Here is a 60,948-nt window from a genome sequence, read left to right as displayed (position 1 = left end):
GCAGCCGTGCGCGCATGCTCAAAGGCAGAAACTTAGGCATCTAAGGAACTTTTACCCTGAAAATGTAGCTGCTGAGTTTGTTGAGGTGCCTAAAGGGTTTGGCGGAAGTTTGGGGAATTGCAAATGGAGCCTAAAATTGGGATGTAGGCACCTAAACCTTTGAAAATCTCACCCTAAGTCTTTATAAAGAGGAACAAAGAAGACCCAGGAATTATAGACCAGTCAGCCTAACTTCAGTAGCTGGAAAGAGACGGGAACAAATGATTAAACAATGAGTTTGTAAGCACCTGGAGGATAATCGGGTTATAAGGAATAGCCAGCATGGGTTTGTCAAGAACAAACCATGTAAACCAACCTATTTTCTTTCTTTGACAGGATTACTGGCCTAGTGGTTGGCAGGGAAGGAGTAGATATGATATACCTTGATTTTAGCAAGGCTTTTTACACAGTCCCACACATAGGCGCCGGCTCCATGGGTGTTTTGGGGCTGGAGCACCCACGGAGAAAAATTAGTGGGTGCTGAGCACCCACCAGCAGCTCCCTGTGGCCGCGCCTCACCCCCCCCACTCCAGCTCACCTCCGCCTCCTCCGCGAGTGTGCCGCTGCATCCTGCTTCTTCCCCCTCCCAGCGCTTGCGCTGCGGAACAGCTGTTTCGCGGGGCACGGAGGGATGGGGGAGGAGGGTGAACGTGGCATGCTGGGGGAAGAGGCGGGGCTGGGGATTTGGGGAAGGGATCCAATAGGGGTAGGGAGGGGGCGCAGTTGGGGTGGGGACTTTGGGGAAGGGGTTGGGATGGGGGTGGGGCCAGGGGCGGGGAAAGGGTGGAGTCGAGGCAGGGCCACGGGGCACGAGCACCCACTGGCGCCGGAGAAAGTTGGCGCCTGTGGTTCTACATGACATTCTCATAAACAAACTAAAGAAATGCAATCTAGATGAAATGTGGGTGCACAAGTGGTTGAAGGACCGTACTTAAAGAAGAGTTACCAATGGTTCACTGTCAAACTGGGAGGGTGGATCTAGAAGGGTCTCCTCAGAGGTCAGTCCTGGGTCTGGTACTAGTCAATATTTTCATTAATGACTTCTTGGATAATGGAGTGGAGAGTAGGCTTATAAAATGTGTAGCTGGCACCAAGCAGAGAGGGGTTGCAAGCACTTTGGAGGATAGGATTAGAATTCAAAATGACCTTGACAAGTTGGAGAATTGGTCTGAAATCAACAAGGTGAAATTCAATAAAGACAAGTGCAAAGTACTTCATTTAGGAAGGGGAAAAAATAATCAAACGACCAACTAGAAAATGGGGAACAACGGGCTTGATGGCAGTGCTGCTGAAATGATGTGAAGGTTACAGCGCATCACAAATTGACTATGAGTCAACAATGTGATGCCTCTGCAAAAAGGGCTAGTATCATTCTGGGGTGTATTAACAGGAGTGTCATACGTAGGGCACAGGAGGTAATTGTCCTGCTCTACTCCGCACTGGTGAGATCTCAGCTGGAGCACTGTGTCCAATTCTGGGCACTACACTTTAGGAAAGATGTGGACAAAGTGGAGAGAGTCCAGAGGAGAGGAACAACAATGATAAAGGGGCTAGAAAACCTGACCTAGGAGGAAATGTTAAAAAACCCGGGCATGTTTAGTCTTGAGAAAAGACGACATAGGGGGGGACCTGATAATAGTCTTAAAATATGTTAAGGGCTGTTATAAAGAGGACAGTGATCAATTGTTTTCATGTCCACTGAAGGTAGGACACAAAGTAATGGGCTTAATGTGCAGCAAGGGACTTTAGGTTAGATATAAGGAAAAACTTTCAAACTCGAAGGGAGTTAAGCACTGGAACAGGTTACCTAGGGAGGTTGTGGAAACCCCGTCATTGGAGGTTTTCAAGAACAGGTTACACAGATACTGGTCAAGGATGGTTTAGGTTTACTTGGTCCGCCTCAGTGCATGGAGAGGGACGTGATGACCTCTCCCAGTCTCTTCTAGTCCTACATGTCTATGATTCTAAATTGTGGCCATAATATGTAGCGTACATGCCTGGCTTCTTCAGATCTTCGTAAGAATGTCAGCATCTTCCTCCTTTTTCAGCCTTGTCAGCCAAGCCATCCCTCACAGTACTCACGTGAAAAGCAACAGAGGGTCCTGTGGCACCTTTAAGACTAACAGAAGTATTGGGAGCATAAGCTTTCATGGGTCAGAACCTCACTTCTTCAGATGCAAGTAATGGAAATCTCCAGAGGCAGGTATATATCAGTATGGAGATAACGAGGTTAGTTCGATCAGGGAGGATGAAGCCCTCTTCTAGCAGTTGAGGTGTGAACACCACGGGAGGAGAAACTGCTTCTGTAGTTGGATAGCCATTCACAGTCTTTGTTTAATCCTGATCTGATGGTGTCAAATTTGCAAATGAACTGGAGCTCAGCAGTTTCTCTTTGGAGTCTGGTCCTGATTGAACTAACCTCGTTATCTCCATACTGACTTATACCTGCCTCTGGAGATTTCCATTACTTGCATCTGAAGAAGATTTAAAAGTCACTATCATTGAACAAAAAAACTTCAGAAACAGACTTCAAAGAGAAACAGCAGAACTAAAATTCATTTGCAAATTTAACAACATTAATCTGGGTTTGAATAGGGACTGGGAGTGGCTGGCTCATTACAGAAGCAGCTTTTCCTCTCCTGGAATTGACGCCTCCTCATCTATTATTGGGAGTGGACTACATCCACCCTGATTGAATTGGCCCTGTCAACACTGGTTCTCCACTTGTGAAGTAACTCCCTGCTCTCCATGTGTCAGTATATAATGCCTGCATCGGTAACTTTCACTCTATGCATCTGAAGAAGTGAGGTTTTTACCCACGAAAGCTTATGCCCAAATAAATCTGTTAGTCTTTAAGGTGCCACCAGACTCTTGGTTGTTTTTGTAGATACAGACTAACACAGCTACCCCCTGATACTTGTTTTAGGTAGATGCAGTCTTTGAGAGAGGAAACAGAAAAAGTATGAAGCTAGTGCACCCTAAAAGCTCAGAAACAAAAAGACAAAATGAAAGACCCCCAAATGTATGTATTTATTTAAATGTCATGATTTTCAGGTGTAAAACTCATGATTTTTGAAAGATTGACACCTGCAATCTATCTCAGGAATGTATACCTATAGTCAGTAAAAATTACAGTAGAAATTTGCCTCTGAGAAGGATTTCATACAAGATAGAACACTGCCCTTAGAACCAGATTTTTAAAGGTATTTAGGTGACTAGTGGGATTTTCAAAAGCATCTAGGTATTTTCAACCCTTAAAAATCTGGCCTGTGAGGACTATTTGGGATCGAAGTTTGACACACAAGTGATGTGAAAAAGGAGGCTGGTGCTGGTTAGAGAGGCAAAGTAACAGTTGCAATGGGCAATCCCCGTTGGTGGATCAAAGGAAACTGAAGAGGTTTTGACCTCAAACCAGGAAATCGGTCAACCTAAAAGTCACATGATCCCAAAGAATAAACGTGTGTGTGTGTGTGTGTATATATATATATATATATATATATATATATATATAAAAAAATAAAAACTCAACCTCCCCCCCCCCCCCAAATTTAAAAATAAAATCTAACGTTGCAGGAGAAACAGGAAGTGCTATACTAGAAACACAGAAGTGTAACTGCTGAAACTACTAACAACTATTAATATTTTGAATGATTATTGCTGTTAAAATATCAATCACATAGCACAATCCAGCTGCACAATGTTAATGCAGGAACGTGATCATTTCCCTCTATTTGGCATTGGTGAGGCCTCATCTGGAGTACGGTGTCTAGTTTTGGGCCCCACACTATAAGAAGGATGTGGAAAAATTGGAGAGAGTCCAGCGGAGGGCAACAAAAATGATTAGGGGGCTGGAACACATGACTTATGAAGAGAGGCTGAGGGAACTGGGATTGTTTAGTTTGCAGAAGAGAAGAGTGAGGGGAGATTCGATAGCTGCTTTCAACTATCTGAAAGGGGGTTCCAAAGAGCATGGATCTAGACCATTCTCAGTGGTGGCAGATGACAGAACAAGGAGTAATGGTCTCAAGTTGCAGTGGAGAAGGTTAAGGTTGGATATTAGGAAACACTATTTCACTAGGAGAGTGGTGAAGCACTGGAGGTGGTGGAATCTCCTTCCTTAGAGGTTTTTAAGGTCAGGCTTGACAAAGCCCTGGCTGGGATGATTTAGTTGGGAATTGGTCCTGCTTTGAGCAGGGGGTTGGACTAGATGACCTCCTGAGGTCCCTTCCAACCCTGATATTCTATGATTCTATGCAGGTAAACGAAGTGCTAAGAGCAATCCAAATAACATTTTAAAAAGTAAATAGTTTCCAGGAGCGAAACTCCGTTTCCAGTGGATTCCAAGGAAAGGCCAGTCCAGGCAATGAGAAGAGCAGCAAACTTGTCTTATGTAGCACCTAAAGGCTCCAACCCCACTGTGCGAAGCCTTGTGCAGAAACAGTGAGAGACCATCCCTAACCGGAAGAGCTTATGATCTAAACAGAGGGAGGGGAAACTGACTGGCAAGGTCATGCAGTGTGTCAATGGCAGAGCCAGGAATACAATCCAGGAATCCCAAGTCTACCTCCATGGCCTGCACAATCTCAGTCGTGTGTGTGTGTGTGTGTGTGGGGGGGGGGAATAGGGGGGAGATGACGACCCTCCAGATGCTACCATAGAACACCTAGTAACAAGTCATAGGGATGTGATCTCTGTTGCCATGACGATGCATTCATGCATGAATAGGAAATTGATCCTTAAGCTTACTTCTCATCACACACACATGGAGGAGCAACTGGGAGCTAGGATTCTGGGTTAGAGCAGGGGGGCTGGCAGTCAGCTGTGCATGTGTCAGAGCCCCACCAGCTCCTGATCCCCAATGAAGTGAGAGTCTGGTAGTTCTCCTGCATGACGTCCCTGTAGAGCTGCCTCTGCCCTTTCTCTAGGAGCCCCCACTCCTCTCGGGAGAAACACACGGCTAATCCTCACCTCTCCCTCCGCCCAAGCACCTGGAACCCCAAGGGACCCTGCAACGTTGCCCCAGTTCCCAGCAGGAACTAAGAAGAGTGGGAATGGAGGGGGCTGGAGTCCTGTCCTGCTTTTTGTGCACTCCCCTTTGCAAGAGCCTCTGGGAAATGGAGTCTGCCTTTGCACATGAGCAGGGTTGGCTCTCTCTTAACTGATCCTTCTGCCTCCCCCACTCCATTCATATTCATACGGGGGAGTTGTGAGCCACCCCGCTCTAGCCTGGAAGAGGGGTGGCTCCGACTGTGATCCTCCCTTGGGTCAGTCCATGGTTCCTCTTGTCTGCATCCATCTTTGGGCTGAATTAAAGCAATCCATGGCCATAGGGACACCCCACTGGGGGCACACGTCCCATTCCCCTCCCCCTGCTATGGCCCCCTCCCTTCCATGGTCTCCCCACACCACTGTTCCTGCCTTCCATGGGGCTATGTAAAGGTCCTCACTCAGGGTCTGGTTGGGGAGCAGGGCCTAGTGGTCAGAGCCACAACACCTGACTGCCAAGGGGGTTGTGGGGAGGGGATTACAGGCCCTCCCACTCCACAAGGCTCTGACCCAGGGCCCTTTGGGCTACCAGTAACCTGGCAACCAAGGCTGTCCTCCATGGTCTCTTCCTCTTCCCAACCCCGTCCAGAAAGCCAAACCATAATAAGTAAAAGGGGGTTGCCAACGTCCAACATCCACAGGATACTTCCCTCTCTGGCTGTCTCTGGGTGGGTCCTCTTTTCCAGGCAGCTGTCAGAGCCTCTAGGCTTCCCACTGCTGTAGGCTGCACGTCTTTCTAGCTCTGCCACCCAAATGAACTAATTCCCTGGCTTTTAATTCCTCCAGCAGATGGAGCATTTGCTGCAGGTGTGGCGAGGTGGGGCTGGGTGAGCCCAAAATAATCCCTTAACCCCTTATTGCCCAGTATGGGGTCACAGGCACCGACCCCGTGGGTGCTCCAGGGCTGGAGCTCCCATGGGGAAAAATTAGTGGGTGCTCTGTACTCACCAGCAGCCAAGCTCCTCCCCCCATGCCTCCTCCTCCCCTGAGCACGCCACATCCCCGCTTCTCCCCCTAGCTCCCAGCGCTTGCTGCTGCAAAACAGCTGTTTTGTGGCGTAACAAGCTCTGGGAGGGATGGGGGAGGAGCGGGAACGTGGTACGCCCAGGGAGGAGACGGAGCCAGGGTGGGACTTTGGGGAAGGGGTCCAATAGGGGCAGGGAGGGGGCAGAGTTGGGGTGGGACTTTGGGGAAGAGGTTGGAATGGGGTGGGGCAGGGGTGGAGTCGGGGCAGGGCCAGGAGCAGAGGGGGGGGGGGGGTCAAGCACCCACCAGCGCCAGCAGAAGTTGGCGCCTATGTGTATACCCCATCACAGGCTAGCTGGTACTCAGCTCCAAGCCAAGCCAGCAGAGAAATCTGTGTCTGGGGCCCTTGGGGCTTTCCTCTCTGCCGCCGTGACCTGTCCTCTTACCAGAGTAACAGGTTTCAGAGCTAAGATGCATAAGGCACTTCCCCCACCCCTTGAGAGCGTTCGGCTCAGGCTCTCTGCAGATTCAGGCAGTATTGCTGATTTTCTTACAATCAGGGCAGTTCACACCTCTCTGAGTGATAGGCTCAGGCTCTCTGCAGACTCAGGCAGCATTGGTTACATTCGGGAACGTTCACACCTCTCAGAGTGATGAGTTCAGCTCACAGCCAAGTGACATTTTGAAACTTTTCTTTGCAACCTTGAGGGCTAGAGATTTTTGGTTTTAATGAAAACAGGGATTCTGATAAAAACACGCAACTCCAGAAGCCAAGGCCCTGAGAATGGAATTAAATCGAGCCTCAATTCATTATCCAAACCTCTAAGGCCTCCCCAATAACCACACTCACCCCCAACACAACCCTTCCTTTCAATACCTCCATAACGACAACACTGACTTCCAAACTGTTGCCTGTGGAGGTTGTCTTTATTACATGCAGCCTGGTAGAAGGCAGAGGTTGTGATTGGTGTCCCCTGTTGGTCCAGGAGTACTGACCATGGAGGCAGTCCCTACCTCAAAGAGCTTACAGTCTGTTCAATAGATACATAGCATCTAGGGCTGGGGCAAGGGATTGGGGCGTGGGCCTACCTCAGACGGCTCCCGATCAGCGGCACAGCAGGGGTGCTGAGGCAGGCTTCCTGCCTGTCCTGGCACCACGAACCGTGCTGCACCCTGGAAGCAGCCAGCAGCAAGTCTGGCTCCTACGCGGTGGGGCGCAAGGGGCTCCATGCAGCTCTCGCACGCAGGCACCGCCCCCGACAGCTCCCATTGGCCGGTGCGGAGCCGGTGCTTGGGGTGGGGGCAGCGCACGGAGCCCTGTGGCCCCCTGCCTAGGAGCCGGACCTGCTGCTGGCTGCTTCTGGGGCGCAGTGCGGTGTCGGAACAGGTAGGGACTAGCCTGCCTTAGCCAGGCAGCACCGCCGGCGGGACTTTTAACGGCCCGGGTCGCCGATGCTGACCAGAGCTGCCGTGACCCAGCGCCTGACATTCCACGACCCAGTACCGGGTTGCGACCCACAGTTTGGAAACTACTGATCTAGTCTGACCTTCTGTATGGCACAGACCAGAGAACTCCCTCCAAATTATTCCTAGAGCAGAGCTTGTAGGAAGCCTCCACTCCTGATTTAAAAATTGCCAGGGATGGAGAATCCACCATGCCCCATGGTAAATTGTTCCATTGGTTAATTACTCTGTTAAAAATGTATGCCTTATTGCCACCTTTTATGCCTAAGGGACTGGGCGATCCAATCCCCATTAAAATTAATAGAGAGGGCATCTGAACCCCGTGGTTAGCTCTGAACCCTCCCCTCCCCTCCACACTCACATGGATCAAAAAGGCACGAGCAGTCTGGCTGGAAATCAAGGGATTATATCCAAGCGGTTGTTGAAATAAATGAGGCCCCTAAATATGTTTAACTCTCCTTAGTTGTACCTCTGCGCAGGAGGGAACATGTATGAAAGGAGCCACATGTGTGGGTTTTAAGGGGCGTTATAAGGGATGAACCGTGGCTAATACACACCCCAGGGCTGGGACATGTATGGAGGTGGGGAGGGGTGCATGGCATTCTATGCTGTATGGGTTCTCCGGTGTGTAATAAGGTGGGAGCGCCGAACAAAGCTCTTCCCGCACTGGGGGCATTTGAAGGGTCTCTCCCCACTGTGGATCCGCAGGTGGCTGGTCAGGGTGGATCCTTGAGTGAAGCATTTCCCGCAGATGGGACATTTGTATGGTTTCTCCCCTGTATGAACCGTCCGGTGCCGGATCAGCTGGGAGCTCCGGACAAACCCCCTCCCGCAGGGGCACCTGTAGGGCCGCTCCCCGGTGTGGGTGCGCTGGTGCTGCAGGAGGTGGCAGCTCTGAGCAAAGCCCTTCCCGCAGTCGGAGCATTTATAGGGCCGTTCCCCCGTGTGGCTGCGCTGGTGCCGGTGCAGGTTGGGGATCTCGTTGAAGCCCTTCCCGCAGTCAGGGCATTGATAGGGTCTCTCTCCCGTGTGGGTCCGGCAGTGCAGGGTGAGCTGGGAGCGCCGCAGGAAGCCCTTCCCGCAGTCAGGGCATTGGTAGGGGCGCTCCCCCGTGTGGGTGCGCTGGTGGCGGATCAGGTGGGAGCTCAGGCCGAAACTCTTCCCGCACACGCTGCAGCTGTAAGGGCGCTCCCCGGTGTGGGTGCGCTGGTGCTGGATCAGGGCCGAGCTCTCGCTGAAGCCCTTCCCACAGTCAGGGCACCGGTAGGGGCGCTCCCCGGTGTGGGATCTCTGGTGTCGGAGGAGCCGGGAGCTCCAAGGGAAGTTTTTCCCGCACTCAGGGCACGTATTCGCTCTCTCCCCCGCCTGGGTTCCACAAGACACCAAGTCATATTCAGCTTCGACACCAGCTCTGGATTGACTCAGTTTCCCTGCCGGGGAGGCTCCCCATTGCCGTTCCACCCCATCGGTGTCTCCCCGCTCGGGGCTCTGGGATGTCCTGGGCAGCTCCGCTCCTGCAGGCTCTTTCTGCTGGGGGATCTCCTCAAAGCTCCCACTCGCCATCACAGCACCTGCTGGGAGAGAGAGAATCCAGCCGGGGCTTGTTCCCTGTGCCAGGGAGAGAGGGGGCAGCAAAGGGGTTTGTCGCTGAGCAGAAAACCTGATGGGCAGGAAGCGAATCCCCCAAACCCTTCCCAGAGGGGAGAGGAGGGGCCAGGGCTGCCCCAACATGCCAGCTGAGCCCTCTGAGAAAGGTTGGGGGAGGGGAGGGCTCCTGCCGGGATGGAATCTGGGAGTAACAGCTGCTGTGAGGACAGGGACCTGCGGGGGACGATACTGAGATGAGACAGAACTGGGGGGCTCTCTGCAGCTTTGCTGGGATCCCAGCTGTTCCCTTCACTCCCGGACGGTCTCTAAGCTGGTGTTGCTCATCCCTCACCTGTGTGGGCGCCTCTCAGGATCTCCCTTTCTTAGGAGCCCTGGAGATCCGGGACCCTCGGCTCTTCCCGTCGCTCCATCGGGGGATCCCGGCTGGGTCGGGGAATCCTGCTCAGGAGAAGGAAACAGGCGAGACGGGGCTCAGTGAAATTTCCCCCAAGGGCTCGGTACGGAAAACTGCTCATTGATTTTAACCCGGGCCCCGCTCTCTGCTGGGGGCACACGGGATCCGCCCTGTGGGGTGACGGTCCCTGTGCTGCTGGGCCTGGGGGCAGCAGGGCTGATCCCCCAGAAATCTAAGCAGGGAAGAGCCCTGAGCCGTAGCTGCCCCGGGTCCATCAAAGCCCGTCGAGCTCCTGATCCCCGAGGGGCAGCGGCGCCTCACCCAGCGAGATCAGAGTCTGGTAATTCTCCTGCATGACGTCCCTGTAGAGCTGCCTCTGCCCTTCGTCCAGGAGCCCCCACTCCTCCCGGGAGAAATACACGGCCACCTCCTCGAACCCCACCGGTGCCTGGAACCACCGGGGCAGGGACCCCAGCCACGGTCCCCAGCACTAGGGCTGGGGCAGGAACTACTTTAGGATAGGACTAGGATGGGGGTGGGGTCTTGTGCTTTTAGTGCGGCCCACTTTGCAAAGGTCTCTGGGAAATGGAGTCTCCCTTTGCAATGCACCAGGGTTGGCTGTTTGTTTGGGGGCATGCTGGAGATTGCAGACTCACCCCCTCTTGAATATTCACGAAGGGGCGGAGAGCTGTTACCTTTGTTCAAGACAGTCTGTTTTGCTGAAAGATCTGTTCTGGTTCAAGCACGAATTAATTCCGGGTAGGGTGACCAGACAGCAAGTGTGAAAAATCGGGACGGGGGTGGGGGCTAATAGGAGCCTATCTAAGAAAAAGACCCAAAAATTGGGACTGTCCCTATAAAATCGGGACATCTGGTCACCCTAATTCCAGGCAGGTCTCTGACCTGTTATACGGGAGGCCAGACTAGATGATCCCAATGATCCTTTGTGGCTTTAAGATCTATGAATCTCTCCACTAGCCTGGTAGGTGCAGGGAGGCCCAGGGGCAGGGTTGGGCACCGAGAATGATTAGCAGCCAGAACAGACTGTCATATGGAGTGAGACTGGAAAGCCAGGGGCTGGTTAGCCTAGAGAGGGGAGGAGTGAGAGGGGACCCGATAGATGAGCGAGATAGAGACAGTAGCTTGGGATCTCCTGTGCCACAAGACCATCAGAGAATGGTCAACGGACTTGAAAGGCAACACATTTCAGAGGAAGAACTTTCCGACTGCAGTCCCAGCCACGAGACAGGCCTGCCCAAGGCAGACACAAGGTGGGAGAGGGAAAGAGGCGCAGAGAAGGGAATGACTCCCTCAAGGTCCAGGAATACCCAGTCCCATGCTAGTACCTTCTCCACCACAAGATTGCACACGTCTGTTTCTCCAGCAGGCCCTACTCATTACACACATCATGGGCTCCCTCTTTCCTGCCATTCCCTGGCTGAAGTTCCCTGTGTGCCACCCTCCCAAACCCTCTATTTCGGGGACTCCCTCCTTCTCCCTCATGCCAGGGGCTCTGTGTGTCCCCCATCCCCCCCCAAGCCAGCAGTTCCAACTTATTTCCAGTAGCATGTGCTGCAGCAGGACAGGCCTGGATCTTTACAATGGTTGAGTTCAGGTGTTATTCCAGCAGCCTCTCACCACTTTCTGGAGGAACCCAAGTGAGAGAAAAGAATTGGTGACTGTTAACAACTGATATCCCTGCCAAACTGGAGCAGACTTTCCAGGACAAAGAAAAGGCACTTCTCTAGCCCAAGGGCTTTCCCTCTGCCGTATTTCAGAACTCTGCTACAAACGAGAGAGGTGTTAGAGCTTCTCAAAGAAAGGCTGCAAGAGCATTTTATAAATCAAAACATGGACATTTTTGTTATTTTAATGTTTCAAGCCTGGTTACACCCAGAGGGACCAATCAAGTGTGGGATCCCATTGTGCTAGGCATTGTATGTATTGAAGAGACAGGCCCTGTTCCAAAAAGCTTTTTATATATTATACACCCCTCTACCCTGATATAACGCTGTCCTTGGGAGCCAAAAAAATCTTACTGCATTATAGGTGAAACCGTGTTATATCGAACTTGCTTTGATCCACCGGAGTGCGCAGCCCCAACCCCCCGGAGCGCTGCTTTACCGCATTATATCCGAATTCGTGTTATATCAGGTCGCATTATATCACGGTAGAGGTGTATATAAAACTAGGCTTGGCAGAATTTTTAAAAATAATTTCAACAGATAATATCAATGTTTATTTTTAAGCATTTATTTTTATCTCTTTAAATTTTCACAGTTGCCGGAAATTAAGTCGGGAGTGTCAGATAATTATTTAATGATAGCAGATGTTGAGATTCAAAAAAATAAAGTTTTATAAACCATTAAAACCAAATTGTCAGCATCACATGTCAAAATATACAAAGTCAATATCCTGACATCACCCCAAATCCTACCTGTTTTTTACGATTCATTCACTAGTCCATTTGTAACAGGCTTATTTTCAGTCACTGGATTTTGACTCCAAGAAGTTCTAAAGCAGCATTTTTCTTACTCTGCCTATCTGTAAATGTTGATTATCACGGGAAATATTTTGTCATTGGTTTGTGTGTGCATGCTGAAATTGACATTTACTGACTAAAAAAATTATTCCTTCCAAGGCTTTATGTAGATCCACAGATTCTAAAGCCATTGTGGTCATCTAGTCTGACCTCCTGTTTCGCACAGTCCATAGAGCTTCCCCAAAATAATTCCTAGCGCAGAACTTCCAGAAAAACATCCCATCTTGATTTAAAAATTGTCAGTGATGGAGAATCCACCACAACCCCTGGCCAGTTCTCCAATGGCTAATTACTCTCACCATTAAAAAATTATGCCTTATTTCTAGGCTGAATTTGTCTGGCTTCAAATTCCAGCCACTGGCTAGTGTTAGATCTTTCTCTGCTAGACTGAAGAGCCCATTATTAAATATTTTTTCCTATGGAGTTACTTATAGACTGTGATCAAGTCACCCCAAAATCTTCTCTTTGTTCAGCTAAATAGATTGAGCTCCTAGAGTCTGCCACCATAAGCCTTTCCAATCCTTTAATCATTCTCGTGGCTCTTCTCTGACCCCTCTCCAATTTATCAACATCCTTCTGGAATTGTAGGTACCAGAACTGGACACAGGATTCCAGCAGTGGTTGCAAAAGTGCCAAATACAAAGGTCAAATAACGTCTCTACTCCCACTTGAGAGTCCCCTGTTTATGCATCCCAGGATTGCATTAGATCTTTTGGCTACAGCGTCGCAGGGAGAGCTCATGTTCAGCTGATTATCTACCATAACTTCCAAATCTTTTTCAGAGTCCCTGCTTCCCAGGGCAGTCCCCGATCCTGTAAGTCTGGCTGACACTTTCTGTTCCCAGATGTATACATTTACATTTAGCCGTATTAAAACACAGGATGAACAAGGCACTAGTAGTCTCTTATTTCCAAACCCTGCATGGGAGCCAAGTGATCAAATAAATAACCCCCCCAAAATGTTTAATGCCAACATTCAAAATCTCCCTAACCACATCCCTGAGCAGGAGTGAAGGAACGCGTGTGGATTCTCTGATGGGCAATAAGGTTTGAGCTCCGGCTGAAGCTCTTCCCACATTCAGGGCAGTTATAGGGGCGCTCTCCCGTGTGGGTGCGCTGGTGTTTATTCAGATCAGAGCTGCCGACAAAGCTTTTCCCGCAGTCGGGGCATTTATAGGGTCTCTCTCCCGTATGAGTTCTCTGATGGGTGATAAGGTACGAGCTCCGACCAAAGCTCTTCCCACATTCAGGGCAGGTATAGGGTCGCTCCCCAGTGTGAATCCTCTGGTGCTTAATAAGAGCAGAGCTGTCGACGAAGCCACTCCCGCAGTTGGGGCATTTATAGGGTCTCTCTCCCGTGTGGGTTCTCAGGTGTCTATCGAGCCTGGAGCTCAGGCTAAACTTCTTCCCACACTCAGTGCAGATGTAGGGTTTATCCTCTGTGTGGACTATCCGGTGCCGGATGAGGTGAGAACTCAGTGAGAAGCTTCTCCCGCAGACGGAGCATTTATAGGGTCGCTCTCCCGTGTGGGTGACTTGGTGTCTAATAAGGTGTGAGCTCACACGGAAGCATTTTCCACATTGGGGACACTTATAGGGTCTCTCTACTTTATGGATCCCCTGGGGTGGGCTGAGAGAGTGGCTTTCTCCATAATCAGGGCGTTGGTAGGGTCGCTCCCCTGTGTGGATTCTCTGGTGCTGCTTCAGGTTGGACTTCTGGTTGAAGCTCTTCCCACAGTCAGGGCATTTGTAAGGCCGCTCTCCAGTATGGACCATCTGATGCTGGAGTAGGCGGGAGCTCAGAGAGAAGCTCTTCCCACAGTCAGTGCATTTATAGGGTCGCTCCCCCGTGTGGATCCTCTGATGCTGCATGTGATTGGACCTCTGACTAAAACTCTTCCCGCAGACAGAGCACGTGTAGGGTTTTTCTCCCGTGTGGGATCTCTCGTGGCGGATGAGCATAGAGCTCTGGGTGAAGCTTTTCCCGCATTCGGGGCATTTATAGGGTCTCTCTGCTGTGCAGATTCTTTGCAAGCCAAGGAGCTTCTTAGAACATTCTTCATCAGTGGGTTCTCCCTCTGTCTTTCCCTGCTGCTGTCCTCTCCTTCCCTGGCTTTGGCCAGCGTCTCCCTGCTCAGGGCTGTGGGGCATCCCTTGCAGCTCCGCCCCCACAGGCTCTTCTTGCTGGGGATTCCTCTTCCTGGTCCTGGAACCTGCTGGGAGAGAAAGAGAATCCAGCCGGGGCTCGTTCCCTGCTGGGGAGAGAAGGGGCAGCAAAGGGGTTTGTCACAGAGCAGAAAACCTGATGGGCAGGAAGCGAAAACCCCCAAACCCTTCCCTCACCCTGGCAGGGAAGATCCTGGCTACACCCAGTGAATCGTCGGAGTTGTTATAGGCCTGGGCATCAGTGGAAGGCATCTACCCTGCCCAGAAGCATCATTTATACCACCCTCCATGATGTCGTGGCTGCAGGCTCAGAAATCTGGAGGGTTTATGCAAGTGAGCCAATCCCCTAATTTCCATACAATTATGCAAACAAGACAATGAATAGAAAATCCCCGCAAAAATAATAATATTTTTTAAAAGGGATTCTCCCCTCTCTCTGTAGTCCCCTCTCAAGGTTTCCCTGACATCACTCCCTTTGGTTCCCCACCTTGCACAATGTAATACCTGGCCAGAGGGACATGGCCTAGAATGTAAGTCTCCATGCACTCCTGTAACCATAGAGATGGGGTCTAGAGAACACGTCTCTCTAGCCCGCCTGTAACCACAGAGATGGGCTTAGAAGAATGCATGTCTCTTCGGCCCACTTGTAACCACAGAGCCAGGGCTTAGAGCGCATATTCCCAACCCTAACCCCAGTAAATAGCGATGGGACTCAGAGCACAAATCTCCTTGCCCAGCCAGTAACCGTAGAGACCCAGCTTAGAGTGTGCATCTTCCAGGCTCAACCATAACCATAGAGACTCTATCTAGAGCATGCACTTCCCTGGCTCCCCCGTATCCAAAGAGATGGGGCCTAGAATGTGCATTTCCCCATGCCTGCATGTAACCATAGAGCAGGGCCAAGCATGCACATCTCCCCAGCTTTGCTATAACCATAGAGATGGGGTCTAGAGTGCGCATCTCCTTAGCCCCACTGTAACCATAGAGACAGGGCCTAGAGTAGGGTGACCAGATATCCTGATTTTATAGGGACAGTTCCGATATTCAGGGCTTTTTCTTATATGGGCACCTATTACCCCCCACCCCCATCCCGATTTGTCACATTTGCTATCTGGTCACCCTAGCCTAGAGTGCGCATCTCCCCAATTCCGCTGTACCCATAGAAACGGGGCCGAGAGTGCCTGTTTCCCCATCACAGTGTGACTGGCCCAAGAGTGGAGAGGGGTGAGAAATGCTTTGGGGGTGTTTAATTTTGTTTGTAGTTTTGAGCTTTATGGAGGGGGCCCAGGGAGAAGCCCTGGGATCTGCTACTCTGTGAAAGAAGAGTGTGATTTTGCTAGGTTCTGTTTAATTTGGAAGGACTTTGGGGTGTATTGACAGGAGTGTTGTGTGTAAGACACAGGAGGTAATTGTCCTGCTCTACTTGGCACTGGGGGACACCCCAGCTGGAGAACCGGGGCACAGTCTGGGCACCACATTTTAGGAAAGAGGCTGTTCTTTGGACTCTGAAGAGAGTCCGGAGACCAGCAACAAAAACAATAAATGGTTCAGAAAACCTGACCTATGAGGAAAGGTTTAAAAAAAACTGGGCATGTTCAGTCTTGAGAAAAGAAGACTGAGGGGGGGACCTGATAACAGTCTTAAAATATGCCAAGTGCTGTTATAAAAAGGACAGTGATCAGCTGAAAGTAGGACAAGATGCAATGGGCTTAATCTGTAGCAAGGGAGCTTTAGGTTAGATATTAGGAAAAACTTTCTAACTCTATGGATAGTTCAGAGGCAACATGTTCCCGGGCTGGAGTTTGTGGAGTCCCCGTCATTGGAGGTTTTTAAGAACAGGCTGGACAAACAGCTGTCAGGGATGGTCTAGGTCAGGGGTCAGCAACCTTTCAGAAGTGGTGTGCCGAGTCTTCATTTATTCACTCTAATTTAAGGTTTCGCGTGCCCGTAATATATGTTAATGTTTTTAGAAGGTCTCTTTCTATAAGTCTATAATATATAGCCAAACTATTGTTGTATGTAAAGTAAATAAGATTTTTAAAATGTTTAAGAAGCTTCATTTAAAATTAAATTAAAATGCAGAGCCCCCCGGACCGGTGGCCAGGACCCGGGCAGTGTGAGTGCCACTGAAAATCAGCTTGCGTGCCGCCTTCGGCACACGTGCCATAGGTTGCCTACCCCTGGTCTAGGTTTACTTGGTCCCACCTCAGCGCAGGTGGATGGACTTCCATTTTTATGATTTTGCTGTGGGACCAGGGGGAAGTGGGTGAAGGGACTGTGAAGAGGCCAGCGTGGGGCCTGACCAGTTACAGCTGGACTTGGATATCCCAGAAGGGCACTGAACTTGAAGTGTGACCTGGCTTGAGGGCTGAGTCACCCAGAACACCACCATGGCAAAGCCAGATCAGCCGACAAAAGGGGGTGCTGAAGCTAGACGAATCCCTGTCGTGTCCTGACCCCAGAGGGGCTTGGGTGGTAAGTGCACCCCCATGACACTCCCCGTAGCCCCAGAGACGGGGTCTAGCAGCACCTTCCCTGCACATGCACACCCAGCTCTTCCCCGCTTGCACACGTGTGTGCACCCCCCGTCTCCCCATGCACACCCATCCTCTCAGCCCACCACCTGCACACACTTCCTCTCCTCCCTGTGTGGATGGAAAGTGAGTGTGTGTGTGTGAGAGAGAGAGAGAGAGAGTGAGTGAGGGGGGCAGCGTTCAGGGAGATGCTGCTCAGGGAGGACAGGGGATTGTGGAGAATTTAAGGGTCTCTTGGAGATGCGGGGGGTCTCCAGCTGTTGCTGGTGGGGATGGAGAGGCAGAGCTCAGCACTTAGGGGCGTGGGAGGAGCAGCTGGCCCCACTGCCTTTATCGTATGGGGGTGGTGGGGTTCCAGGGGCGGTTCCCTCAGGAACCCAAGGGGGTGGGGAGGAGTCCTGAACTGAAGCCCCCCCCGGGGCACCTCCGAACCCCCCGATCCCCGAGGGGCAGCCGCTGCTCACCCAGCGAGATCAAGGTCTTGTCATTCTCCTGCATGACGTCTTTGCAGAGCGGCCAAGCCCCCAAGGGGGAACCACCAGGGAGCTGCCGGTGTCTGCTGCTCCAGCCACAGTTCCTGCCCCAGCAGCCCTGGGGACTAAGGGGGTGGGAACGGGCTGGGGGTGGGAGCCTGTCCCACGTTTAGTGCAATCGCCGTTGCAAGGGACTCTGGGAAATGGAGTCTCCCTTTGCAATGCACGATGGGCAGGGCTGGCCATTTAATCGGGGCATGCTGGAGAGTTCAGAGCCACCTTCTTCTGCATATTCATGATCAGGGCGGGGAGCTGTGGGCGCATGGTAGGGCTCGGGAGCCCCGGAGGGCTGGCATGGGCTGGGGCAGGGGATGGGAATGGGAATGATCAGTAGGTAGCTTCTCGTGCGAGTGGAAAGGCAGGGAGGGGACTGGTTAGTGTAGGGCAGTGATCTCCAACCCTTTTTATGCCCAAGATCACTTTTTGAATTTAAGGGCAACCCATGATCTATTCCTGACCCTTCCCCAAAGCCCCAGCCCACTCCCTCCATCCCCCCCACACTCGCTCTCCCCGATCCTCACTCACCTTCACAGGGCTGGGCAGGGGGTTGGGGTGCGGGAAGGGGTGCGGGCTCTGGGCTGGAGCTGAGGGGTTCACAGTGTGGGAGGGGGCTCTGGGCTGAGCCTGGGGCAGGGGGTTGGGGTGCAGGAGGGGGTGAGGGGTGCAAGCTCTGGGAGGGGGTTGAGGGCTAGGGCAGGGGGTTGGGGTGCAGGAGGGGGTGAAGGGTGCAAGCTCTGGGAGGAGGGTGAGGGCTGGGGCAGGGGGTTGGGTTGCAGGAGGAGGTATGGGGTGTTGGCTCTGGGAGGGGGGTCAGGCTGGGATTTGGGGTGCAGGAGGGGGCTCAGGGCTGGTTTGTGGGTGCTGGCTCTGGGAGGGGGCTCAGGGCTGGGGGTGCAGGAGGGGGTTCAGGGTGCTGGCTCCAGAAGGGGCTCAGGGCTGGGGGTTCGGGTGCGGCCTCCCACCGGGCAGCATTTACCTCCAGCAGCTCCTATTTGGTGATGCAGCGTGGTTGCCGCTAAGGCAGGCTCCCTGCCTACCCTGGCCCCATGCCACTCCCCCACTCCCAAGGGTCGCCAGGAGGGCTTCAGCTTTCTTGACCACAGATGCTGTTCCAGGAAGAAGGGCTGCTAAGCAGAGATGGGGTCCACCTATCGAGGAAGGGGAAGAGCATATTTGGCTACAGACTGGCTAACCAAGTGAGGAGGGTTTTAAACTAGGTTAGAAGGTGGCAAGTGACCAAAGCCCACAGGTAAATCAAAAACATGGAGACCTGGGAGAAGGTTGGGGATTTGCGGGGAGCATGGGCTGTTATAGGAGGGATAAGGGAGAGACAAGACAGAACTGGGGTGGGTGAATGCCCGCTTCATCAGACGCAAGTAATGGAAATCTCCAGAGGCAGTATAAATCAGTCTGGAGATAACGAGGTTAGTTCAATCAGGGAGGGTGAGGTGCTCTGCTAGCAGTTGAGGTGTGAACACCAAGGGAGGAGAAACTGCTTCTGTAGTTGGATAGCCATTCACAGTCTTTGTTTAATCCTGATCTGATGGTGTCAAATTTGCAAATGAACTGGAACTCAGCAGTTTCTCTTGGAGTCTGGTCCTGAAGTTTTTTTGCTGTAAGATGGCTACCTTTACATCTGCTATTGTGTGGCCAGGGAGGTTGAAGTGTTCTCCTACAGGTTTTTGTATATTGCCATTCCTGATATCTGACTTGTGTCCATTTATCCTCTTGCGTAGTGACTGTCCAGTTTGGCCAAGGTCCCTGGAAGGGGGAGGGGGCAACCCGCCACAATACCTAATAAATAATGTACAGCACCAAGCACAGTGCAGTCCTGCTGCCTGACCAGTGCTCCTAGGTGTTACCATAATACACCTAATAAATAATGTACAGCACCCACCACAGTGCGGTCCTGGAGCCTGACTGAGACTCCTAGGTGTTCCAATAATATGTGCTACCTCTGACTGGTCCATCTTCTCTATGGACCCCCTGATGTAACCCCCATACGGTCCAGGACCCATGCACTGTGCTTCTCCCTCCAACTCTCTCTCTCTCTCTCTCTCTCTCTCACACACACACACTTACTTCTTCCATGTAATAAAAGAGAGGGTTGGCCACAGCCTGATGATCCACTCAATTTATTGTGAGCTGATGGCGCATATTGATGCCACCAGCAGGAGGAAAGAGGGCATGACAGAGAGGTAGCAGTGCTTGTTTTTACCTCTCAGACTCTCAGCCTGGTTGAATGGGACCTGAACCAAGCAGAGAACATAGGGCAGTGGAAACCCAGAGGTTGTGGGTTCGAGCCCTATAAACAGACCAACCAAGGGAATATGGGTACATAATCCAGTGATCCTCAGGCTGGCTGTAACCTGTGCTAACAGGGTGCCTATGTCCCTCTCTAACAGCTAAATGATGGGTTTGTCAGTGCCTCGCAGGCAACATGTCCTTTACTGCAGACAGGAGGGAGGCATAGGTCTAGGAAACAGAGGTACTAGGTTCAATCCCAGGTGGGGAGAGGTGAGACACAATGTAGTAATGTGCCCCATGAGGGCTACCAGGCCAGGATCCCAGCTGGCTCCATAATCCGCCACTGCAGACCCTCAGCCTGATGTGGTGGCACATCCCTCCAAGGGCCACTGAGGTTTGATCAGTGACCCCTATCCTATAGGGCAGTGGGTTTCAAGCACTCGGGGCATCGGTAGGGCCTCTCCCCTGTGTGGATCCGCTTGTGCTGCAGCAGGTTGGAGCCACGGCTGAAGCTCTTCCCACAGTCGGGGCAGCGGTAGGGCCGCTCGCCCGTGTGAGTGCTCTGGTGCTGGATCAGGGCCGAACTCCAGCTGAAGCTCTTGCCGCACTCCCTGTAGTGGTAGGGGCGCTCTCCGGTGTGGCTGCGTTGGTGCTCCAGCAGGTGGGAGCGCCAGCTGAAGGCCTTCCCGCAATCAGGGCATTCGTAGGGTCTCTCCTCCAGGTGTGCTCACCGGTGGGTTAGGAGGTTTGTGCTCTGGCTGAAACCCTTTCTGCAGTCGGGGCAGTGGTAGGCTTGCTCCCCCTGCTGCATCCCCATAAGGACCCCGAGTGCCCACAAGCCTCTTCCCTCCTGGAGATCTCTCTGCTGCCACCCTGGCCCGTTGGCATCTCCCCACTTGGCGCTCCGGGATGTCCGTTGCGGCTCTGCTTCCACAGGCCCGTCCAGCGGGGCTTCTCCTCACCTGCTGTCCTGGCACCTGCTGGGAGTGAGGGAACATACACAGATGCGAAGGCCAGAAGGGACCATGGTGATGACCTAGTCCTGTGTAACTCAGGCTGGAGCATCTCAGCCAGCGACTCCTGCATCTAACCCAGCTTCTGCTTTCACCAGAGCAGAGCTTTTAGAAACACCCCCAATCTTTCCCAAAAGACCCCAGGTGATGGCGAACCCACCAACGCCCTTGGTAACGTACCCCAGTGCTTCATTCCCCGGCTCGCACCTTATTTCTAGTCTGAATGTGTCTCGCTTCCGCTCCTAAAGCTTGCTCTGTCTTTGGCTGCTAGATTGAAGAGCCCTCTGCTCTGAGCGATCTCCTCCCCACAGAGGGACGAGTGGCATCAAGTCACCTCCTTTTGGAAAAGCCTAATTGATTGAGCTTCTTTGGGGCCTCAGCTGGAAGCAGGTTACCCAGACCTCACATCCTTTTCATGGCTCTTCTTTGAACCCCCTCCACTTTCGCAATGTCCTTTCTTGAAGGGTGGATACCAGAACTGGACACAGCCTCCTGTAATGGTCATTGCCCTAGGGATGATTTAGTGGTCCTGCTTTGAGCAGGGGGTTGGACTAGGTGACCTCCTGAGGTCCCTTCCAACCCAAATCTTCTGATTCTATAGAGGTGATACCCCCTCCCTGCCACTACTGGGTTAGTTCCCTGTTTATGGATCCAAGGATCCTGTTACCATCCTAGCCAGAGCATTGCACCTGGAGCTCAGGCTTTCTCTAGGTTTCCATCCAGCCCCCTTAGAGGGTCCCTACTTCCCAGGATACAGCCCTGCTCCCCCCATACCCACGGGTCTCTGACGTGTGCGGGCACCTCTGGGGATCTCCCTTTCCCCGGATCCCTGGAGATCTGGGAGCCTCGGCTCTTCCCCTGGCTCCATGCGGGGCATCGCAGCCGGGCCGGGAATCCCCCTTGGTGAAATCTCCCCCCAGGGCTCGGGGCAGAGAACGCGCCGGGGCTTGACCAAACCCCTTCCCGGCCCCAGTCCCTGCTGCCCCTCAGCTGCCCCGACCCCCACCCCACACTGCCTCCCAGCTGGCTGCTGGGGCGGGGCTCTCCAGTCCCAGCCGGGGGTCAGCTCCGATCCCCTTGTGGCTGCGGCCGCTTCCTCCAGGCAGCGATTTCTCCTGCTGTTTCTCTCCCTCTCCCCTGCCCCCGGGGTCCCCACTCACCGCCTGGCCGGGGCGATTCTCGCCTGGGTTCTGTGGGGCGGCAGATGGGGACTGGGCCCTGCGCACACACGGGCTGGGAGCCTGGGATGCTGCTGGGACAGAAAGGTCCCGGCGCTGTCACAGCCCCGCTCATCCCGACTCCGCTCTAGTCCTGGGCGCTTCTGAGCTCTGTTTTTAACCCAGGGATTTGCCGGATGCAGTATTATGAAAAGGCTCCTAACACGGAGGGGCTGGGCTGGTCAGATATCGAGCCCCTGGGGAAGACACTACAGACTAGACCAGCGTGGGGAGCAATGGGGTGCCCTCTCCCCAGGGGATGTGCCCAGGGAGGGGTACCAGGCAGTAGATTTCCCTGTGGATGCTCTCTCGAGATTGGAGAGAAAACACATGGGATCAGAATTACAGGCCCCCTTAAGGGCTCAGAGTCCTGTGTCCCAATTAATGTGCCCTTGTTTGTCCCACTGTGTCAACCCCCACCCATGGGTCCATTCTCCAGGAACAGCTGGAGCGCGGAACAGGTGGAGAAGTATCACAGCAGACATGGAGAGCTCCTCTCCATAAAGGTGTTCTCGATCTCAAATTAAACCCATCCCCCAATCAAAGTCTCCTCTTCTGTAGTTCTGCTGGAGACCTCCTGGGAGGCCCCAGGGATGTGGGGTAGGAGCTGGGACTGAAGGACTCTGACATATCGCTCATTTCAGCTCCTGAAGTGACCTACACTCTATGCTAGCGGGTCCCACACTTTGTTTCTTCTGTTCGCTCTGTTCATTGTACCCACAGGGGCTCCTCCAAGGCCAGAAGGGACCATTGTGATCATCTCTTCTGATCTCCTGGATAACAAAGGGCAGAGACCTGCTCCAAAATAATTTCTAGAGCAGAGCTTTTAGAAATTCATCCAATCTCCATTTAAAAATGGTCAGTGATGGAGAATCCACTACGACCCTCGGTAAATTGTTCCAGTGGTTAATTATTCTCACTGTTAAAAATTTACGCCTTATTTCCAGTCTGAATTTGTCTAGTTTCAACTTCCAGCCACTGGATCTCTGCTAGACTGAAGAGCCCATTATTAATATTTGTTCTTCATGTAGGTACTTACAGACTGGGATCAAGTCACCCTCTAACCTTCTCTTTGGAAAGTTAAATAGGTTGAGCTCCTTGAGTCTGTCACTATTAAGGCAGGTTTTCTAATCCTGTAATCATTCTTGTGGCTCTTCTCTGACCCCTCTCCAATGTATCAACATCCGTCTTGAATTGTGGGTTTCAGCACTGGACACAGGATTCCAGAAGTGGTGGCACCAAAGCCAAATGCAGAGATAAAATAACATATTTACTCCTACTCAAGACTCCCCGGTTTGTGCATCCCCCACAAGCTCCCTGTATACCACCCTCCCAGCCCCCTCTACTTCAGGGACTACCTGAACCTTGGCCCTATCCCAGGAATTCTGTGTCCCCCCGATTGCCCTCTCTTCCCCATTCCAGGGGCTGTGTGTGTCCCCCCATCACTCCCATGTCAGGGGCTCTCTGTGTCCTCACCAGCTCCCTCTTTTCCCCATGCCAGGAGCTCTGTGTGTCCCCCATTTATCCCCAACCAGTTGTCTGATTGACAAACAGAGAAATGCCGTGGAGTTGAGGGTAAGGTCTCATTTTGCTTAGCCAACAGGCCTGGGTTGCGGGACGTCACTTCCAGCAAGGATAAAGCAGCACAAGGAGGAGGCGACAGAGTCATTTGTAAATGACGCTAAAGCTTCCCACTTCATTAGTTATTTCTATTATAGCCACACCCACAGGCCCACCCCAGATCAGGGCCCCATTGTGCCAGCCACAGCACACACCCAGAGCAAGGACAGCCCCTGCCCGGCTCACAAGGGAAAACAGAAAGGGCAAGAGGGTAAACTGAGGCACAGAGACGGAAAGGGACTTGCCCAAGGACACACAGCCAGTCAGTAGCCAAGGCAGGAATACAACCCAGATTTGCTGACTTTGAGGACCACGTGGCCTCTTAGTCTTAGTTCTTCCTGCCTTGATACGTTTATGTGAATCCTTCATTTTGTGTCTCTATCACACTCTGCCTCCCACAGCTGGGCAGACAGGGGTGAGGGATTCGTAGAGTTTATAGCCAGAAGGGACCATTCTGACCACCCGGCCTGACCTCCTGCATAACCCCGGCCAACGAACCTCACCGCGTGATTCCTGCAGCCAGCCCAGAACTTCTGGTGGCGCTAGAGCGGAGCTGTTACAGTCGTCCAGGCTCGGTGTGTAAAGACTCCAAGTGATGGGGAATCCACCACATCCCTCAGTGAGTTGTTCCAGTGGTTAATTCCCCCACGGCTAGAAATTCACACCTTATTTCCAGTCTGAATTTGTCTCCCTTCAGCTTCCTGCCACTGGATCTCATTTAGCCTTTGGCTGCTACTCTGAAGAGCCTTCTGCTATCAAAATTCTCCTCCCCATGTAGGTACTGGGATCCAGTCATCGACTCATCTTCTCTTGGATAAGCTAAATAGATCAAACCTCTTTAGTGGCTCACTACAAGGAAGGTTTCCCAGACCTCACATTGTTCTTGTGGCTCTTTTCTGAACCCTTTCTAATTTGTCAACACCCTTTCTGAAGGGTGCATTCCAGAACTGGACGCAGCCTTAGGGTTACCGTATTTCCACAATCAAAAAAGAGGACACTGGGGGAGGGGGGAGCCCCGCCCTAGCCCTGCCCCACCCCCATCCACTCCTTCCCACCCCGACTTCCCCCTTCAGAACCCCCAACCCCCCCCTGCTTCTTGTCCCCTGACTACCCCCTCCTGAGAACCCCCCCAGCCTAACTGCCCCCCTAGGACCCTACCTGTCCCCTGACTGCCATGGGTGGCAGGTTTTTAGAAATTTTGGTGGTGCCCAGACCTGCCTAAGGCTCTGGGAGGGGGGTTGGGTGGGGGAGGAGGTCTGGGGTGCAGATCCTGGGCTGGGGATTAGGGTGCAGGAGGGGTGCAGGTTCTGGGATAGAGTTTGAGTGCTGGGTGCAGGCTCTGGGCTGGGGCAGGGGGTGGGTGTGCAGGAAGGGGTGAGGGGTGCAGGCTCTGGGATGGAGTTTGGGGGTGAGAGGCGGTGCAAAGGGAGGGGGTGCAGGCTTTGTGAGGGAGTTTGAGGGCAGGAGGGGTGTGTGGGAAGGGGGAGGGGGTTTGGGATGGAGCTTGGGGCTAGGAGAGGGTGCAGGGGTGAGGGCTGTGGGTCTGAGGATGAGGGGTTCATGATGAAGGAGGGGGCTCATGGCTGGAGCAGAGGATTAGGGTGCAGGGGGATGAGGGCTGGGGCTGGGGATGAGGGGTTTGGGGCGTTGGAGAGGCTCAGGGCTAGGGTGGAAGGGCAGGGTAAGGGCAGCCTGCCTTGCCATTAGTGGCTGGGGGGCACTGGGACCTTGGGGCAGCAGACAGCAGTTGCTGCGGGAGGCAGGGTAGGAATGGGCACAAGCAGGCAGGGGAGAGGGGCGCATTGCTTTCTTTCGGCCAGGGACGGGGGAGGATCTGCGGGGGGAGGATGCGCGGAGGGGGGGTGGCAGGTGGAGGCCGGGGCCCGCTCCAGGCAAGGCCGGGGGAGAGACCCAGCTCCAAATATTGCTGGAGAAGAGCCCCCGGCCCTGGATATTGCTGAAGCTCGGGCACCACAAAAACTATAACCTGCCGCCCCCCCACCCCATATTCACACCCCCACCCCAGACAGGCCTATCCAACCCTCCCCCTGCTCCCTGACTGCCCCCCGGGACTCCCCTTACTATGCCCATGCCGGTCAGATGCTGGTTCCACGTGTAGTCAAAACTCGCTGCAGGCGGGGCTGTTTGTGTTGTTACACCCACTGGGCTGCAGGGGGGGGGGAGAGGGGGGGAAGCAGGGGAGGGGCTCTGGCTCCTGGAGGCCAATGGGAGTGATGCAATCGGGCCCAGCCGCCCAATCACCACGCCGCACTCTGCATGGAAGGGAGGGAGGGAGAGGAGGGGAGGGGGAAAAATCCCGGATTTTATAACCTTGTTACCAATTCCTCCCGGATGGCTATTTAAAGACACAAAAGCCGGACATGTCTGGGGAAATACGGACGGATGGTAACCCTATGCAGTCTCCTCCAATGGTCTCCCCAATGCCGCATACAGAGGCGATACTCCCTCTCTGTTTCAGAGTAGCAGCCAATATTCCCCAGTTTATAGAATGAAGAATCACATTACCCTCTTAGCTAGAGCATCACACTGGGAGCTGATGGTCAACTGGTTATCCACCAGGACCCGTAAGTCCTATTCAGAGTCACTGTGTCCCAGTATACAGTCCTTCACCCAGTAAATGCAAATTCTCACACATTCCTGAATGTACAGCATTGCATTTGGCTGTGTTAAAACACATCTTGTTGAGACGATCCCAGTTATCCAAGTGATCCTGGTTGGTCTGTAGAACTGCTATGGCCCAGGCCCAGCTGGGTACCAGAGAGCCATCAACCACTGCCCCCTACCTAGTGTGGACACTCTGGTGTCTCTTCAGCTGGGAGTTCCGTAGGAAGCTCTTCCAGCACTGGGAGCATCTGTAGGGTCGCTCCCCCGTGTGGATCCGCTGGTGCCGGATCAGGAGGGAGCTCTGGTTGAAGCACTTTCCACACTCGGGGCATTTGTATGGTCGTTCCCCCGTATGGCTGATCTGGTGGCGGCTGAGGCTTGAGCTCTGGCTGAAGCTCCTCCCACATTCAGGGCATTTATAAGGTTTCTCATCCCAGTGGATCCTGCGATGGGTGAAAAGGTTGGAGCTAAGGTTGAAGCTCTTCCCGCAAACCAGACACTTGTAAGGCCTCTCGCCGGTGTGGATCCGCTGGTGCCGGATCAGGGCTGAGCTCACCCCAAAAGCCTTCCCGCACTCCCCACACTTGTAGGGTCTCTCGTCCATGTGGATGCGTTGGTGCTGGGCCAGGAGGGAGCTGTGGCCAAAGCTCTTCCCGCAGTTGGCGCAGCTGTAGGGTCGCTCCACCCAATGGAGGCGCTGGTGCTGGAGAAGGTTGGAGCTCACACCGAAGCTCTTCCCACAGTCGGGGCATTTGTAGGGTCGCTCCCCAGTGTGGCCGATCTGGTGCTGGACAAGCTGGGAGCTGAAGTGGAAGCTCTTCCCGCACTGGGCACATTTGTGGGATCTCTCCCCCGTGTGACTCCTGCGATGGCGGCTCAGGTTCGAGCTCAGGCTGTAGCTTTTGTTGCACTCGTGGCATTTGTAGGGTTTCTCTGCTGGGATGGAGGTCAGCTGGGCGAGATCATTAGGTCTCTGCCCCGGGGGGGCTCCCTGCTGTTGTCCGACCCCACAGGCATCATCTCCCTGCTTGGGACAATGGGACATCCCATGCAGCTTTACTCCCACAGGGCCTTCCTGCTTGGAGTTGTCCTCCTCTGTCCTGGCATCTGCTGGGAGAGAGAGAGAATCCAGGGGGTGAGAGGGGATAACAAAGGGGACTGAGCAGGAAACATGAGGATAAGAAGCACCCCCCCCCCATCCTTCCCTGAGGGGAGAGGAGGGGCTGGGGCTGCCCCAACATCCCAGCTGAGCCCTCAGAGAAAGGCTGGGGGAGGGCTCCTCCGAGGGGTGGGATCCGGGATGTGCCATGAGGACAGGGACCTGCTGGGGACGATACACAGGGAGGGGAGACAGACCTGGGGGGCTCCCGCTGGCTTGGCTGGGACCCCAGCTTTTCCCTTCGCTCCCAGCCGGCGTCGCTCATTCCTCACCTGTGTGGGCGCCTCTGGGGAGCTCCCTTCCCGGGGAGCCCTGGAGATCCGGGACCCTCGGCTCCATGCGGGGGATCGCGCCCGGGCCGGGGAAGGAAACAGGCGAGACGGGGCTCGATGAGATGACCTCCCGCGAGGGCTAAGAGCGGAGAACGCGCCTGGGCTTTAATACCAAACCCAGGTACCCCTCGCCCCCGTCCCTGCTGCCCTCGAGCGGGCTGGGCTGGGGGCACCGTGCGGGGCTCAGCTGCACAGACCCACCCGCGCTGCCCCGAATCGGGCTGGGGGGGGGGGGTCTCCGTCTCCCTCTCCGCCTTCGGCTCCGGCTCCCTCGTCCCACCAGCGCTTCCTCCAGGCAGCGATTTCCTGCCTCTGCTGCTGTTTCTCTCTGTCCCCGCGCGGGGCTGCAGACGGGGACTCGCCCTGCGCACACGTGGGCCGGGAGCGGGGCTCGGGACCCAGATGTCCAGGATGCTGCTGGGACAGGAAGGTCCCGGCGCTATCACAGCCCCGCTCATCCCGCCTCCGCTCTAGTCCTGGGCGCTTCCGATCTCTATGATTTTAACCCAGGGATTTGACGGATACAGTAGTAGGCAAAGGCTCCTAACATGGAGAGACTGGGCTGGCCAGATATGGGAGCCCCTGGGGAAGACACTACAGACCAGACCAGCGTGGGGAGCAATGGGGTGCCCTCTCCCTAGGGGATGTGCCCAGGGAGGGGTAGCAGGCGGTAGATTTCCCTGAGGGTGCTGGTCTAGTCTTTCTCTTTCTAGAGATTGGAGAGGAAACGGATGGAATCCGAATTACGGGCTCCTTGGGGTTCGGGGTCCCGTGTCTCAGTTAAAGTGCTCCGGATCCACGCTGCCTAACGCCCCTCCCCCCCCCCCCCCGAGTAACCTCTGCAGGAGGAAATCAGCTGCTTTTAGGCGAGGGTCCATTTCAGATGGAATGTTGGGGTCTAGCCGTTCCATGGGGGTTGGCTCTGGTGGTTCTGTGGCAGCTGAGTGGAATGTCGGGGCCTGGAGGTTCGGTGGCAGCCGAGAGCAGAGTGTTGGTGTTTGGAGGTTCCATGGCAGTCGGGTGGAATGTTGGGCTCTGGAGGTTCTGTGGCAGTGGAGGGGGGGGTGGGATGTTGGGATCTAGAATCATAGACTATCGGGGTTGGAAAGGACCTCAGGAGGTCATCTAGTCCAACCCCCTGCTCAAAGCAGGATCAATCTCTAAATCATCCCAGCCAGGCCTTTGTCAAGCCTGACCTTAAAAACCTCTAAGGATGGAGATTCCACCACCTCCCTAGGTAACCCATTCCAGTGCTTCACCACCCTCCTAGTGAAATTTCCCCCCCTACTATCCAACCTAAACCTCCCCCACTGCAACTTGAGACCATTACTCCGTGTTCTGTCATCTGGTACCAGTGAGAACAGTCTAGATCCATCCTCTTTGGACCCCCTTTCAGATAGTTGAAAGCAGCTCTCAAATCCCCCCTCACTCTTCTCTTCTGCAGACTAAACAATCCCAGTTCCCTCAGCCTCTCCTCATAACTCATGTGCTCCAGCCCCCTAGAGGGGAAACGCTGCATGTCCCATTCCCGGACCTGAGAACAGAGGGGATAGTTCCTGTCTATATAATCCAGGAGAGGCTCTTCTGGCGGCTCATCTCTGGGTCCCTCAGATTCCGGGGAGCCTAGGGCAGAGCAACAGACATGATCCGAGGCTGCAGGGACCAGTTTACAAGGGGAGAATAAAGGAACCAGCTCAGCAGGGGCTGAGGGGGGGATCTGTGAAAGAGGGTGGTGCTGGGATCTGTGGGTTTGAATCCCAGTCTGGGAGCCTTTGCCTCCCTTGGTTCGGGAACAGAGGAAATCCCCAGCTGCAGAGAGACGGCTCCAAGCCCTGCCACTTCTATTGTTAAAGGATGAGATAAAAATCCCCCATCAAGCCCCATCCCTCTTTTCATGGCCTCTTGTAGAAAAATGCCACAGACTCAGTGGGGTTGAGGCTGGAGAGCTGAGAGATGTGACAACTACGGTTTTTAGCTATTTCAGTGGAAAGAGCAAGGTTTAAAATGATAACACACAGTCTTTTCCTCTCAGGTGTGCCTTAAGCATCAGAGTTTATTGGAAACAGACAAATGCAAAAACAACAATCAACTAACCATTCAATGGGACCCAGTCAGCATGCCCCTCCCACTCCCACCAAAGTGCTCAGGGAGCAGAAGGCAGAATTTTGGTCAATACAGAAGTATAATTTCACCAGCATCTGCTCCTTCCACGGTCTAAGGTACTGTATCAATAGAACTTTAAAATCATGGAGCTGGATTATGATCTCAGTGACCCTGGCATAAATCCAGCAGCACCCCACTCAATCACTGGAGTCAGGCCTGCATTCTGATCTCAGTCCCAGTGGTTTAAATCCAGAGTAATCCTGTTGACTTTCCTGGAGTCCTTCTGGATTTACTCTGGCCCTTTGAATTACTGGGTTTATGTGTGAGAGACCCATTGTAACAGGACTGAGAGTAACTCACTAGCAGCCTGGATAAAAAACATAGATCAGAACCTTTGTGTGTTATCCAGCAATTGAACATGGCTCTTAAAGGAACAAATAATAATTGTTAATAAGACCCATCAGAATCCAGCCCTAACTCCACTGACATCAGAGGGGTCACATGGGATTTACATGGGCGTCGAGATCAGAATCTACCCTTAACGCTGATGCAGTCAGGGGTTACGGACATTGATCTAAAGATCCCACATCTTTTTATCTAATTTCCTTTTAATATTTTCCAGGAACCACAGCACCACCCAACATAATCAAGATAGACAGACTACTCCAGCATATTCCCTTCTTTCCCCCCAGGGCTGTATCCCAGCGTAGCTGGTCCCTGTGGATAGACTAAGTCCAGCCCCCCTGGACAAGAGCAGGTGAGCTTAATCCAACTAATTAAAGATGGCTGGGCTACACCTGGGCCGATAAAGGGCTGCTATTAAGTGGCTAGAGGGAGGAACGACTGAGACAGGCTGAGCCCTGGAGCGGGAAAGCCACACTGCAGTGGAGCTACTTCCTGTGGTGGGTCCCTGGAGCAAGGGGGGCTCAGGGAAGAAGCCCTGCCACTGTATAAAGCCATGGTACACCCACACCTTGAATACCGCATGTAGTTCTGATGGCCCCATCTCAAAAAGCTATGCTAAAAATGGAAAAGGTATAGAGAAGGGCCACAAAAATGATTAGGGGGATGGAACAGCTTCCATGTGAGGAGAGATTAAAGAGACTGGGACTGTTCAGCTTGGAAAAGAGAAGACTAAGGGGGGGGGGTAATACCTATCTCATAGAACTGGAAGGGTCCTTGAATGATCATTGAGTCTGGTCCCAAGTATCACTCTCCCCCCCCTGCCCCCGATCCCTAAATGGCTCCCTTAAGAATTGCACTCACAACCCTGTATTTAGCAGGCCAATACTCAAACCACAGACCTATTCCTATGAGAGAGGTCTATAAAATCATGGTGTGGAGAAAGTGAATAAGGATGTGTTATTTACCCCTTCACATAACCCAGGAACCAGGGGTCACCCAATGAAATGAAGAGGCAGCAGGTTTAAAACAAACAGAAGGAAGTACTTCTTCACACAGCGCACAGTCAACCGGTGGAACTCATTGCCAGGGGATGTTGTGAAGGCCAAAAATATACCTAGGTTCAAAAAAGAATTAGCTAAGTTTAGGGAGGATCGATCCATCAATAGCTATTAGCCAAGATGGTCATAGATGCAATCCCATGCTCTGGGTGTGCCTAAGCCTCTGACTGCCAGATGCTGGGACTGGATGACTGGGGATGGATCACTTGATAATTGCTCTGTTCTGTTCATTCCCTTTGAAGCACCTAGCATTGGCCACTGTCAGAAGACAGGATACTGGGCTAGATGGACCATGGTCTGACCTAGTATGACCGTTCTTATGTAGAGGTGGCTGAAACTGGGAAACTGCCAGGAACAGGGGTGCCCGAGACCCCGGGGTGGGGTGGCCCTGAAGCCTGGGGCCAAGATTAAGTTAAGGCTGTTTCCTGTTCTGTGTGCTAATCTCTGTGAAAGAAATGGACCTCCTTGAAAAGACTGGGTGTGGCAGGGCATGCTTTAGAGTTGGGGACAGTGCCAGCACGCTGACACACCTTGAACAAGGAAGCCTCCTCCAAAGTGTCCATTAAGCTGTGATGAACATGAGAATGTTGGTAAATACTTATATGATTGATATGCATGCACGCCTCAGTTTCCTAGCCTATGATATACTGCCAGAGAGTCCCCCTGCAGTCCTGTCAATTTCCCTCCCTCGAGAGTCCCCTCCCCACAGCTGAGATGCATCTGCTTGGTGTGGGTCCGCTGGTGCTTCATGAGGGCAGAGCTGTCTCTGAAGCCCTTCCCGCAGTCGGTGCATTTGTAGGGCCGCTCACCGGTGTGGGTGCGCCGGTGCTTGTTGAGCTTGGAGCTGTCAATGAAGCGCTTCCCACACTCGGTGCACTCGTAGGGCCGCTCGCCACGGTGGATCCGCCGGTGCTGCATGAGTGACGAGCTCTGGTTGAAGGTCTTGCCGCACTCGGGGCAGCTGTAGGGTCTCTCTCCGGTGTGGATGCGCCGGTGCTTGATGAGGTTGGAGCTCTGGCTGAAGCTTTTCCCGCAGTGGCCACAGCTGTAGGGTTTCTCCCCGGTGTGGATGCGCCGGTGCTGGCTCAGGTTGGAACTGCTGCTGAAACTTTCGCCGCACTCGGCACAGCTGTAGGGCTTTTCGCCCGTGTGGGTGCGGACGTGCTGGGCGAAGGAGCCGAGGCTGAAGCTCTTCCCGCACTCGCTGCAGATGAAGGGCTGCTCCCCGATGTGGGTGTGGTAATGCTTCACCAGGGTGTAATTGCGGTTGAAACTCTTCCCGCACTTGCTGCACTGGTAGGGCCGCTCGCCCGTGTGGATGCGCTGGTGCTGGAAGAGGTGGGAACTCCGGATGAAGCCCTTCCCGCACTGGCCGCACTTGTAGGGGCGCTCCCCGGTGTGGATGCGCTGGTGATCAATGAGGTTGTAGCTGAGGACAAAGCACTTCCCGCACTCGGTGCACTTGTAGGGCTTCTGGCCCGTGTGGATGCGCTGGTGCTGGACCAGGTGGGAGCTCTGGCTGAAGCTCTTCCCGCAGTCTGAGCAGCTGTAGGGGCGCACCTCAGCCTGGGCTTGGATGTGCTCTGTCACCACCCTGATGTCCGTGTCATCCAGAGATATCACCTCTGTCTCCTGCTGCCCTCCAGTCCCGCTGGCCTCTCCCTGCTCAGCGCTCCGGGACATCCCGCGAGGATCCCTTCCTGCAAGCCCTTCCTGCTCGGGATTATCCTCCTCCATCCCAGCACCTACTGGGGAGAGAGGGAGAATCCAGGCAGGCTCGTTCCCTGTGCCAGGGAGACAGGGCACAAAAGGGAGCAGAAAATCTGAAGGGCAGGAAATGAATTCCCGGAAAGCCTTCCCCACGGGCGAGCGGAGGGGCTGGTTCTGCCCCAATGGCCTGGTTGAGCCCCCAGGGAATGGCTGGGGGAGGGCTGGGCTCCTCCCAGGGATCAGGCAGAGTGGGTGGGAGCTGGGAATGATGCCTGCTGTGGGAACAGGGACCTGCTGGAGATGACACTGAGTGAGACCAGACAGAACTGGGAGGTCTCCAGGCAGCTTTGCTGGGATCCCTTCACTCCTGTAAATTGCCAAACTAACCTAAATTATTTGATGCCAATTTTGCCACTTCAAGTCTCCTCCAGCTTTGTGGTTCACTGACACCAGCATTACGGGTTTGGGCTGCGATTCTCTGGCCTTGGTTTGGCAGGACGTCAGACTAGCTGACCAGCGCGGCCCCCTCTGGCCTTCCCCATCTATGGCTCTAACATGGCACCCTGGGGCTCTGGCTGTTAGTTCATGGAGAGTCCCCGAGCCCACGACACTCCTTTGTCACCTGTGCAAGTGACGGCCAGTGTCTCCCTTTCCTCGGTGCCCTGGAGATCCCGGACACACGGCTCGTCCCCGTGCTCCATCCCGGAGATCAGGGATCAGGAATCCTGCCTGCAGGGGAGCAAAGAGGGGAAGTCCTGGTTTGATAAATTACCATTAAACCCTTCAAAACTTCCCCCCAGGCAGCCCGGGGTTGGGTCCTGTGGGCTCAGCTCCATAGACCCCCTCCCCCCGCTGCCCGGGGGTGTCTCTGGTGCCAGCTGCAGTTCGGGGAGCCCCGATCCCCTCCTCCCTGCAGCCCCTTCTTCCAGGCAGCGATTTCCTGCCCCCTGCTGCCGTTTCTCTCCCTCCCCAGAGCCGCCTCTCCCTGCGCCTCAGCTCACCGCCCGGCCAGGCCATCCCCTCGGCCCTCAGCAGGGACTCACCTCTGGGCACGCAGGGGGACGGGGGAAGCCGGCCTGGGAGGGACCCAGGTGTCCGGAGGCCGGGACAGGAAGGTCCCTGCGCTGTTACAGCCTAAGCCAGCACCGGCTCCGCTCTGGGAAGCTGGAGTTGAATTTCTCTATTATATTAACACTAAACTCTCCAGTCTGCAGGAAATGGTTTTTTCTCAAGTTCCTTCCGTCCCCCATCCCTGTTCCCTAAAGGACTCAGAGAACAATTCAGTTACCTGCCTGAGGAGATCTGGGCCATGGAACCCAGGAGTCCTGACGCCCCCCCCCCCGCCCCCGCTGTAATTCACTAGACCCCACTCCTCTCCCGTAGGGCAGGCTACAACCCAGGCGCCCTGGCGCCCACCCCCTGCTCTGTCCACTAGATGCCACTCAGCTCCCAGAAACGAGATCAGAACCCAGGAGTCCCGAGCTCTAGCCAATGTCATGTTGGCTCCCCATGTTTCTCTTCGGGTTAGGTGGAAATGCCCCCTTTGAAGTGAAGCCTGTTCAATGAGTTATTCCTGGGTCACCTGGATAGCCCCAGGAGTGCTGCGGGCACACGTGCAAGGTAGCTGCATACAGGGGAGGCGATAGCAGGGGCCGCGGGTCGGGATTGAGGGGCGCTGTGGTGGCAGATGTACAAGCCCATTCATTCATCCCGGTCTCTGAGATAAGGGGATTGGCTCCGGATTACACGTGACGCCTGCAGAGGGGAAATGATCTCAGGCAAGATGGAGCCCCCGAGCTCCCTGCTGGAGCCCGGTTCCCAGCCGGGGGGCGGAGGCAGGCGGCTCCCCCGGGGCTCCCCGGACAAGCCGCTGCCGGAGCCCCGCGAGCGGCAGGACGTGGGTACGGCGGGGCTGGGGGCGGGGGCAGCAGGACTGAAATCCGGAGTTGCTGGCGCTCCAGAACTGGGCTCCGGGTGTGAGGCTGCAACAGATTCAGCGAGTGTTTGTGTCTCGTGCCCCACGCGAGCTCCACAGGCTGCCAGCGGGGTTCACACGCCCCAGATCCCGGGGGAGCAGCAGAGAGGTGGCTCCGTGGGGCTGGGAGCCGTGCCAAGGGGGCTGGCGATCCCAGCAGGTGCCCTAGGATGAGCATGACCCCAGCAGGGCCCTCTGGACTTTGTGCCAGCCACGGGTCTCCAGCAGAGCGGTTAGCTCCATAGGGGGCCATACACCCCCCCCCCCCCGCGTGGGGCTGTGCCCTGGCCTCTGACCTCCATGTGCTCCCCACAGATCGGCCTGCCCTGGGCGAGGAGGGGAGCGGCCCGGCACTGGAGCTGGTGGTCGCAGTGGCTGGCTCCCAGGTGAGATGCGCAGCGGGATGTGCGATCGGACAGTGATCACTGCACCTTCCCCCTGGCTCCTCCTGCACGCACTCCCCCTTTGGGCTCTCCCAGCGGTGCCCCTCGCTGCCCGCCCTCTGAGCCAGCGCTGGGGGCCGTGGCTGGAGCGGCAGGTGCTGAGCGGGGTCCCTTCTGGTTCCAGGCACCGGTGGGGTTCGAGGAGGTGGCCGTGTATTTCTCCCGGGAGGAGTGGGGGCTCCTGGACGAAGGGCAGAGGCAGCTCTACAGGGACGTCATGCAGGAGAATTACCAGACTCTGATCTCGCTGGGTGAGGCGCCGCTGCCCCTCGGGGATCAGGAGCTGATGTAGCGGGGAGCCCTGGACAGCTTCGGCTCAGGGCTCTTCCCTGGCCCCGTAGATTTCTGGGGGATTGGCCCCTTCCCCAAACCCCACAGGAGAGACCGTCACCCCCACAGCCCCTCACTGGAAGGAGATTCACAGGGGATAGTTTGATCCCCTCCCCTCAGGGATCTCCAGGGCACAGGTGGCTGCATTTCTTTGCTCCGGTTCACACACGCACCGAATCCCTCTATCCCCCTCCCAAGGCAGCTCCGTGCCCAGCAGGGCTTCTGCTCTCTCTGCAGGGCTAGGAACGGCCCAGCAACTCCCTGAGCCATTCAGTCCCTGACTGTGTGTTGAGATCCCTGACTCCCTTACAGGGGGCACAGCCCATCCCCCCAGGTATCACCCTGCCCCAAGGTTCCCTGTGAACATATCCCACCAGCAGAGAACAGGGTCGGGCTTAAAATGAGGGCGAGTTCTCTGCCCCGAGCCCTCCAGGGAGACTTCACCAAGCACCACCTCGCCTGTTTCCTTCCCCCGAGCAGAATTCCCCATCCCTGTCTCAGCTGTGATCCCCTGGATGGAGCGAGGGGAAGAACCGAGGGTCCCGGATCTCCAGGGCTCCCAGGAAACGGAGAACCTGATGGTCATTTGCACAGGTGAGAAAGGAGTGATGCTGTCCCAGAGACCCTCCATGAACTAACAGCCAGAGCCCCGGGGTGCCATGCTAGAGCCATAGATGGGGGAGGCCAGAAGGAGCCATTCTGGTCAGCTAGTCTGACGTCCTGCCAAACCCAGGCCAGAGAATCACAGCGCAAACCCGTAGGGCTGGTGTCAGTGAGCCACAAAGCTGGGGGAGCCTTGAAGTGGCAAAATTGGCATCAAATAATTTAGGTTAGTTTGGCAATTTACAGGAGGGAAGGGGTCCCAGCAAAGCCGCCTGGAGACCTCCACAGTCTGGACTCGCTCAATGTCATCTCCAGCAGGTCCCTGTCCTCGTGACACGTCACTCCTGGCTCTTGCCCACCCTGCCTGACCCCTGGGAGGAACCCTGCCCTCCCCCAGCCATTCTCTGAGGGCTCAGCCAGGCCATGGGGCAGAACCAGCCCCTCCGCTCTCCCGTGGGGAAGGCTTTCCGGGGATTCGTTTTCTGTTCTTCAGATTTTCTGCTCCCTTTTGTGCCCCTTCTCTCCCTGGCACAGGGAACGAGCCCTCCCTGGATTCTCCCTCTCTCCCCAGTAGGTGCTGGGATGGAGGAGGATAATCCCGAGCAGGAAGGGCTTGCAGGAAGGGAGCCTTGCGGGTTGTCCCGGGGCGCTGAGCAGGGAGAGGCCAGCAGAGCTGGACGGCAGCAGGAGACAGAGGTGATATCTCTGGATGACACGGACATCAGGGTGGTGACAGAGCACATCCAAGCCCAGGCTGAGGTGCGCCCCTACAGCTGCTCAGACTGCGGGAAGAGCTTCAGCCAGAGCTCCCACCTGGTCCAGCACCAGCGCATCCACACGGGCCAGAAGCCCTACAAGTGCACCGAGTGTGGGAAGTGCTTTGTCCTCAGATATAACCTCATCGATCACCAGCGCATCCACACCGGGGAGCGCCCCTACAAGTGCGGCCAGTGCGGGAAGGGCTTCATCCGGAGTTCCCACCTCTTCCAGCACCAGCGCATCCACACGGGCGAGCGGCCCTACCAGTGCAGCAGGTGTGGGAAGAGTTTCAAATGCAACTACACCCTGGTGAAGCATTACCACACCCATGCTGCGGAGCAGCCTTGCTTCTGCAGCGAGTGTGGGAAGAGCTTCAGCCTGGGATCCTTTGCCAAGCACGTCCGCACCCACACGGGCGAAAAGCCCTACAGCTGTGCTGAGTGTGGCGAGAGCTTCATAAGCAGTTCCAACTTGATCCAGCATCGGCGCATCCACACTGGGGAGAAACCCTACAGCTGTGGCCACTGCGGGAAAAGCTTCAGCCAAAGCGCCAACCTCATCAAGCACCGGCGCATCCACACCGGAGAGAGACCCTACAGCTGCCCCGAGTGCGGCAAGACCTTCAGCCAGAGCTCGTCGCTCATGCGGCACCGGCGGATCCACTGCAGAGACCGGCCTTACGAGTGCACCGACTGCGGGAAGAGCTTTCGCTGCAACTCATCCCTGATGAACCACCAGCGCATCCACACCGGGGAGCGGCCCTACAAGTGCCCCGAGTGTGGGAAGGGTTTCATCAATAGGTCCAGGCTCACCAACCACCGGCGCACCCACACCGGAGAGCGGCCCTACAAATGCACCGACTGCGGGAAGGGCTTTGGAGACAGCTCCGCGCTCATGAAGCACCAGAGGACGCATGCCAAGTAGACACCCAGCAGACAGAGAGGGGGGCACTCGAGAGGGTGAAATTGACATGTCCTGGGGAACAGGGGCCACTACAGAGGAGGACATTGATGTGCCTTCTGGGGTAGCTGGGAGGGACAAGGGCACCTTTATAGAGAGTAAATTGGCTTCCTCTCTTCCCACCCCCATTGCTCAGCAAGACATACCCATCCATCTCGGAAGTCTTGGCTCCTACCCCCAATGCATGCCAGTGCCCTAGAAGCCCCCGCCCTCACCCCTCCACTGGATCAAGGTGCTGATGGCCTCTGCGAAGATCCCAAAATGGCAGGAAGAGCTAAGGTAACTTGTCTAGCGTTGATGTGTAGATTTGTAGAGAGGAAATAAGCAAATATAGTGTGGCATAGTGATTAGGGCTGGGAGTCAGGACTCCTGGGTTCAGTCCTTAGAGAGGGGAATGGGGTCTAGGGCTGATATCAGAAGGGGCTGGGAGAATCAGGACTCCTGGGTTCCAGCCCCAGCTCTTTGTACAATGGGAATAATGATACCCAGCTTTTTTCTACAGTGTTTTGAGATTCATAGATGAAAAGTGCATATTATTCTTTATTTGGTGAGTAATTCTCTAAGCCAGAAGTGGCTCTCAGTTGACCTGCTTTGTTCATGCTCTGAGTTAGCTGTAGAGCATAGATCTCTAGGTCTTTTTTTAGTCTGGTTTGCAGTAATTAAGCTCCACGATTGATGTCTCATTTATCTCAACCAACCAACAGAAGAAATTTAAGGAGATTCTGGAAAGGGAAATAAAACTGGGGATTGTGCCCTTCAATTTTGCTACTTTATGATGCACAAAACAAAGCGTGAGGAAGGGGCGTAGGGAATCAACTTGCTTGGGACTTGTACGTTAGACATTTGGGAGTTGTATAACTTGGAAGTCTCTTGGGAAGACTGGTGAATTGGGTCTGATCAGTTAAACCTGATTGAATGTGGAGAATGGCTTTCAAACATAAGTTAAGGCTAGGAGTTTTCAGTAGCAATCTTGGAGGACGTCCATTGTGAGATACCTTAGAGGTCTAATTTTCAGGTGGAAGTGCTCAGCATTGTCTCAAAATTGGGCCCCCTTAACCATTAAAAGTTGGGCACTGACCGTCACCATTGAAAGTTTTGACACAAATTTTAACCATGAGGATTTTTCTCCAATATGCTCCTTGGATAACTGAGTTAGATAAGTGTCAACAAAGTGAGCCTATCAGATTCTTTGCCTGTGTTAATATTTATATCACTCAAATGCCTACATAGCATCATGGAATGCTTTGCTCACCACTGGAGCACCTTCTTGTGGCCCCAGCTGGGGAATAGCTCTGCCAGTCTGACACCCCTTCCTGCATGTGCTCACTCCGTCTCTCTCTCTGGACTCAATGGCTCCCTCTTCGTGGCTTGGCCCTTTGGCCAGCTCACCGTAGTTTTCCCCTTCCGGGGGGGGTTTGTGTACCCACGTCTCTCTGTACCAGTCATCCTAGGCAGTCTTCCAGTTCACTGCCCATCAATGGAGCCATTTCCCCAGTGGCTGGTAGGGGAACCAGACCTGGCCTCTTCCAGCCCAGGGACACTACATCCAGTGGCTAAGGCCTGCTGTGTCCCACACATGACTGCTGTTTCCCTGGTCTGCTTCATATGTTGTCTCTGTCTAGCTTCTTTTCTATCCCCCTCTGGGTTTGCCTTTCCCTCTAGGCCAAGCTCCCTGCTCTCCCAAGCCCCAGAGAGTGACTACAGACCTTTAATTAGTCCTCTCTGCTCCCTGGCTCCCCTCCAGGTGCAGCCTTGCTGGTTAATTGGTCCAACTAGCCACATTAAGCCCTTCAGAGGTGGTGTGGGGTGCATGCCCCATCAGACATGGGTTTACAGGGTCTGTGCTACATCCCGTCCTTTAAACAGTCTCCTGGGAGTAACCCTTTTATTTAGTGTGGCAGACCTCAGGGGGACACACAGTTCCACCAGGGGAGGCCATGTGGCCTCTCTGACTCCAGGATTGGGTCTTCAGGCTCCAGCACCCCGGTTTGCCACCGGGAGCTCCTACAGCGAGTCCGACTGAGATCAGACTTCTGCGGAGACATTCTTGTCTCAGGGAGCGATGCAGCCCATTGCGTATTAGCAGTGATACTGAGCTCTTTCCTCCCTGTAGAGTGTCGGAGGAAGTTGCCTGCTCTTTCCAGGCCCAGCAGCTCAGTGTTCTTGTTCAGTCACTGGGGCTCCCATTATGTCTTCCGGATCTTTCATTCAGGTGTGTTGATTCTTTTCTGCTCCTAAAGACACCTTAGTACCATTTCAGATAGTCCACCTGCCATTCTGCCAGCCCTCATTCCTCGCTCTACTCAGTGTGTAGCCATACAAAATGCACAGGGAAACTGAGACACACATATGGATCATAAAAATATTACCAACAGTCCCATGTACATCACAGCATAACAGACACTCTGGAGAAAAATCTTCTTTGTTAAAAGTTCACCAACCCTTTGCCTTGGGAGTTCTGTTAAGCTCTCGAGCTTCCTCACCTGATGCTTCATAGGGAAATAAAATAAGATCACACATTCCTAGTGGTTCTAAGGTTTAAAGAATAAACCCCAGAGCTTCCCCCAGCCCTGTTGTATTTCTACAGGCAAAGCTGTCGTTGGAGTTTGGTGGAGTTATGCCTGCAAGGCAGAATTCTTTATAAAAAAACCCAACAGCCCGGTGGAACTATCTATACGTAAGTAAAGGCAGAAAAGGTGATTCGTCTGGTCTTGGAGCTGTGTAGGTTAGAGACGGGATTCAACAAGTCAGGATTTCTGGGTTTTCTTCCCACCTCTGGTAGGGGAAAAGCGTAGAGTGGATTAGAGCAGGGGAGGCTGGGAGTTAGGACGCCTGGGCTGTATCCATGGCTCTTGGAGGGAAGTGGGATCTATTGGCTGCAGCAGAGGTGGCCATGGAAATCTAGATTTGTGTTCTGTTCTTTGCAACATAATGGCACTCTCTGGCCCTGGGCCAAGTGCCCTCAACAACCAGAGACTTGCCAGGCACAGATTGTGCACAGCAACCAGAAGCAGGTGCCCAACCCTAGGCGGGGGCAGTTTTAAAATCTGCGGCAGGGCTGCGTGAAGAATTCACTTAACACCAGGACTTTTTAGAACAACAAGGTTGCATCAAGATGTGGCACGGAAAAGCTGTGATTGAACAATAGGGTGGGAGAGGGGGAAGGAGGAGAAAAAGCAAATGGCTAAGATTTTTTCCAAACTGGCTAGTTATTTTGGGGGTGCTCAGTCTGAGTCTGATTTTCAGAGGGCGAGCACTCAGCGCTTTCGGGGGAATCACTTTCCTTGTAAGGTGGCGTCCCCCAATTTGAGTCCCCTAAAAACTGAGACACTGAATCACTCGCTGCTTTTGACAGTGGTGGCCACTGAATCTTCAGAGTAACTAGCTAGAATCCCTGTTGTCTGCTTAGCCAGGTCTTCCACCCACTCTCCATCCTCTCTTAAGTCAATTGTTTGCTCTTTTGATTCAAGTGGGGAAGTGTTTTCTAAAACCAAAGGAAACCCAGATTGTTTTAGAGAAGTGACTGCTGTTAAAATGCCCCTTTAAAGTGATTTCTTTTTAGCCTTGGTTGTTTTGTTTTGTTTTTTCTTTTTGAGGGGAGGGTGTGCGTATTTTAATCTGGGAATCTTTAGAAACACGGGGAGGGCGATAGTAGAGGGATTGGCATGATTTCATTTTAGCAGGAAAGAGACAACTTTTTCCTGCAACTTCACAGGATGTTATAATCCAGAGATATTTCTCCTGCAGCTTCATCAGATGTCATAACACAGAGATCTCGCTCCAATTATTTCAATGTTATGATGAGTTGAGAGAGACTTAATGAAGGAAATCTACTCATGGAAGTATTGGGGCCTTCTCACTATGTAGCTTTTAAGGGAGAGGTGTTAGATTAATTCAAATATTTTTCTGTAGGGCTGATTTTAATTCTTTATCCATTTTTTTTTAACTAGTGATATTTTTCTATCCACGTATTGAGCTTCTGGTAGTTAGATCTAAGAGGTGAAAATAAATATTTGGATCTGAAAGATGGGGTTTGTGTGTGTGTTTTTCCTTTGTGATCTGTGGAATCCAGAAAATCACAGCTGTGTGGAAATAAGAAGTCTGGGGGGTAGGGATTCTGTGTGGGTGAACTGAGCTAAGAGGGGTCACAGGAAGTGGAGGATGGGAGTTCAGAGGCCTGTTTGAAGGATTTGAATCCCAGTGCCTGGATTGCTGCAGGGTAAGAGATGGTGTGATACCGGAGAGATTCTCCAGACTCCGTTTGGTGTCCCTAGCTTGCATTTTGAATGCGCAGAGGTTATTCCACCATTAGAAGTTGCAGGTCACATGATACAGCAGGGGTCAGCAACCTTTCGGAAGTGGTGTGCCGAGTCTTAATTTATTCACTCTAATTTAAGGTTTCGCGTGCCAGTAATACAATTTAACGTTTTTAGAAGGTCTCTTTCTATAAGTCTATAATACATAACTAAACTATTGTTGTATGTAAAGTAAATAAGGTTTTAAAAATGTTTAAGAAGCTTCATTTAAAATTCAATTAAAATGCAGAGCCCCTTGGACGGGTGGCTGGGACTCAGGCAGTGTGAGTGCCACTGAAAATCAGCTCGCGTGCTGCCTTCGGCACGCGTGCCATAGGTTGCCTACCCCTGTGATACATCATTGCTGAAAATAGGCCAAGAAGTCAAAAGTTGAGCTGAAAGAAAAAAAAGTAGTCCAAAAGGTCGAAAACTCTGCAGGTCGAAAGTTCAGCTGGGGGGGAAAAAGAAAACAGAAAAAACCACAGAACTGGCAGAAACAGGTGCAGCATAACTGTGTGGTAAACAACTCGCGATCAGTATGTGTAGTAAAGATCTGCTAGCTGACAGGACAGTTTAAAAGGCAGCTAGAATGATGGAGAGAGGAATTAGGAGACCAGCAACTGGGAAAAGGGGGCCCCCGAAGTAGCCAGAATGGGGAAATTAATAGGAATCCTCACAAAGAACAGCAGAAATTGTGGAGAAACTTAGTGTGGAAGTGGCTGTTACAATATGAGAGCAGAGACCAGACGGATAGGTTACCTGCTGCAGAGCTGCTTTGAAGGTTACTAAAGTATGAGGAAACTGTACCTACAGCTCCCCCACATCCCCAAGCAGAGGGAGGCTGGGCCCCTCTGGTTTCTCCAGTGTCAGCATATGATCCTACTGGCTTAGTGGCACATTTAGATCAGGATACCTGGGGAAGACCCACAATCTAAATTCCCTCTAAGCTGCGCAGCTGACTGTTAAGTCCAGCGCAGGGGCCCAGGGCTACGGCGGGGAGAGATGCCTCAGCATGGACCTGCCGTGGCAGGGAGAGGCCCCCCTGGACTTGCTGCGGCTGGGGGAGAGGAGCCCCTCCCTCGGCCCGGCCCAGCCCCGCTGGAGCTGCCGTGGTTGGGGAGTGGTGCCTCGCCCCGAGCTGTTGTGGCGAGAGAGGGTTGCGGGGGAGTCCTCTCTCCTGACCGCAGCCCTGGGGAAGCCTGCATCCCAAATCCCTCATCCCTGGCTCCAACCCCTGCACCCCAATGCTCTGCCCCAGCTCTGAGCCCCCTCCTGTACACCAAATCCCTCATTCCTTGCCCTACCCCAGAGTCTGCACCGTTAGCCAGAGCCCTCATCCCCCCACACCCCAACCCTCTGCCCCAGCCCTGAGCCCCCCCCCACTCCGAACCCCTTGGACACACAATACTAGGTTTAAAGGTAGCCATCCTGCAGCAAAAAAAACTTCAGAACCAGACTTCAAAGAGAAACTGCTGAGTTTCAGTTCATTTGCAAATTTGACACCATCAGCTCAGGATTAAACAAAGACTGTGAATGGGTAGCCAACTACAAAAGCAGTTTCTCCTCCCTTGGTGTTCACACCTCAACTGCTAGAAGAGAGCCCCACCCTCCTGATTGAAATAACCTTGTTATCTCCAGACTGATTCTTGCCTGCATATTTATAGCTGCCTCTGGAAATTTCCATTACATGCATCTGACGAAGTGGGTATTCACAAGCTTATGCTCCAATGCATCTGTTAGTCTTTAAGGTGCCACAGGACTCTCTGTTGCTTTTTACAGATTCAGACTAACACGGCCACCCCTCTGATAATATGAAGGTGATGTGTCACACATTACTTCCATACCGGTGCACATAACAAAATTAATTCCACACACAGACATAAAAAATGAGATAGGCAGGTTAGTCAAGAGGTTCCCCAAAGCCAGTTTTTCAGGGTAATAGGTGGAACATTCTGTATCTCTCAGTCATGCTGGGGGGTGCTCTGGTTCTTGGAAAAGATTAAAGGGAAACAAAGAAAATGATGGGGAGTCTTTAATAGAGCTCAATTTCTGTAACCCCTGATTGCATCAGCAGTAGGGGCAGATTCTATTCTTCATGACTGGTGTAAATCCAGGGTGATTCCCCTGACATCTATGGAGTCAGGGTTGCATTCTGGTTGTTCTTATTAGCAAATAGGCTTGAGCGTGTTGGTCGTTGTTTGTTCCTTTAAGTTCTAGAGCCATGTTCAGATTGTGGATAACACGCAAAGGTTTTGAACTATATTTTTAATCCAGGCTGCTACTGAGTTACTCTCAATCCTGTAACAGTGGGTTTCTCACATATAAACACAGTAATTCAAAGGACCCAATTCTGATCTCATACTAGAATAAATGCGGAGTGACCCCAGTAAACCCAAAAGGATTACTGTGGATATAAACCAGTATGACCGAGAGCAGAATCCAACCCTGACTCCATTCACATAAGTGAGGTCATTCTGGATTTACACCAAGGTCACTAAGAGCAGAATCCAGCCCAGTGATTTTAAACTTATGTTTACATAGTATTTAGATCAGGGAAGGAGCATCTGCTGACGAAACCAGATGAGGGCGGAAACTTTTCTCCCATCGTTACATTTCTCAGGGTACAATGTTCTTTGGGAACTCTTTTCTTGCAGCCAGTGAGACCGCCACTCCAGTCCAGAGAGAGCCTTGCATTGTATCAGAGCATCTTGGCAAGACACCCAATTCCCGGCTCAGGGTGGGAGGGGATATAGAGAGATGACTCTTCCCAACAAGAAAGAATTAAGTTAGGGTTACCATTTGTCCGGATTCCCCCGGACATGTCCGGCTTTTTGAGCTAAAAATAGCGTCCGGGGGGAATTTGTAAATGTCCGGACTTCCCCCCCCATGCAGAGCGCGTGCGGCTAACAGAGCAGCTGGCCAGATGGTGCCACTTACATGGGGCTCTGACAGCCAGAGAGAGCCCCTCCTCCCCCCTGCAGCAGAGATCACTCCCTCCCTCCCTGCATTCGCAGATCGCTGCCGGCAGTCTGCAGCTCCTCCCCCGCTCCTCCCCCATTGCTGCCCAGCATGCCGGGACGAATGGCTCCGGCCGTTCCTGAGCAAAGCTCACAGAGACATTAGGCGAAGGCCAACAACAGCGGAGCCAGGGGGTCGGAGAAGGGGCAGAGAGGTTCTGGAGGGGGCAGTCAAGAGACGGGGGGGTCGGGAGTTCGGGGGGGGCTTTCTGGGGTGGGGGTATGGATAAGATTTTGGGCAGTCAGGGTACGGGTAGGGGGTAGGGTCCTGGGGAGCATTTGGGGGGGGGTCTTAGGAGGGGGCAGTTAGGGGACAAGGAGCAGGGAGGCTTAGGTAGGGGGTGGGGTTCTGGAGGGCAGTTAAGAGCAGGGGTCCCAGGAGGGGGCAGTCAGGGGACAAGGAGCGGGGGGGGTGTTTGGGATTTCTGGGGGGGGCTGTCAGGTGGCAGGGGTGAGGAGAGGGATCGGAGCAGTCAGGGGACAGGGAGCAGAGGGGTTTAGATGGGTCGGGAGTTCTGGGGGGGGGCTGTCAGGGGGTGGAGAATGGTTGGATGGGGCATGGGAGTCCCAGGGGTCTGTGTGGGGGTGGGGGTGTGGATAAGGGTTGGGGCAGTCAGGGGACAGGTAGGGGGTAGAGTCCTAGGGGGCCAGTTAGGATGTGGGGAAGGTCTCAGGAGGGGGCAGTCAGGGGACAAGAGGCAGGGAGGCTTAGGTAGGGGGTGGAGTCCTGGGGGGCAGTTAGGGGCAGGGGTCCCAGGAGGGGGCAGTCAGGGGACAAGGAGCAGGGGGAGGGTTGGGGGTCCTGAGGGGGGGAGTAGGAGGGATGGGGCGGGGCTAGGGCAGGGCTCCTCCCGTCCTCTTTTTTGCTTGCTGAAATAGGGTAACCCTAGTTAAGTAGTGCACCAAATTCTATGCCTTGAGCTATAGCCCACTGGAGTCAATGGCAAAGCTGTCATGGAGTTCAGCACCTTTGCATCAGGCTTTTATGCCATTGGTAAAGCCAGTGAAATCTAGGAAGTTGTTCCAGATTTACGTGTGCGCTAGTAAGAACAGGCTTTGGCTCAGTGGCTCCACTTCCACACTTGTGTGTGTCAGGGGACTGTTGGCCCCTTACTACAACTCAGTGAGGGTGTTTCAGTTGGCTAGGTCCCAGTGCCAAAAGGAAGGGGAAGGGTCGGTGAGACACCAGGACCCTGAGACTGACAGTCCCCAGGGCCAATGGGGAGAGGCCAATGCTCCAGGTCAGCCTGATTGACAGGACAGGCAGGCCAATCAGGGAGTCGGGGGGGTCAGAAAGGTCCCGTCCTCCGTGTGAGCTGGACTCGCCCTGGGTCTGACAGGCAGAGTGGGGCCGAGCTAAGGAGAGGGCAGACCTGTGCTGGGAGCAGGGCTGCAGCCCCAGAGCCAGAGGGGCCAGAGAAACAGCCCAGGGGGTGGGAGGCCGAGTGGAGCCTCCGATTCCAGCTCACACAGAGGACGGGACCTTTCTGACCCCCTGACTCCGTCATTAGCCTGTCTGCCCTGTCAAAATGCTCCCCATTGCCCCTGGGGACCGTCAGTCTCAGGGTCTTGCTTTCCCACCGACCCTTCCCCTTCCTTTTGGTACTGGGAGCTAGCCACCAAAACACCCTCACTGCGTTTTAGTAAAGGGCCAAACGGTCCCTTACATATGGAAGATGTGAATAGCTGCTGAAATAAACGTCATATTCTGAACAGAGATATCAGGGTTATTGTTACATATCCTCATAAGTCAGTGATCAAGATGTGTTGGGCAGACATAAAGAGACTCATAGATTCCTAGATTTTTTTAAAGTGACTTAAACATGCTGACAGGACCAATATCTTTATCTAGCTGATCTTCCTTCATATCACAGGCACAAGACCCTCATCCAGTAATTTGTCCACTGAGTCCATGAATTCTGTTCAAGTGATTGCATATTATTTAGGAAGATATATTGCCTTGATTTTAAGATGTTACGTGATGAAACATCCACCACAGTAATAGGTAATAGGTTTAGCAGGCCAATGCTCAAACCACGTAGCTGTCCCTCCCCTGCAGATTTTTGTTACTAAAATCTGTAGGGTTTTAGGTTCCAAATTTCACAACACATTGAAAATGTCCCACCCCAAATATTTGGGGTTTGGTTTCCTTTTTTCCCCCTGAAACATCAGAAGAAGTTGGACTATACTGAAAATTTTCTGCAAAAAAGCATTTTTCATAAAAATATGATTTGGTTAAAATAAATTCAACCACCTCCACTGAACATGGGTACCAGTGACCTGGGATTGGAGTAGCAAAAATGGCTGAAGATCAGGATTGAGGGGCACTGGTAGACTCAGGGGGTCAGAAAGGGCTGGAATAGCATAGAGTGATGCATAGAGTAATGGGATGAAGGGCATAGCTGGGGGCATATCTCACCCTATATAAGCAATAATGTGTGTGTCTCTCTACCAGTGATGATGAAATGGAATTAAAAAATACCAAGATGAGCATGTCATGATAGGGACTAACGACTTGTGATTCTACTATGGAAAATCATTCCTTATTGATCTACTATAATTCTTTCATTTTGTCAACAATAGAGCGAATATGGGGGAACCACCTGACATAATATACTTGGACTTTCTTTGACAAAGTCCCTCACATGAGGCTATTAAGGAAGTTATGTAGTTATGGAATATGAGGCAAAATGCGGTCATGAATGAGAAACTGGTTACGCAACAGAAAACAAATGTCCAGATCCTCAGAGTTGTCTAGACTCCTAACGTCCGTTGATTTCAGTGGAAGTTAGGAGCCTACCTACCTTTGAGCATTTGGGCCAAAGGGAGAATAAACAGTCAATTTCAACACAGCAACAGGTAAAATATGGGTTGACACAATGTTCCACATTAGGACTGGCGGTGTTTCAAATATTTATTAATGATCTGGTACAGGGGGCGAGAAGTGAGGTGGCAACATTTGCAGATGACATGGAATTGCTTTGGTGAGTCCAGGTTGGGGAATGAGAGTGAAAACTTCAGAGGGACCTAGCTGAAAGTTGTGGGAATGGGCAGCTCAGTGACAGGTGAAGTTAACTGTTGACAAAGAATTTGAACAGCTCACGCAAAATTCTGTGTTCTAAGGTCAGTAACTGCCAGTGAAACATTCTCTGGTGTTACTGTGAAGAGCTGAATGACAACTTCTCCCCAGGGAAATGGAAAGTTGGCAAATTCAGACCTGAACAATGGAAATATTGGTGCTTGTCACAAAACAGGGGAGATTTTACACAGCAAATTTTTTTTTTAAAGAAAATATTAAACCCCAGAAATGTTCAGGCTAAAACTTTTGTCTGAAAACCAAAAATTTCTCTTTGGAAATGTTTCCCTGTGGCCTTAGGGGAGTTATTGTTTGGGTGTCTCATGTGGCAATTCTCCTAAAAAAGCTGGGGTGTCTGGCAGGACTGTATCTCCCATTGTTCGGATCCCGGGGTGCTCAGCCTACGGCCTGCAGTCCATATATGGACCACTAGAGCATTTTGTAAGGTCTGCAGCCCACTTCAACACAATCTACTGACGGCCAATTCAGGGGCGCTGGAACAGTTTTTACAGTGGGGGTGCTGGAAGCCGTTGAACCAAACTGTAAACCCTGTGTATGATGGAAACCACTTCAAGCCAGGGGGTACAGCAGCAGCACCCCTAGGTCCAGCACCTAGGGGCCAATTCATTAGTGTTTGTCGCCATGTTTACATCATTTTAGTTTGCACAAGTGTGTAAATTGACAGTCCTGTACATAGAAACAACCCAAAGACGTACAAAACAAGGTGAACTTAAAATATAAATCAATACAGATGACTTTAAATCTTATTAAAATGTGTAGAATCTGCTTGCCCCCCAATGTTTGATTCATGTGGCCCTCCTGTGTAATAGGGTTGGGCACCACTGTGATCTGATCCATTAAAACAATTTCTTATGGCCCAAATTCTTGGGAGTTAGGTGCTTAAATACAGTTGAGGATTGGGGCCTATGTTCCTATATGCAGCGCTAGTCAGGAAAGCAAAACCAAAACGTCAGAGGGTGTAAGGGATAAGATAGATTTGCAGATTTTAAGGCCAGAAGGGACCATTATTATAATTATATATTACAATTAATATTGAGCAGCACTTTTTGGTTAAAGGTCCTCTCTTCTATATGCTTAAACATCGGATTGCTTCTCTGGATTATATTTTCAGTGCTAGGTCTCTGTTGAACCAAGAGAATTTCCAAGCAGCCCGTTGTTACAGCACCTGTGGGTGTGTCTGTACGGCCGCTCAGAGCGTTCACTCAAGCTAGCATGCTACACGTAGTCATGTGGACATTGCTGCACCCGTGGCAGCTCAAACTAGCTGGCTGTCTCCAGGCCTGCACGACCCCTGAGTCTGAGCTCATGCGGCTAACCAGAGCCACTGCCAGTGCCGCAATGTCTAAACACCAAGTTTTACACATTAGCTCTAGAGGAGCTAAAGTGAGTCTGCCTAACCGGGCTGGGAGGTGGCAAAGTTTGCAGATGACATGGAATTGCTTTGGTGAGTCCAGGCTGGGGAATGAGAGTGAAAACTTCAGAGGGACCTAGCTGAAAGTTGTGGGAATGGGCAGCTCAGTGGCAGGTGAAATTAACTGTTGACAAAGAATTTGAACAGCTCACGCATGATTCTGTGTTCTAAGGTCAGTAACTGCCAGTGAAACATTCTCTGGTGTTACTGTGAAGAGCTGAATGACAACTTCTCCCCAGGGAAATGGAAAGTTGGCAAATTCAGACCTGAACCATGGAAATACTGGTGCCTGTCACAAAACAGGGGAGTTTTTACACAGCAAATTTGTCTTTTTTTAAAGAAAATATTAAACTCCAGAAATGTTCACCTAAAACTTTTGTCTGAAAACCAAAAATGTCTTTTTGCAAATGATTCCCTGTGGTCTTAGGGGAGTTATTGTTTGGGTGTCTCGTGTGGCAATTCTCCTCAAAGAGCCGAGGTGTCTGGCAGGACTGTATCTCCCATTGTTCTGATCCCGGGGTGCCCAGCCTACGGCCTGCAGTCCATATATGGATCACTAGAGGATTTTTTTAAGGTCTGCAGCCCACTTCAACACAATCTACTGACGGCCAATTCAGGGGCACTGGAACAGTTTTTACAGTGGGGGTGCTGGAAGCCGTTGAACCAAACTGTAAACCCTGTGTATGATGGAAACCACTTCAAGCCAGGGGGTGCAGCAGCAGCACCCCTAGGTCCAGCACCTAGGGGCCAATTCATTGGTGTTTTGACACCATCTTTACATCATTTTAGTTTGCCCAAGTGTGTAAATAGAAAATCCTGTGCATAGAAACAACCCAAAGAGGTACAAAACAAGCTGAACTTAAAATCGAGTATCAGAGGGGTAGCCGTGTTAGTCTGAATCTGTAAAAAGCAACAGAGGGTCCTGTGGCACCTTTGAGACTAACAGAAGTATTGGGAGCATAAGCTTTCGTGGGTAAGAACCTCACTTCTTGCATCTGAAGAAGTGAGGTTCTTACCCACGAAAGCTTATGCTCCCAATACTTCTGTTCGTCTCAAAGGTGCCACAGGACCCTCTGTTGCTTTGAACTTAAAATATAAATCAATATCAGCAACTTTAAATCTTATTAAAATGTGTAAAATCTGCTTGCCCCCCACTGTTTGGGTCATGTGGCCCTCCTGTGTAATAGGGTTGGGCACCACTGTAATCTGATCCATTAAGCTAATTTCTTATGGCCCAAATCCTTGGGAGTTAGGTACCTAAATACAGTTGAGGATCAGGGCCTATGTTCCTATGTGCAGCGCTAGTCAGGAAAGCAAAATCAAAACGTCAGAGGGCGTAAGGGATAAGATAGATTTGCAGATTTTAAGGCCAGAAGGGACCATTATTATAATTATATATTACAATTAATATTGAGCAGCACTTTTTGGTTAAAGGTCCTCTCTTCTATATGCTTAAACATTGGATTGCTTCTCTGGATTATATTTTCAGTGCTAGGTCTCTGTTGAACCAAGAGAATTTCCAAGCAGCCCGTTGTTACAGCACCTGTGGGTGTGTCTGTACGGCCGCTCAGAGCGTTCACTCAAGCTAGCATGCTACACGTAGTCATGTGGACATTGCTGCACCCGTGGCAGCTCAAACTAGCTGGCGGTCTCCAAGCTTCCACGACCCCTGAGGCTGAGCTCATGCGGCTAACTAGAGCCACTGCCAGTGCCACAATCTCTAAATGGCAAGTTTTAGCACACTAGATCTAGAGGAGCTAAAGTGAGTCTGCCTAAGCGGGCTGGCAGGCAAGCTCCCAGCCGCAGTATAGAAACAGCCTGTGTGGCTTAAGGCTAGGTCCACTTAATGTAAGGGCTGGTTTACTCTTAAAACACTACAGTGTAAACACGACCTGCACTGATGGGAGGGAGTCTCCTGTTGGCATAAGCAATCCCCCTCCCCAAGAGGTAGTAGCGAGGTTGACAGAAGAATTCTTATTTTGACCTAGCACTGTCTACATAGGCACTTAGGTTAGCTTAAATACATCGCTCAGGGATGTGGATTTCTGGTGTAGACCACACCTAAGGTGCTGTGAGTTTATTCCCCTTCCTGGGGAGAAGTCATTGCCTGATAAGCATTAGGAAAGAGGCATGGCAGAAAGGATATTGAAATTATGTTTCTTGAAAAATGGAATTGAGGTACGCGTAGGCTGCATCTGGAAGCGTACTTCCTAGAGCAGACAGACAGACATCATAAGAAAAGTTGTGCTATTTAAAATGTTAAATTACAATGTTTAATATGTTATAACAGTTGAAACAAAAGTAATTGTTATAACAAAATAAAATTATTTGCCATTTTCAAAAGGAACTGGTAATGAATCAAACATTTTTTGAATATTCATTTTGCGGTAAATTCCAAAATTTCCTACCCCAGAAATGTCAGAATTTCCTGCAGAATGGAAAGCCGTTTTCTGACCAGGTCCAAGTTGAAAAAAAAAAAAACCCCCAAAACATTGAAAATTGCACTCTGCCACTCCTTTAGCCTATGAATTGCTTCACATTGGTTCAGAACCATTTGTAAATGTGCCAGGGTAACACAGTATGGTGAAACTGATACTTCATTCCCCCAACTCAAATAGCCCCATAGCTCAGATGAATGAACACTGGGCATGGACATGTTGCTCATCATGTATTTTTTTTACTTGTTAAAGACTTAAAACAAAAATGGACTCAGTATTAAAGGGCTTAATTTACAGATCCTCAAGCTATTCCAGTTTATACCATCTCAGGCTCTAGCTCCACAACATCTGATTACAAGAGATCTACATCTTTTGCAGGAGATCGGGGGAGGGTACATTTGTGTCCGGATGTGTTCTGAGTTGGCCACTGCATTTGCTTTTGCTGTTTTGTTGTGGATTGTGTTTCTACTCATCTATTAAGGCAACTAAAGCTGGCACAGACTAGGGTGACCAGACAGCAAGTGTGAAAAATCGAGACGGGGTGGGGAGTAATAGGAGCCTATATAAGAAAAAGACCCAAATATCAGGACTGTCCCTATAAAATCGGGACATCTGGTCATGTTAGCACAGATGTCTTTTAGGTCTTTAAAGTCTAAAGACAATGAATAATGTATGTGAGGCACAGGAAACTGCAGTGGAAAAAGCCTAAACTAGGACAGGGATATTCAGAGGAGGGTAAGGGAGTCAGGCATAAGGATGTTCCCATAGCTGAGGGTGCTAATCCTGGACTTGGTAGACCCAGATTCAACTACTTGTTCTGCCAAAGACTTCCTGAGTTAATGCAAGTTCTGAAGGTATCTCCTTGTGCCTCAGTTCCCCAACTGTGAAATGGAGGCGGTCATAATTCCCGACCTCACAGGCGTGTAGTGAGGCTAAATACATTACAGGTTGTGAGCGATGCAGTTGTCATGATACTGAGGAGCAGGTGAATGCCATGGATAGGTGGATGCCCAGCTCTCCCTTAATTTCAAATGGATCAGTACATTTAACTTTCATATATTCTTTTGAAAAGCCCAGATTAGATGCTTCAAACAGCAGCTCCATGCTGGCCTGAATGCATTGGGTTTTACCGAGGGTTTAAACACAAAGCAGACCTGGGTTTGGGCAGAGTTTGTAAACACTTTATTTTTAAAAGATCACCTCCAGTTTAATTTGCTGGTCATTCTGCAGTTCCATAGGCCCTTCAGTCCATAGTTATCCAGCACTGGGTAATGTGACGTGCCATTCCACAGTGAGTCAAATCTTAAGCAAAGGCCCAGCCATTTCTTACACTGCCCCATCTGGAAAGTCATGAAAATGTGGCTGAACCGGGTATGGCTTTAGGTTAAAAATCCATCTTTTCCCTGTAAGGGTTTGTGCGCATGCTAGCTCTGATTTTCTGCCTGACTGGAACAAGGGGGCTCTCAAGTAGCTAGATATCTGGCTTCCTTTAATTGCAAACATGAAAACGGCTAAAGCTAAAGTCCCCTTCGCAATCCAGAGAAAGAGCCTGGGTTGTCTGGAGGACAGGGTTTGGCCCATGGTGACTGCAGACACTGCACCTGCCGCACAGCGACTCCTGGGACCCCTCTAGCCCATCAGCACTCGGCTCTCCTGCATTCTGCTGAGCGGCTGAGATCTGGGGGAACAGAAACCCTTTGTTAGAGACGGAAAATCTCCTCCCAGGAACACTCTGTCAATGGCTGCCAGAGGCCTTCCCTGTGAAACCCAAATGTGCAGCCTCTCGGATTCCCACAGGGGAGATCTCTGCTCATTCACTGATCAGGCAAGGCAGCAGTCTCTGACCGGGGGGGATGTAGAGGGGTCTCTGCAGATGGTCCTTTCTATAGCTCCCTTAACGGGAGGAAGTTTGGCCTTCTGATGTAAGGCCCGGGTCTGAGAATCAGGGCTCCTGGGTTCTGCAGTTCTGGAAAGGGGTGTGATCTAGTGGGTGGAGCTGGATTGGTTGACACTGAGTGAGAGGGGTTTGTGCTGAAGGACCCTGGTTCAATCTCCACCAACTCCTGTGATGGCTACATGTGGCCATGATTTTCATAGAATCATAGAATATCAGGGTTAGAAGGGACCTCAGGAGGTCATCTAGTCCAACCCCCTGCTCAAAGCAGGACCAATCCCCAGACAGATTTTTGCCCCAGATCCCTAAATGGCCCCCTCAAGGATTGAACTCACAACCCTGGGTTTAGCAGGCCAATGCTCAAACCACTGAGCTATCGTTCCCCCACATTTTACTTACCTATCACTGTAGGTTGTTTAGCCTATTCCTGGACACGTGTTACATCTGCTGCTGGCAATCTCTGAGACGTAGGTCTTTCATCCACACAAGGACATGGCACATCAAAGTCAATCCAGCAGCTCCCATCCGGTCTTCACCTCCACAATGGATGGTGAGCTCTAGCCTGACCAGAGAAAGACAGGGTGGTGTTCTTCAGGGGAATCTGCTGGAGCTCCCGTCTCACCTGCTCCACCTCACACCCTGGCACCCTAAGCGTTTTCCAAAGATACCACTAATCTCGGATAAACAAAGCAGCTGAGATGAGGTCCGTGTGGGTGGATTTACTGAGCAGACTGCTTCTAAGAGAAGAACAGATTTCTCCCCATAGGAAAAGTATCTGATGGTGGGGGTGGGGGCAATGGAAGCCCTCAGCCCCTTGAATGGCAAGAAATCAGGACTTGGGGAGTTAAGGGGTGTCTCTGACCTGCTGGAGGGAGCAGACCTGGAGAGCAGAAAGGGCACTAGTGGCATTGTAGGAAAGACAGTGACTTTTACCTGTGAAGGTGGCTGAAGCTGCTTACAGGTACCACAGTCCAGGATCCTTACACCTCCTTTGGGGATCCTTTTCCTAGGAGTAAAATAAGGACACCACACAGAGAATGACATCTGTATCCCAGGTCTGGGATCCAGGGATAAGGGATGCTTTCAGCCAGGCTAGTACCAGGAACCTGATCTTTGTGCCAAGAGCCACAATTACCCAGATGAGGGTTTCCCCCCCATTTGCTTTCATGTTATTTACTCATAGTATTCATTTGTTTGCTTTGTTGTGTCTCCACTCTCTGCATCTGTTCACCGGTTTAAGTAACATTCTTTCAGTTTTTGCTTCTATTTCCTCTCCTTACAGTGTAGCATCTGCTCAGCACTTTAAAAAACATCAATTAAATACAAAATCCTGGTCCTACATTGAAGAGGAAGGTTTCTGCGAATTTGTCTGCAGGACTTTAGTGTCTGCATATTTCATTCACTATTATTTATTAAGGTGCAGGTCTGATGCAATCTGCCCACCCAAGAATGCCCATATGAAGCATGGGGTGCCCTTAGAATACCTGTTAAAAGAGAAAAAGAGAGTAGATTTAAAAGGGAAAAAAATCAACCAGTGAATCAGCACTTTGCATCATTAAAGCACCAGTCACGGGAGCAATACAGGTTAAAAATCCCCATAGTTCTTTCCCACTAGAACAAAATCCAAAAAGAAAAAAAGGCCTTCAGCCAATTATTTCCTTACACTCTGAAGGGGTGAAATTCAGGCCTGTGCAGACAGCCAGGGCAAGATCTGTGCATCACAGCGGGTTTAAGTGGCACTTCACTGCACAGGTGCTGTGTGATTTCAGTGGCACAGTTTTCCCCCTGGATTGGAACAGCCGGCTGGAATCCTGCGAGGTACAGAGCAGAGAGAGGTTTGGGTCACAACGTTCACCTCAGAGGCTGAGCTTCTGCAGACTTTTGGGATGTTCCCATCTGAGGAGGATGATTTTGGCCAGCCCCAGTTCAGAGCTTTCAGTCACCTCAACCGGTGATTCTCTGGCACAACTGATCTAAAGTAGCTGAACTTATCAGGCCTTGCCCCCATCTCCGACACCCCTTGTACCTCACCATTGCCCTCTTACAGCCCCTGTCCCTTCTCTTGATCCCTGCCAAGCCCAAAAAGAGAGCTTAGCTCACGCTCCTCCTCTCCTAGACCCTCTCCTTACACTATCCTCCCCTACCTTTGACAGACTGATCACTGTGCCCTTCCCCAGCTCCTGGAGGAATCATGGCTCCTCGGGACAACCTGGGAATGGCGGTTCCTACCTCTGTGTGGGGTACGTGGTTTTCTGTCTAAGCATCACTGAGAGCCAGCACGTCTCGATTTCACAGGATGAGGTCATGGCTCCCCAAGGTGGACCAGCTGCAGGCTGCATTGCTGTAGGCGACATGGTCAGATCCCAGAGCCTGGAAGACAGGGGAGGAGGATGGGTTCAGAAGGTCAGCCAAGGAGGATGGGTCAGGAGCTGCTGCCAGCGACAGGGCTTAGGTATTCGGTCAGTGCCAGGGGCTTGGTACCTCCCTTCAGCAAATGGCTTCCCTACTGAAAAGACTGGTCCCTCTTGACCCCCTAGCAGACTCCCTAGCCGGAGGGGAGAATAAAGGGCAGAAAGCGAAGGTGCCCCTGGGGGAAAGGCACTAGGCTGGGACCCAGTCCACTTCCCAGATCTATACCCAGGACCACAGCCCTTCCTCTGTGTCTCAGTCCTCACCTGCCAGATGTGGAGGATCCGTCCCCGCCCCAGGGTGCTAGGGGGGAGTTTCATTCCTGGCTGGGAAGGGTTCAGATACCAGGTGGGTGGATTGGGCCCGAGGTGGGGGACGGTCAGACATTCACTGTGTCGGGGGTGACACGCGCCATGGGAAGGTCTGAGCAGTGAGGACGGGAGGGGCTCCACGTCAGGCCACCACTCCCAGACCGCAATGGGTTACTGAGGATAACCCCTGGTTCTGCGGATGCTCTCATTCTGGGCCAGCTCCATGGCTCTGACAGCCTGATGCTTCCGAACCTGGCTTCTGGGCCTGGGAGCAGGGATAGTATTGGGCCTGGCCCTAGCTCCAGGGGTCGGGGTGGGGCAGGGTGGTGAGAGCGAGGTGCTCGGCCTGGGTTTCTCTCAGTACTGTGGGGTCTATAGCTGCTCCCCCCAACCCTTCCCCCCGCCCCGGCACAGTGAGACAGAGCAGTACCTGCGGCAGGGAGTGGGAGTTTCTGGTCATGTGAAGGGGGGGCCCTTCAAGTGTGTCCCACGGGAGCGCAGCCCCTGCAGTGCTTTGGGCACCTGGTGCAAGAACCTGATGTTGAACAGGTGCGCCATGATTGTTGCTGTAACATCCTCCTGCTGCAAGGGAACCAGGATCAGTCAGAGACTCGGTCACCCATGGTAAAGAAGGACATTAAAGGCACTGGGAGTCAGCAAAATGTCCACCCCACCCCTCCCCACGTCTGGGGGACGGTTCCCCCACCCAACCCCTGAGACAAAATCTCGTCTCTTCTCTAGTGTCCCTTCTCCCATCATTGTGGAATGAACTCCTGCCCCCAGTCCTCTCAGTCCCCCCGTGAGAGCTGTTCTACCTCCCAACTCAGCTGGGGATTCAGCTCCGCTCCCCAGAATCCCCTCAGCCGCCCTCGCCCCCTCCAGCTGAGGGGCTGGGAGGCTTTGGGCAGTAGTGCCGGGGGGTGAGAGGAAGTGGACACCTTTCCCCAAGGGACACCCCCCACCACCTCCGTCCTTAAGGTGATGCCATGGACAGTATCTGTGGTGAATGGGGCACTTAAGCAGCCTCCGCTGACTGAACCCTCCAGTTCTCCCAGAGCAGGTGGTGGCTGGGATAACATGATCCCAGAGCACTCGAGCGGTATGAAAGGCTCACAGAGGTGGCTAGGGGAGTTGGCAGCCCCTAGCATGAGCAATGGCAGCGTGTCATGTTGATGTGATGCCTGTTAGGAAATAGCCTTGCTGGAGAGCTGGGTCTGCCCTGCTTTGAGCTGCTCAGGGGACAAGCCGGCACCTACCAATGGCACCTGCCTGGGTTCATCCTCTCCTTGCTCCCAGGTCAGCGCATGGGGATGGGATGGGAGTGACTGTCAATGGCCTGGAGGTGAAAGGGTCTGGGGTTCCCTCCCCAGTTGATCCCTCTTTGGTTACCTCGTCCCCTATCAGCTGGACGGCTTCCCCCAGGATGGAGTACGTGAGCAGCAGCCCAGCCTGGCTGACATAGAGCAGGGGGTGGTGTATGGCCTGCAGCGCCCCCTGAAGAAAAGTTCTTTTCTGATCTTCAGTGAATATCTCACCAAAGACCTAAAACCAACAGAACCAGAGCCCTTGCAATGGCTCAGAACCAGGCTCCAAATCCCTCTAGTGGCTCACAAGGTGGAGAAGAGTCCTGGGAGAGCCAACCTTTGCGGTCCCATGGACCAAGGAACCCCCTTCAGAAAGGTTGCAGGCACTGAGGCCTCAAAAAGCTCTGATGGAGCAGATGGTGGCATCTAATACTGAGAATCCTCCACACCCTCTGAAGTCAGGATCTGGCCCTAGCTACCCAACTGGTGACATCCTACAAGCTTTGTGTCCTTCCCCTGTGGTCCCTGCTATTGCCCCTGTCCTCATGATGGGCTCTTTCTCTCCACATGTCTCAATAGCTCCATTCCTGTCCCCTCACTAGCTGGCTGCCCCCTGGGTGGGCTGATTTCCCTGGGGTGCGGGACAGAGCCAGGCTCTGAGCTACAGCAGCCAATTGCCCTGGAACTTACTTTCTCTTCCCCTCTCCCTGAAGTAGGGAGAGGAGTGTGAATCAGCATCTAAGCTGGAGTCCGTCTCAGAGGAGGGGGCTTCATTCTGTAGGGTCCCATTGCCCAGCAAGGGCGGCCCCCAAAACAGGGGCCTTGTTTCTATTGGGGTCCCTCTGCCCCGCTACAGTGGGTCTAAAAGGAGAGGCCTTAGCGCTGCTCTGTATTACCCTAGCTCTCTCCTGGGTCTCTCTGGAGTGGAGCCAGAAATGGACGTGCTGCAGGAGAAGGAGGCAGGGGAGGGTGAACGGGCAGGAGTACATGCTGTACAAACGAGCCTCTCCCCTTCCCTCCTGGGACAGAGTAGTAGGATCAGGACCTACCCGGAAGTGGGTGGTGTCCTGCCCAGTGCCCATGGTGAATATGGTGTAAAGAAGCGCCCGCAGGAGGCGTGACTCCAGCTCCAGGGCAAGCAGCGGCTTCAGTTTGCTGGCAGAAGAGAGGAGCCCGTGCTACACTTTGCAGCACCGGAGTGGTGCTAGCACTGCCGCGGACATGACCGTCCTCCCCGACAGTGATCCCCTCCCCACGGCCACTGTAATGTTCCTGGAGTGAAATCAACCCCCCAGCCAGGAAAGAGGGGACGTTCCAGCCTCCTCTGCTGGGGGATGGGAACAGCCACAGCTGGGGGTAACCTAGCTGGAGGAGGATCTGTGACTCCCAGCTCTGGGTCCGATCAGTACCAGGGTTCGGGCAGCTGGACAGGAGGGTCCTGGTACCTGAGGCTGCAAACCGCGGCCATGGAGCTGGAAACGATGGAGCTTGGCTTGGACAACATGGGGAGATTTTCAATCAGCTTCTGGGAAACCCCAAGGAGACAAAACTGCATGTGAGATTCAGGCCCTGCAGACCCACAGGCGCTTCCCAGAGAGGAGGCCAAAGTGCCCTTCAGAAACAGCCAGTGTCACCCCCACCCCCAACCAGCTGGGCCCCCCATTCCTCCCATCCACCCCCAACCAGCTGTTTGGCCCTGTCCTCCACCCACTAGGAGTGGGGTGGGAGGAGAGAGAGAGAGAGAGAGCATGTTAGGAAGGGACCTCCCTGCTCCACCCAAAGCAACTCCAGGGCTCAGGACCTCCATGGGGTTGGACAGGGAAAGCTGTCCCACTCACCGCAATGCTCTCCACAAGGGCCGCTTTGGAGAAGTGGGGCTCCAGAGTGTCCCGCCCCTGCTGCTGTGCTGAGAAACACAGACTCGGGACAACGTGGAGGAATTGGAGCTGTTTGGCCCTGTCCTCCACCCACTAGGAGTGGGGTGCGGGGAGAGAGAGAGAGCGAGAGAGAGAACCTGTTACTTTGGGACCTACCCGCCCAACCCAAAACAGCTCCAGAGCTCAGGACCTTCACGGGGTTGGACACGGAAAGCCGCCCCTTCCTGAAACCAGTGTCGCCCTGCACAGACAGGGGTTGTAACTGGGACAGTGTCTGCGGGGAGAGGATACCTTGGCCTGTGCATGGCAAACACCCCCACTTTGGGGTGCCAAGTGCCCCCATTAGGGGTGATGATTTCTCTGGGACAAGACCCCCCTACGTGGGTGGGGATGGATCAAGGGGCAGGACAGATTTGGTGGCAGCACAGCTGGGGCATTTTTGTACCTCATCTCTGCCTTGGAGGTGCTGCTGGATGACCCTGATGGTGGCTTCTTCTGGGGACACATCCTCCTCCTCCTCCACCCCCCCCAGCTGGGCACTGGGGGCTCTGCACCTGGGAAAGAAGGAGAAAGGATAATTCCTGCTGCTGCTGGGGGGATGCAGTGGAGAGCGAAGGCTTAAAGTTCCCCCCTCCTCTGCAAGGAGCCCCATGGCAGAGAGGGCCCCACCCTGCCCCTCCCAGAGACGCCCTCAGCCCCATCAGCCTCAGGGCCCCATGGTAGTCAGCTCCCCCCCTGCACAAAATCAGGGGAGGCTGGACCTCCCCCGACTCCGCCCAGCATCTGCTGCAGGGCGTGGCTGTGCCATCCCCACTGGGCCAGTGGGGCTCACGTGGGTCAGTCCTGGCGCCTTGTTGTTACTAGTCCCCCACCGCCCAAGTCCTCCTCCCTTTCCCCTGGGTCTCCCCTCACCTGCAAAGAGGGACCCTTCGGCCCCAGGTCTGTCAGACCCCATGGAGGAGCTGCTGGCCCCTCGGGAGTAGGTGGAGCTGCAGGTGCTGGTGCCAGAGTTGCCCATGTCCTCTCTGGGCCGGTTGGGGGCTCC

General features: G+C 52.8%; 3 protein-coding genes across 6 annotated transcripts; 1 reads left to right on the top strand and 2 right to left on the bottom strand.

Annotated features, from left to right (window-relative positions):
- Nucleotides 1-6,957: 6,957 nt before the first annotated feature.
- LOC122172129 (zinc finger protein 345-like) lies at nt 6,958-17,762 on the bottom strand. Its single transcript, XM_065594457.1, has 3 exons — nt 17,223-17,762; nt 13,096-14,313; nt 6,958-8,810 (listed from the first exon to the last, which is right to left on the bottom strand). The coding sequence occupies exons 1-3, from the start codon at nt 17,254-17,256 to the stop codon at nt 8,119-8,121; spliced, it is 1,944 nt and encodes a 647-aa protein (XP_065450529.1). The 5' UTR covers nt 17,257-17,762; the 3' UTR covers nt 6,958-8,118.
- Nucleotides 17,763-19,407: 1,645 nt separating this feature from the next.
- Nucleotides 19,408-34,062, bottom strand: LOC103306736 (zinc finger protein 883-like). Its single transcript, XM_065594460.1, has 5 exons — nt 33,824-34,062; nt 33,403-33,509; nt 31,778-32,854; nt 26,193-26,949; nt 19,408-20,518 (listed from the first exon to the last, which is right to left on the bottom strand). Exons 2-5 carry the CDS (start codon nt 33,479-33,481, stop codon nt 20,497-20,499), a joined length of 1,935 nt encoding a protein of 644 aa, XP_065450532.1. The 5' UTR covers nt 33,482-33,509; nt 33,824-34,062; the 3' UTR covers nt 19,408-20,496.
- Nucleotides 34,063-34,197: 135 nt separating this feature from the next.
- LOC103305738 (zinc finger protein 501-like) lies at nt 34,198-41,875 on the top strand. 4 transcript variants are annotated; one of them, XM_065594364.1, is made up of 5 exons: nt 34,198-34,400; nt 35,071-35,141; nt 35,323-35,449; nt 36,009-36,122; nt 36,703-41,875. In XM_065594364.1, the coding sequence occupies exons 1-5, from the start codon at nt 34,343-34,345 to the stop codon at nt 37,812-37,814; spliced, it is 1,482 nt and encodes a 493-aa protein (XP_065450436.1). In that variant the 5' UTR covers nt 34,198-34,342; the 3' UTR covers nt 37,815-41,875. The 4 variants fall into 4 exon arrangements, with proteins under 4 accessions (XP_065450436.1, XP_065450435.1, XP_065450434.1 ...); XM_065594363.1 differs by lacking the exon at nt 34,198-34,400 and adding an exon at nt 34,522-34,681 and having other exon boundaries at nt 36,706-41,875; XM_065594362.1 differs by lacking the exon at nt 34,198-34,400 and adding an exon at nt 34,522-34,681.
- The last annotated feature ends 19,073 nt before the right edge of the window (nt 41,876-60,948 follow it).

The sequence above is a fragment of the Chrysemys picta genome, chromosome 4 (genome assembly GCF_011386835.1).
Source record: "Chrysemys picta bellii isolate R12L10 chromosome 4, ASM1138683v2, whole genome shotgun sequence".
In the NCBI taxonomy this organism is placed as follows: Eukaryota; Metazoa; Chordata; order Testudines; family Emydidae; genus Chrysemys; species Chrysemys picta.
The sequence above is the reverse complement of the archived record's forward strand: the minus strand, read 5'-3'. Positions and strand labels throughout refer to the sequence as shown.

Coding starts and splice junctions, on each gene's coding strand:
- LOC103305738 (XM_065594362.1), top strand. CDS start 34,549: ATGATCTCAGGCAAGATGGAGCCCCCGAGCTCCCTGCTGGAGCCCGGT. Junction 35,142..35,322: donor TCGCAGTGGCTGGCTCCCAG/GTGAGATGCGCA, acceptor TTCTGGTTCCAG/GCACCGGTGGGGTTCGAGGA. Junction 35,450..36,008: donor CCAGACTCTGATCTCGCTGG/GTGAGGCGCCGC, acceptor TCCCCCGAGCAG/AATTCCCCATCCCTGTCTCA.
- LOC103306736 (XM_065594460.1), bottom strand. CDS start 33,481: ATGGAGCACGGGGACGAGCCGTGTGTCCGGGATCTCCAGGGCACCGAG. Junction 32,855..33,402: donor ACTGGCCGTCACTTGCACAG/GTGACAAAGGAG, acceptor TCCCTGGCACAG/GGAACGAGCCTGCCTGGATT. Junction 20,519..26,192: donor CACCAGAGTGTCCACACTAG/GTAGGGGGCAGT, acceptor CCTCACTCCCAG/CAGGTGCCAGGACAGCAGGT.
- LOC122172129 (XM_065594457.1), bottom strand. CDS start 17,256: ATGCAGGAGAATGACAAGACCTTGATCTCGCTGG. Junction 14,314..17,222: donor CAAGACCTTGATCTCGCTGG/GTGAGCAGCGGC, acceptor TTCTCTCCCCAG/CAGGGAACGAGCCCCGGCTG. Junction 8,811..13,095: donor GAGCTCAAACCTTATTGCCC/ATCAGAGAATCC, acceptor GGCTCCTCCGAC/ACCAGAGATCCCACACCGGG.